The sequence below is a fragment of the Citrus sinensis genome, chromosome 5 (assembly GCF_022201045.2).
Source record: "Citrus sinensis cultivar Valencia sweet orange chromosome 5, DVS_A1.0, whole genome shotgun sequence".
NCBI lineage: Eukaryota > Viridiplantae > Streptophyta > Magnoliopsida > Sapindales > Rutaceae > Citrus > Citrus sinensis.
The window spans coordinates 4,816,943-4,889,031 of NC_068560.1; the positions used below are offsets into that span (position 1 = coordinate 4,816,943).

Here is a 72,089-nt window from a genome sequence, read left to right on the forward strand (position 1 = left end):
GTCCTTTTGCGGCTCTATCTTAACTTGAACTATTAAATGAGTGGTCAACCGAAATAACAGTTATAATAATAGTTAGTAGAGTAAAATGCTACAGCAATGACAGCAACTCATAAGAACAGTCAAGAACTCATTAGATTGTTTGTCACTCAACTACAAGCAAATCTAGTTCATATTTTGAAAGAGAAAAACAAATATCAATATATTATTCAGGGGATACATTAGATCAGTCAAAGAAAGAAGAAAGGTATAAGTTGAGAACGGCAAAAAGTAAATCCAAATAACTATGTGGGTTTTTTCAATGCTGTTGAAGCCGTCCTCTTCAATTATGATCTTCTCATTCTTTTTCTCTCTAATGTGTTTAATGATAATTCCTCGCCGCCGTTTTATGTGGTGCATGCCTTCTTTTATAACTAAAAACTAGGGTAAACAACAGCCTCGGGCGTGCATGAGTTAAATTAGGAAACTGCAGATTGCAATTCTGCAGCTGACCCGCGCTAAGTTTTCTCCCTCAGTGCTTCAGGATTGCTATAACAATGGTTGCTCTAACAACGGCTAGAACACTGCACTGTTCTTGGTTGTGCTTAACTTCTTTTGTGGCCATATTCTTTCATCCTCTTGCTGGTCTAATATGTTAGCATCCCTTTATGAGTTATAAACTTCTGAAAACCTATAATTATGCACGTGTTTGAGCATAAATTACTTTAATTCAAGCAAAACTTATTAAGACTCACTAAAATAAATGTTTATGCAAAATATAACCAAAATATAATAAAAACACCTCATTTACTCTCTAAGTGATCTTGATTTAAGTCTAGAATTGCTGTAATAACTCTCATTTCATAGAGTTATCACACCCCCAAACTTAAACCGTTACTTGTCCTCAAGTAATGACAACATACTAACACTTCACGCAAACAATCATGCAACACACAACTTAGCTCTTTTATCAAATTTGCAAGGATTCTTCCACCTTCAGATCACAAACCCAATCATACAAAATGACCATAGTAAATCAGTTCTAGATTTAAGCTTCCTTCTATCTATAGTGTGTGTGTGTTACTTTGATTGAATTCCAGAGATGCTACAATATTACCAAGAGATTGCATGTAATTCAGCAGTAACACAATTTTATTCATATATGGGGTAGCATAAATCTCTCATACTCAAACTGTGCTGTCTTTAAGAATGAAAACTTGAGAGTATTCAACCTCACTGCAACATTTATTTTTCATGTGAATGCCAATCAATTGTAATGATGACACTCAATTACTCAAACCATGCACAGATCAGAGTTGCTGTATCAATATCTGTAACATAATCTTATCTAGAGATATCGTTTACTCAAGGCTGAACATGGGGTTCATGAACAGACATGGCTACTCAATATCCTAGACAACAGACTTCCTTGTATTATTGTCTCACTTTTCTCCTTTTTTTTTTTCATAACAGCAACGGTAATTGCTACAACACTGCTCATAACTCTTGTTGCCTTTAAACGCAACTCTGTATATGGGGTAAACTCTCCTAATGGTATTGACAGCCGTCGCATGTTGGATATTATGAATAAAATGCTACAACATCATGGGTAAACTCTCCTAATGGCATTGACTATTCTTCTTAAGCTCAATGTTGATAAAAACCAATGTGTATTTTTAATTTCCCGAAATCTAAAACCAAGTATTGCTCTGATATGTTCCACTAAGATAGACCCTTTTGTGGCTCTCTCCTAACTTGTATCATTAAATGGGTGATCAACCGAAATAATGAATAAAAATTTATCATTTTTTTTGTTTTCGTCAATTCTGTTTTTAGGTCATGCTGGATTTTACAGAAGATTCATTAAGGATTTTTCCAAGGTAGCTAAACCATTAGGCTCATTACTGGAACATGACAAGCCTTTTCACTTTGACAAAGATTGTCTTCAAGCCTTTGGAGAATTAAAGAAAGCTCTAATCCCTGTACCAGTGGTTATATCACCATATTAGACTCTACCATTTGAACTGATGTGTGATGCCAGTGACCATTCTGTTGGAGCAGTATTAGGGGAGAGAAAGGATAAGGTTTTTCACTCCATATGCTATGTAAGCAAAACTCTTACTCAAACTCAAATTAATTATACCACTACAGAGAAAGAGTTGCTAGCAGTAGTATTTACTTTTGATAAATTCAGAGCTTACTTGGTGGGTACTAAAGTGACCGTATACACAGACCATGCAGCCATCAAGTACTTAATTTCAAAGAAGGATGACAAACCAAGATTAATCAGATTGATCTTATTGCTTCGGGAGTTTGATATGAAAATTAAAGATAGAAAAGGGATTGAGAATCAAGTAGACCACCTGTCGAGGCTGGAAGCAGACACAAGTACATTGACAAGAAAGGACATCACTGAAACTTTTTCTGATGAACAACTGTTGGTAGTACATCAAGCACAGATGCTGTAGCAATCAGGATCTCCATGGTATGCAGATTTTGCTAACTACTTAGTAAGTGGGTTGCTACCACCTGAGTTGATGTTTCAGGAGAAAAAGAAATTTCTTTATGATGTTAGAAGCTACCAGTGGGATGACCCATATTTATATAAGTTATGCTCAGATCAAGTAATACGTATGTGCTTCAGAGGGAGAAATTCCCCACATACTGGAGTCATGCCATGCTGCAGCATATGAAGGACATTTTGGTGGTCACAGAACAGCTGCTAAAGTTCTGCAATCAGGTTATTACTGGCCTTCTATTTTTAAAGATGCTTATAAATTTGTTAAATGTTGTGACATGTGTCAAAGGACAGGGAACATAACTAAAAGACATGAAATGCCATTGACAAACATTCTGGAAGTGGAAGTTTTTGATGTATGGGGAATAGATTTCATGGGACTTTTTCCACTATCCTTTGGGAACTTATATATTCTTGTTGTTGTGGATTATGTCTCTAAGTGGGTAGAAGCTGCAACATTACCTACCAATGATACTAAAATAGTGGTGGCCTTTCTTCAGAAAAATATTTTTTCTAGGTTTGACACTCCTAGAGCAATTATTGGTTATGAGGGAACTCATTTTTGCAACAAAGTATTTGCTGCAGCTACGGTAAAATATGGAGTCAGGCATAAAGTGGCAACATCATATCACCCACAATCTAATGGTCAGGCAGAAGTGTCCAATAGAGAAATTAAGAAGATCTTAGAAAAAGTGGTGAACCCATCAAGAAAGGATTGGTCCTTGCGGTTACATGACTCCCTATGGGCCTACAAAACAACATACAAAACACCACTTGACATTTCTCCTTACCGAATTGTTTATGGGAAGGCTTGTCACTTGCCACTTGAGCTAGAGCATAAACCACACTGGGCATTGAAGCAATTAAATTGGGATATACATGCTGCAGCAGAGCAAAGGAAGCTTCAACTCTGTGAGCTTGATGAATTACGGCTGTTCTCATATGAAAATGTAACAATCTATAAAGAGAGGACATAACACTAGCACGACAAGCATATCTAAAGCAGGAAATTCAGCCCTGGTCAACTAGTGCTGCTCCATAATACAAGACTAAGATTATTTCCAGGAAAACTAAAAGCTCGATGGTCTGGACCTTTTAAGCTACTTAGAACTTATCCTCATGGGGCTGTTGATCTTCTAGATGAAAAAACAGGTCAAGAATTTAAAGTTAATGGACACAGGGTTAAGCATTACATACACCCAGCGACAGATTGTTCAAAGGAGGTCTTACTCCTTAAAGAACCAAGCAATTGAGCAGTGAAAGAAGGTCAGGCTGAAGGACCTTAAATCAAGTGCTCAATGGGAAGCAACCCATTGTAGAGGCAGCCACTTCAAACCGAGCTTGATCATCTCTGGTTTTGTTGAAGGCTCTTTATTTTATTTTTATTTTAATTTTGTTAGTCACTTCTGGCTATTTATTTTTATCCTTTCGCATTATTGAACTTTTTACTTCTGTTATCATTCTATATCTTTATTTTTTAATTTTTTAGAATTGGTTTTAGATTTTAGGGAAGTATGTGTGACAAATGAATTCCTTATTGATAATTGGGGTTGTATTGTGATAGAGTACAGAGGCAAGCCACGTGTCAGACACTATTGGAGTAGAATATGTAACCGTTGCTAGAGCAAACAATTGGGTGCTGCAGCAACCAATATTACCGCTACAATAGCTTAAAAATTGGAGCCTCTCACTTACCGTTGGAGATAAATCATGACAGATGGATGTATGGATTTGGATAGAAATTGAGGAAGAAAAAAAAATCTCTGAAATTAATGCATTAATTTCTCTTGCCTATTTTTATGGGATATACTCAATATATTCAAAATATTTTCTTCCCTAATTTATCTTTCTTTACTGGATTTATCTTCATTTAAATTCCACTATAAAAGGGAATTACTGTGCGTAGTGACCTACGACACTATTTCCCTTCTCTTTCGCAAGCACGACTCCAATAATTCTTACCACTATATTCTCATTTTACTCTCAGGCATATTACCTTCGAATTGTTACTGCTATAGCAATGCCAAGGTATAAGAGAACAGCCAGCCGACTCAAAGATCCTTCACGCTTCCAGAGTTGCCACGCGGAAGAAAAATATGAAGAATTCATTGAACCGTGCAAGACTCTCGAACAAAAAGGGTTTCAATTTCCAGATCCATTCACCGAAATTGTGCTAACAATACATAATGCATGGGTGGCTGGAGTTTTGCAACCACCGTCGAGATCCTGTGCTGCCAGTAGTCAAAGAATTTTACTCCAATTTGGTAAGCCCCGGTCAGCACAACATTTGGGTAAGAAACACACTTGTTCCATTAGACTCTCGAGTTATAAATGCTTTTTATAATTTACTTGTTGAAATTAATTGTGAGTATGCCAAGTTGCTTGACAAATTGACCCCGAAAAGATGGAACACCATTTTCACTACTTTTACAGTAGAGGGGGCATCGTGGGCTAATGAGGAAGGGCATGTAATTAACAAGATAGATTTAAAACCTATTGCTAAGGTGTGGGTGAAAATTCTGAAATCTAGGCTTATGCCAACCACCCACACTATTACTATTTTACAAGAAATGTTGGTTTTGTTATATGCTATTGTTCGAGGGCTTCTCATAGATGTAGGAAGCATTATCGAAAAAGAAATCAGAGATTGTGCCATAAAGAAACACAAACATGATGCCTTGCTATTTCCTTCCCTCATCACCAGTATTTATGTAGTATCAGGTGTTCAACTTGATGCAAAGAATGAACATGTCAAGAATGATAGTGCCCTTACTGCACGCACCATTGATAGAATTGCTGGTGAAAGTGTTGGAGCAACAGCTGAAGCAATTGTTGTAACAGAAGCGAGACAAGCTATTGGTTTAGAACAGGCAATCCAAGCGCTGAGCACCAGTATCACTCAATGTGTTGAGGCTCAGCAGAAAGAAAACGATCGGTTTTAGAGCTATTTACAGCACCTAGATAGCCACCTACACCAATTTGCTCTCTACATGAAAAACACCCACTGGAATTTCCTTGATTCATTGCTCCAGCTGTACAATTTTGACACCAACACCACAGATGCTCCAGTAGAAGTCAGTGAAGAAGCCACTGACACAGATGAACAAGAAGCAGAAGCTGCAGCAGACTCACAAGCAGAGGCTGACTCAGAAGCTGAACCATCTGATCAACCTGAGGAAGAAGGTGACAAGTCTGCTACTGACAGCTCACCCACAGAGGCAGAGGAAGATTCTGAGAAAGAACGTGAGGAACCCCCAGTTAGGACCTCTTCCAAAACCAGGAAACGACACATCATCCAAGAAGAGGAAGAGAATGAACCTGAGGAGGAGCCCCTCATTCCAGTCCTTTCAAGAAAGGGCAAAGAAAAAATAGCAACCGCTCCTGCCTCCGAAGATGAAGCCGAGCAAGTCGATGCAGAGTTGGAAGCTGTAGCAACCAGAGTCACGCGTACACCCACAGAAGCCCAACAACTACTTGACATCATTGCTGCCATCACAGCTGAGGGACAGGCACCTGATGCACCAACTCCAGCTCATCCACAACCCACTCCTAGCAAACCTGTTCGTGCTAGTCTAATAGGATTCTACAAAAGAAAGGATAGTACTACAGGAGGCACTGCTACAACAGCTTCGACAGAACCAAAAAGGACCAGATCAGTGTCAACCAAGCAAGATGCCCCAGTCGCAACTCCTCCCATCAGCCCATTAAAGAAAAAGACAAAGACGTTGTCAGCTACCTCCCCATAAGTTTCCCCAAAGGATAAGCTGCGCAGTGCAGTCAAGAAGCGCTGATGTCATCCCACAATGTTGCAGCCATACCCAAACAACAGGAGAGTACCCCCTTCTTGCTAGTCAATTTATTTAATTCTGAAAAACTTTTCTTTCATTATGTTTTCAATTTGTGAGGTATTTTCTAATGTCCTCCTCAATGTCCTTGTCGAATTATGTGCCTTTGCTGTTGTGTACTTGTGAGGACACTGTACCTTTTCAGTTTGGGGGGGATGTATATCTGGGTGCTTTGGATATGCGTTTATGTATGTGTTGTGTGAAGCTTTGATATCTAATATTTGTGTATGGATTTGAAATCCTAATGAAGATAAATTGATTGTGATTATAAGAATGCCGAGTAGAGACAGTAATAGATAGAGAGTGAAATTCTGTCCTTACACTTAAACTTTGGTGGAGTTTTATGAGACTACTGTAGCAGAAAAATCAATCCCTGTGGAACATATCAGAGCAATACTTGGTTTTAGATTCGGTTTCCTGGATTGAGTTTAACTTATCCCAAAAGGGCCATGCTTAATCTAAAATTGATGATAAACTAGACATAGGGATTCACCTTGTAGGGTAAATAAAACCTAAACGTGTAATGCTATATCTTATGTTGGCATAACAACTGATCACTGTTAGGTTGCATATAGATATATGATATCTAACATACGACGGCTGAGGATACATAAGGATTATGCCCAGTGCTGTAGCAGATGCTGCAGCAACCGAGCCAAACATTAGAAAAATAGTCAATACTATTAGAAGAGTTTATTCATTCAACTACTCTATATTCCCATTGGTTTTATTCTTCAGTTTGACATGATTATTTACTTTGTTGTATTTTATTTATCGCTTTATTACTTGTTATGTACACTTGCACATTGACACCAATAGCATTAGTATTTATACCCAACAAGTTTTTGACCCACGCTAAGTTTTCTCCCTCAGTGCTCCAGGATTGCTGCAGCAATGGTTGCTCTAACAACGGCTAGAACACTGCACTGTTCTCGGTTGTGCTTAACTTCTTTTGTGGCCATATTCTTTCCTCCTCTTGCTGGTCTAATAACTCAGTATCCCTTTATGAGTTATAAACTTCTGAAAACCTACAATTATGCACATGTCTTGAGCACAATGAACACATTAGAGAGAAACCTTAGACCAATAAACTGCAATGCAAATCAACATGCAAGAAACAAAAGAAGATAATGTGAACCAAAAACTTGATAAAACCAATATTAGCAGTAAGTTTAGTGAATAAACTCTCCTAATGGTATTAATTCCCCATGTTCAGCCTTGAGTCAAAAGCGTCCAAAGGTAAGACCTAGATATAACATCCTGAATGTGTGATAACTCTATGAAATGAGAGTTATTATGACAATTCTAGACTCAAATCAAGATTACTTATAGAGTAAATTATGTGTTTCTATTGCATTTTTGTTACATTTTGCATAAATATTCATTTTAGTTTAGTCTTAATAAGTTTTGCTTAATTTAAAGTAATTCGTGTTTAAATTGTGTGCATAATTATAGGTTTCCAGAAGCTTATAATTCATGGAAGGAATGCTGATGCAATAGGCTTGCAAAAATGAGGAAGAACTTAGCTACAAAAGAATTGAAATAAATTTGGAATACTGCAGTTGCTGTAGCCGTTACTATAGCAATCCTGGAACAATTTCGCGCGGGATACTTGCAGAATTGCGATCTACAGTTTCCTAATTTGACTTATGCGCGCCCTAGGCTTCTGTTTAACCTAATTTTTCAGCTATAAAAGAAGCACACATCATAAGGAATAAGGAGAGTCGTCATCCAAGGAGAAAAACACAAAGAAACAAAAGAAAAACAAGATTCAAGAGAGAACTTAAGGGCTGCACAAGAGGACAATTTGCAGAAATCAATTGGGAGATCAATCCTTCTTATTCTTCTTTTGTTTTCTCGTTTTCTATTTATTTATGGGGATGTGTTTTATGACTGAAACTTTGTTCTTTATTTTTCTTTTGCAAACCATGAACTAAATTTATTTGTGGTTGAGTGATAAACAATCTTGATGGTTTATTGACTGAATATATGTGTTGCTGCATGTTTGTTGTAGTAGTTTGTTTTGATAGTATTTATTTTTATTCATTATTTCAGTTGATCACCCATTTAATGATACAAGTTAGGAGAGAGCCGCAAAAGGGCCTATCTTAGTGGAACATATCAGAGCAATACTTGATTTTAGATTGGGTTTCCTGGATTGAGTTTAACTTATCCCAAAAGGGCCATGCTTAATTTAAAATTGGTGATGAACTAGACATAAGGATTCACCTTATAGGGTAAATAGAACCTAAGCGTGTAATGTTATATCTTATGTTGGCATAATAATTGATCACTGTTAGGTTGCTTATAGATATATGATATCCAACATGCTGATTTGTTAAATTAGTTTTAACGGTGCTAATTTTTTATTTTATTTTAATTTGTTTATTTTGTTGTCATAGGTGATCTAGCAACCCTTGCATGCGCAAATATAAATATGTTGAATTCCAGTTTGATCCAGAAATTGAAAGAACTGCAAGGAGATTGAGAAGAGAGCATCGGGAATTACAAGCTGCTGTAGCAATGGATGATTTGCAAGATTTGAGAAACTTGAACCGTAGAGAGGAGATACAACCAGTTAATTTACATGAAGGTCTAAATGGACAATTTGTTCAAAGGCAACAAGGGAATAACAATATTATTCACATGGCGAACAATAGAGATACAACTATTCAAGACTACGTAGTATTGACTCCTCAAGCCTTACATCAGGGAATAGTTAGACCCGACATTCAAGCTGACAATTTTGAACTCAAACTCGTGATGTTTCAGATGCTTCAAACAGTGGGGCAATTTAATGGTTTGCCATCCGAAGATCCTTATATACACCTTAAGTTATTTTTTGAAGTGAGTGATGCTTTCAAGATTGCTGGAGCATCGCAGGAAGCATTGAGACTCAAACTTTTCCCGTTTTCTTTGAGAGATCGAGCAAGAGCATGGTTGAATTCTCTACCACCAGATTCTATCACTACATGGAATGATTTGGCTGACAAATTTTTGATGAAATACTTCCCGCCAACCAAGAATGCAAAGTTGAGGAATGAGATCACATCTTTTCATCAACTTGAAGATGAGAGCTTGTGTGATGCATGGGAGAGATTTAAGGAGTTACTCAGGAGATGTCCTTATCATGGTATTCCTTGTTGCATACAGTTGGAAACTTTCTATAATGGTCTCAACCCAAGCACTAGATTGATGGTGGATGCTTCAATAAATGGGGCCTTGTTATCTAAGTCTTACAATGAGGCTTATGAAATTTTGGAGAGAATAGCCAACAATAACTATCAGTGGCCATTAACCAGACAAGCTGCAGCAAGAGGAACAGTAGGAATTCATAACGTAGATGCCTTGATAGCATTGTCAGCCCAAGTAACTTCATTAACAAACATGGTGAAAGCTATGACCACTGCTCCAGCAAGTGTCAACCTAGTTGCCGAGGTCTCTTGTGTTTATTGTGGAGAGGGACACTTATTTGATAATTGTCCTGGGAATCCAACTTCAGTCAATTATGTGGGCAGCTTCAATAGACAGAACTAGGAGGGTGAATGACCAGCAAGTTACATTCAATGTGCTGGATGCCATGAAGAGTCCCGATGAGATTGAAGATTGTAATTTTATCAGTGTTGTGGACTTTGTTATAGTAGAGAGATTACACAGTTGCTGCAATAAGAAAGAAATCAGTGCTGTAACATTTGAAGAACTTGATGATGAAGATCGTGGAGTAGCTAACATAGCATGGTCAGGAGAGAAGCAACCCTTCAGAATTGACGAGCAAATCCAACAAAGGGAACTCACTACAGATCAACAAGAATTTAAGGTTAATGGGCCGAAAGTGGATCACTACATGGGAACTAAGATGAACAGCCTATAGAAGCATCTATTCTTGAAGGATCCAGGTTGAGCGAACAAGAAAGGTCAGGCTGAAAGACCTAAAATCAAGCGCTAATTAGGAGGCAACCCAATAAGGGAACAAGTAAAAGAAAAAAACAGGAAGGAATTGCTGCAGCATCACTTACAACATGAAATATAATAGAAGATTCTCAAACAACAGAGGCATTTCTTGCTTTTGCAGCAGCACATGGATTGATCAGATTTTATGATAAGGAGCGTTTGAGAAGTGGATGAAAGAAGTAGTGACCCTTTACAGCCTGTGCTGCAGTAGTGCTTCCAGCAACAGGGGAGTACCCCTACTCGCTAGTTTATTTTACTTCTTTCTGCAAAACTTTCTTTCATTTAGTTTTAATTTTGTAATTTATTTTACATGTTCTTTTATTTAATGTATGCATGTTTAGTTTGTGTTTTGTTTTGTGTGCTTGTGAGGACACAACACCTCTCAAGTTTGGGGGTAGGTTTTGTTATTGTGTTGTGTTTCTGAGGACATGTGTTTATGCTTGTGTTGTGTGTTGTGTGAAGCTCTGTTATCTAATATTTGTGTATGGATTTGAAAACCTAATGAAGATAAATTGAGTGTTATGCAGTATTTATGAGAATGCCAAGTAAAGATAGTTATAGATGGAAGTTGAAATTCTGTCTCGAAAACCAAAAAAGAGTAGAAAATATCTCAAGTTTGGGGGAAACTTTTTGTTGGACTGTGCCTGCTATGAAATAAATTTTGCTCCAATGGTTTAAGTTGCTGAGTAACCAAGGTTGAGTATGCACCCCATATGCAGACTTGAGTCCAAAGGCAACAAGAGCTATGAGCAGCGCTGCATTAATTATATATAAAAAAAAGAAAAAAGCAAAAAAATGGTGATTAAGGAATGAAAAATAAAGAGGTACGCTGCCTAAGATACTAAGTAACCTTGTCTGTTCATGAGCCCCATGTTCAGTCTTGAGTCAAAGGCGTCCAAAAGTAAGACCTAAATATAACATCATGGATGTGTTGCTGCAGCAACTCTGACATGTACTTTGAGTGAGTAATTGGGTGTCGTCATTACAAGTGATAGGCATGAAATATGAGTGTGCAACCCAAGAGGGGGGGTGAATTGGAATTTTAAAAATTATACTAACAAATCCACACAACAAGCAATCTAATGTCTTAATAAAAATTGAAAGCAATAAGTTCAATCAAAGCACAATAATTAAATAGCAAGGGAAGAGAAAGCAAACTCAAGGATTTTTACGTGGTTCGGCAATCCCCGCCTACGTCCACGCCTCCAAGCACACCGGGCTTGAGGATTTCACTATCCAAGCCTTTCCAAGGCTTCAAACGTTTACAATTGACTTCAAGGTGTCAACGAACCTTTACAACAAGAGATTATCTCTCCAATCTCTTCACTCCAAGTGTTTCTCACACTTGTACTCTCACAATTTGATGAGAAATGAAAATTACAACAAAAACTCTCTTTAAGAGTGGATTTACAAATGATAGCTCAATGAAGATTTAATCTATGAAGATTTTCGAATTTGAAGCTCAATATAAGTTGTGTGCACTTGTTTATGCTTGCTTGAGTTACCAAAAATGAATTGGTTTTGAGTTTATATAGTTTGAACTCAAAAACTAGCCGTTACTAGCCGTTATGCACATTTTTGGTCGTAACCGACTTGCCGTTTAACCATATCCGGTAAGCCGCTTTCGTTCTGGTGCTTACTGCCCCGTATCCGGCTTGCCGTTTATCAGTATCCGGTAAGCCGCTTGCTACAGTAACTGCTACAGTAAAATATTTTCCAAAATTTATAGTTTGACCCCAAAACTTTATAAAACTGTACTATGACCCAAAACGTTATGAAACTTTACAAATAGGTCCAATTTTAGAATTTCTAAATAATACTTTGTTTATCCCAAAACTTTCTGAAATTATGATATTGCCAAAGATGCTATGACAATTTTCAAATAAGTCCTTTACCAAAATTTCAAGCAATACTTGTTTATTTCAAAGTTTTCAAAATTCTTTCAATTAAACCATAAACTTTGAAAAACAACCAATTTCATAAAATCATTTTTCCATTAAATATGAAACATTTATAATGTGAAAATAATGATTTATTTAAAAAGAATAAAGACAATCAATTTCATGAAATCATTTTTCCATTAAATATAAAACCTTTATAATGTAAAAATAATGATTTTATTTAAAAAGAATGTTAAATAATTTAGGCTTAAAAGATTAATCATTCTTAATCTTGTTTGTTATCATCAAAATCAATATTATGGAAACATATATGTTAACAAGGCATTCACATGAAAGCTCAATGTTGCATTGAAGAGTTTAACTGAAAAAATAATAAAAAATTATTATTATTGTTGTAGTACAGTTTGAGTATATTTGTGATTTATGTTCCCCCATATATGAATATATTTGGGTTCTACCTCTGAATTATATGCAATGCTTGTGTAATGTTGTAGCACCTCTGGAATTTGATCAAAGTGGCACACACACACTTTGGACAGAATGAAGCTTAAGTCTAGAACTAAACTGCTAAGGCCATTTTGAGTAATTAAGAGTATGATATGAGGGTGAAAGAATTCTTGCAAATTTGATGATAGAGCTAAGTCATTTGATGCATGGTTGTGTGTTTAAAGTGTTAGCGTGTTGTCATTACTTGAGGACAAGTAATGATTTAAGTTTGGGGGTGTGATAACTCTATGAAATGAGAGTTATTATGGCAATTCTAGACTCAAATCAAGATTACTTATAGAGTAAATGGTGTGTTTCTATTACATTTTTGTTACATTTTGCATAAATATTCATTTTAGTTTAGTCTTAATAAGTTTTGCTTAATTTAAAGTAATTCGTGCTTAAATTGTGTGCATAATTGTAGGTTTCCAGAAGCTTATGATTCATGGAAGGAATGCTGATGCAATAGGCTTGCAAAAATGAGGAAGAACTTAGCTATAAAAGAATTAAAACAAATATGGAACAGTGCAATTGCTGTAGCCGTTGTTGTAGCAACATTCCTGTAGCCGTTGCTGTAGCAACATTACTGTAGCAATCCTGGAACAATTCCGCACGGGATACTTGCAGAATTGCGATCTGCAGTTTCCTAATCTGACTTATGCGTGCCCTAGGCTTCCGTTTACCCTAATTTTCAGCTATAAAAGAAGCACTCATCATAAAGAATAAGGAGAGCCGTCATCCAAGGAGAAAAACACAAAGAAATAAAAGAAAAACAAGATTAAGAGAGAAATTAAGGGTTGCACAAGAGGAGAATTTGTAGAAATCAATTGGGAGCTTAATCCTTCTTATTCTTCTCTTGTTTTCACGTTTTCTATTTATTTATGGGATGTGTTTTATGGCTTAAACTTTGTTGTTTATTTTTCTTTTGCAAACCATGAACTAAATTTTTTTATGGTTGAGTGATAAACAATCTTGATGGTTTATTGACTGAATATACGTGTTGTTGCATGTTTGCTATAGTAGTTTGTTTTGATAGTATTTATTTTTATTCATTATTTCAGTTGATCACCCATTTAATGATACAAGTTAGGAGAGAGCCACAAAAGGGCATATCTTAGTGCAACATATCAGAGCAATACTTGGTTTTAGATTGGGTTTCCTAGATTGAGTTTAACTTATCCCAAAAGGGTCATGCTTAATCTAAAATTAGTGATGAACTAGACATAAGGATTCACCTTGTATGGTAAATAGAACCTAAACGTGTAATGCTATATCTTATGTTGGCATAACAACTGATCACTATTAGGTTGCATATAGATATAAGATATCCAACATGCGACCGCTGAGGATACATAAGGATTCTGCCCAGTGTTGTAGCAGATACTCCAGCAACCGAGCCAAACATTAGAAAAATAGTCAATACCATTAGGAGAGTTTATTCACTCAACTACTCTATATTCCCATTGGTTTTATCCCTGAGTTTGACGTGATTATTTACTTTGTTGCATTTTATTTATTGCGCTTTTATTTTAATTAGTATAATAGTGTCACTAATTTTTTTATTTTAATTTAACACAAAATCTGCACTGTTACTATTGCTGTAGCAAATCTGATAACATCAATCCCTGTGGAGACAATCTTGAATACTCATCACTTTATTACTTGTTGTGTACACTTGCACATTAACACCAATAGCCCATAATTTCTCTCCTGAATATATAGAGCAACCATTGCTATAGAAATCCTGGAGCACTGAGGGAGAAAACTTAGCGCGGGTCAGCTGCAGAATTGCGATCTACAGTTTCCTAATTTAACTCATGCACGCCCGAGGCTTTTGTTTACCTTAGTTTTTAGTTATAAAAGGAGGCGTGGACCACATAAAACGGCAGCAAGGAATTATCATTAAACACATTAGAGAGAAAAAGAAGGAAAAGATCAGAATTGAAGAGGAGGGCTTCAACAGCATTGAAAAAACCCGCAGAGTTATTTGGATTTACTTTTTGCCGTTCTCAACTTATACCTTTCTTATTTCTTTGACTGATCTAATGTATCCCCTGAACAATATGTTGATATTTGTTTTTCTCTTTCGGAATATGAACTAGATTTGCTTGTAGTTGAGTGATAAACAATCTAATGGGTTCTTGACTGTTCTTATGAGTTGCTATGTTATTGCTTAGCATTTTACTCTAGTAGCTATTATTATAATTGTTATTTCGGTTGACCACTCATTTAATAGTTCAAGTTAAGATAGAGCCGCAAAAAGGCATGTCTTAGCGGATATTATTAGAGTAATACTTGATCTTAATTTAAGTTTCCTGGATTAAGTTATCTTGAATCCCATAAGGGCTATACTTGAATTTAAAATTTGTGACAAACTAGACATAGGTACTCACCTTGTAGGGTGGAGAGACTAAAGGGTCATAAGGCCATGCCGTAGGTAGAGTAGCAACTAGTCATTGCTAATATACTTAAGGGTGTGAGAGTTCCAACACACGACAGCTGAGTATGCATATTAATTCTACCCAGTGCTGTAGCAATTGCTGTAACAACTGGTGTTAACTTGACGAAAAGCAGTCAACCCATAAAGAGAGTTTGATCATTCAACTACCATATTCTCAATTGAATCTTAGACATATTTAATTTAATTTATTTCATTACAGCATTGTTTTATTTTATTCTCTCACAATTATCAATTTCAATAGAACCTACTTTACATTTGTTAACTTCAGACTTAAGTTAGATTGCACTATTGTGATTGTTGTAGTATTTCTAGTGACATCAATCCCTGTGGAGACGATCTTGAATATTCATCACTTTATTACTTAATGTGTACACTTGCACATTGGCATCAATAGCATTTGATTATAAAAATTGACCGACAAATTTTTAGTGCCGTTGCCGGGGAATTATCATCTAAAATGTCAATTATGGTTAGCATGTTTATTGCTAAGCATTTGCTTATCATCAGAATCTGTGTAGTATCAGGTGTTCATCTTGATGCAAATGATGAACATGTCAAGAATGATGGTGCCCTTACTGCACGCACCATTGAGAGAATTGCTGGTGAAAGTGCTGGACCAACAACTGAACCAGTTGTTGTAACAGAAGCGAGACGAGCTATTGGTTTAGAACAGACAATCCAAGCACTGAGCACCAGTATCACTCAATGTGCTGAGGCTCAGTAGAGGGAAAACGATCGGTTTTAGAGCTATTTACAACACCTGGACAGCCACCTACACCAATTTGCTCTTTACATGAAAAACACCCACTGGAATTTCCCTGATTCATTGCTCCAACAGTACAATTTTGACACCAATACCACAGATGCTCCAGCAAAAGTCAGTGAAGAAGCCACTGACACAGATGAACCAGAAGCAGAAGCTGCAGCAGACCCACAAGCAGAGGCTGACTCAGAAGCTGAACCATCTGATCAACCTGAGGAAGAAGGTGACAAGTCTGCTACTGACAGCTCACCCACAGAAGCAGAGGAAGATTCTGAGAAACAACGTGAGGAACCCCCAGTTAGGACCTCTTCCAAAACCAGGAAACGACACATCATCCAAGAAGAGGAAGAGAATGAACCTGAGGAGGAGCCCCCCATTCCAGTCCTTTCAAGAAAGGGCAAAGAAAAAATAGCAACCGCTCCTGCCTCCGAAGATGAAGCCGAGCAAGTCGATGTAGAGTTGGAAGCTGCAGCAACCAGAGTCACGCATACACCCACAGAAGCCCAGCAGCTACTTGACATTATTGCCGCCATCACAGCTGAGGGACAGGCACCTGATGCACCAACCCCAACTCCTCCACCGCCCAGTCCTAGCAAACCTGTTCATGCTAGTCCAAGAGGATCCTGCAAAAGAAAGGGCAGCACTTCTGTAGGTACTGCTACAGCAGCCTCGACAGAACCAAAAAGGACCATATCAGTGTCAACCAAGCAAGCTGCTCCAGCCGCAACTCCTCCCACCAGCCCATTGAAGAAAAAGACAAAGATGTTGTCAACTACTTCCCCACAAGCTTCCCCAAAGGACAAGTTGCGCAGTGCATCCAAGAAGCACTGATGTCATCCCACCATGTTGCAGCAATACCCAAATAACAGGGGAGTACCCCCTTCTTGCTAGTCAATTTATTTAATTCTGAAAAACTTTTCTTTCATTATGTTTTCAATTTGTGTGGTATTTTCTAATGTCCTCCATGTCCTTGTCGAATTCTGTGCCTTTGCTGTTGTGTGCTTGTGAGGACACAACACCTTTTCCGTTTGGGGGGGATGTATATCTAGGTGCTTTGGATGTGTTTATGTGTGTGTTGTATGAAGCTCTGATATCTAATATTTGTGTATGGATTTGAAATCCTAATGAAGATAAATTGAGTGTTAATGAGTGATTATAAGAATACCGAGTAGAGATAGTAATAGATGGAGAGTGAAATTCTATCCTTACACTTAAACTTTGGTGGAGTTTTATAAGACTGCTGTAGCAGAGCCAAAAGAATAGAAACGATCTTAAGTTTTGTGGGGGGGGGGGGAACTTTAATTGACTGTGCTAGATATGAAATAAATTCTACTCCAATGGCTCAAGTTACTGAGTAACCAAAGCTGAGTATGTACCCCATATGCAAAGTTGCGTTTAAAGGCAACAAGAGTTATGAGCAGTGCTGTAGCAATTACCGTTGCTGTTATGGAAAAAAAGAGAGGAGAAAAGTGAGACAATAATACAAGGAAGTTCACTGTCTAGGATATTGAGTAGCCATGTCTGTTCATGAACCCCATGTTCAGCCTTGAGGAAAAGATATCTCTAGATAAGATTATGTTACAGATATTGCTACAGCAACTCTAATCTGTGCATGGTTTGAGTAATTGAGTTTCATCATTACAATTGATTGACATTCACATGAAAAATAAATGTTGCAGTAAGGAGGTTGAATACTCTCAAGTTTTCATTCTTAAAGATAGCATAGTTTGAGTATGAGAGATTTATGCTACCCCATATATGAATAAAATTGTGTTACTACTGAATTATATGCAATCTCTTAGTAATGTTGTAGCATTTATGGTATTCAATCAAAGTAACACACACACACACTGTGGACAGAAGGAAGCTTAAATCTAGAACTGATTTATTATGGTCATTTTGCATGATTGGGTTTGTGATATGAAGGTGGAAGAATCCTTGCAAATTTAATAAAAGAGCTAAGTTGTGTGTTGTATGATTGTTTGCGTGAAGTGTTAGTATGTTGTCATTACTTGAGGACAAGTAACGATTTAAGTTTGGGGGTGTGATAACTCTATGAAATGAGAGTTATTACAACAATTCTAGACTTCAAATCCAACATGACCCAAAAACCTCCTAATACCCTTTATTAAAGTGGGAGGTGGCAGTTTATCTATTACTTCTATCTTGGCTTTGTCTACCTCAATACCATTCTTGGACACCTTATGACCCAGCACTATGTCTTCTTGCACCATGAAATGACACTTTTCCCAATTGAGTACTAAGTTAGTCATCTCACATCTTTTAAGAACTTCTTCCAAGTTGTGTAAACAATCATTATATGTCTCTCCAAAAACTGAGAAGTCATCCATGAAAACTTCTAAAGTTTGCTCCACCATATCAGAAAAAATCGACATCATACATCTCTGAAAAGTTGCTGGAGCATTGCACAAACCAAAGGGCATTCTTCTGAAGGCAAAGGTTCCATAAGGACAGGCAAACGTAGTCTTTCCCTGATCCTCTGGAGCTATAGCAATTTGGTTGTAGCCTGAATACCCATCTAGGAAACAATAGTATTATTTTCCAGTAAGTCTGTCCAACATCTGATCTATGAATGGGAGTGGGAAGTGATCCTTCCTTGTGGCTTTGTTGAGCTTCCTGTAATCCATACATACTCTCCATCCAGTCATTGTCCTTGTAGGAATAAGTTCATCCTTCTCATTTGCTATCACTGTTATCCCTCCATTCTTTGGAACACATTGGACTGGGCTCACCCACGAACTGTCTGATATTGGATATATGATTCCAGCGTCCAACCATTTGATGATTTCATTTTTCACCATTTCTTTCATAATAGGGTTTAACCTTCTCTGTTGCTCCGCTGAATTGTTGTAGCAGACTTCTAACAGAATTTTATACATGCATATTGATGGACTTATCCCTTTGATGTCTGCCATGGTCCATCCAATTGCTCTTCTGTATCTCCCAAGCACATCTACTAGACTCTGTTCTTGACCTGCAACCAAAGTAGAGGAAATGATTACAGGGAGTGTGTTGTTTTGACCAAGATAAACATATTTTAAACGTGAGGGTAACAATTTTAATTCAAGATTAGGAGGTAATTCAATAGATGGTAAAGTTGTTTTTATTTCCCTGTCTGAAAGATTCAGATGCTCAACAAATCTGTTATGTCTATCAGATTGCTTTCCTTCCATCCAATCTATCTGGTTTGCTGCAACATCTTATTTTTCAAAGCCTTCAAATGTGATAACTTTGATGATCTCATTACTGCAGCATCTGTCAATTCTGTCTGCCACAATAAAATCCATAACACTCAAGAAATTGCAATCTTCTAACTTATCAGGGTTCTTCATAGCCTCTAATACATTAAATGTCACTTGCTAATCATTCACTCTCATGGTGAGCTCTCCTTTCTGCACATCTATCAGAGTTTTCTCAGTTGCTAAGAAAGGTCTTTCAAGTATAATGGGTACCTCTTTATCAGCCTCAAAGTCTAGCACAATGAAGTCTACTGGGAAGATGAATTTGTCAACCTTCACCAGTACATCCTCAATTTTTCCTTCAGGATATGCATAAGATCTGTCAGCTAATTGCAGAGTGATTGTGGTTGGCCTGCATTCCCTTACTCCCAACTGCTTAAATACAGACAATGACATCAGATTAATACTGGCTCCCAATTCACAAAGTGCTCTGCCAATGTACCTAGTTCCAATGGAACATGGTATTGTAAAACTTTCTGGATCCTTCAATTTTGTAGGAATCTTACTTTGGAGCATATGATTGCTTTCCTGTGTTAAAGTAATAGTTTCAAATTCTTCCAGTCTTGTCTTTCGTGCTAAGATGTCTTTTAGAAATTTCACATAATTAGGCATTTGCTCCAAAGCATCCACAAAAAGTATGTTGATGTGTAATTGTTTTAGCACTTCCAGCAATTTGCTGAACTGCTTGTCTTATTTTTGCTTCTGGAATCTCTATGGGAAAGGGGGTGGATACCTAAACTACTGGGTAGCTTCAGGTGGTGCCAAACTCTACTTGTTTGGTTTGTTGTAGGTTGTGGCTACTGGTGTTGCAACTTCTTTTTCAGCATGTACTGGTTGAGTTCCTTCCATAGTTGCTGCAGCTTGGTCTCTGTCACCAGTATCTTGATGACTGGGTTGTTGTAACATGCTTCCATCTTGAGGTGGTTTTTGTAAGGAATTAAGTTCTAGCCCTTTTTTAGTCACATCAACAGGGATATCAACATTCTTTCCAAATCTTAAGTTAATTACCTTGCAATGTTCTTTGCCCTCTCTTCTTGGATCTTCTGTGTTGCTAGGTAAGCTTCCTTGAGTTCTGCTACTCATTGCTGTGGCAAGTTGTCCCATTTGGTTCTCTAGGTTCCTCAAGGATACAGCTTGACTCTGCACAATTGCTTCATTCTTTGCAATGTATTCCTTAATCAGTGCTTCCAGTGAAGTGATTGGATCCTGATTGATATGTTTTTGCCCTTGACTCTGCTGATGAAAACCAGGTGGTTGAGTGTTCCTATTTTGTCCATTCAAAGCTGGAGCATTTCGATTCTGACAGCTCCATGAAAAATTTGGGTGTTGCTTCCATCCAGGGTTGTAAGTATTTGCATATGGGTTGTTTTGAGGCTGTCGGTTGAAATTACCCACATAGTTTACTGATGCTGGATTTCCAGGACAGTTATCAAAATCATGTTCTTCACCACAATATACCCAAGAAAGTTCAGCAACTTGCTTTACTGTTGTTGGAGCAGATATCATGGCTTTTACCATGTTAGTAAATGAGGTTACTTATGCTGATAAAGCTGTAATTGCATCAATGTTATGTACCCCTGCTGCTCCTCTTTCTACTGGTTGCCTGGTTGATGGCCACTGATAATTATTATTGGCAATTCTCTCCAGAATTTCATAAGCTTCAGTGTAAGATTTGGATAACAAAGCACCATTTACTGAAGCATCCACCACCAATCTTGTACTAGGATTCAACCCATTATAGAAAGTTTCCAATTGTATGCAACAAGGAATGCCATAGTGAGGACACCTTCTGAGCAATTCTTTGAATCTTTCCCAAGCCTCATACAAACTTTCATCTTCAAGTTGATGGAAAGAAGTAATCTCATTCTGCAATTTTGTATTTTTTTCGGTGGAAAATATTTCATTAAGAATTTATCAGCCAACTCATTCCATGTAATAATGGAATCAGATGGTAACAAATTTAGTCATGCTCTTGCTCGATCTCTTAAGGAGTAAGGAAAAAGCCTCAGTCTTAAAGCATCTTGGGTTGCTCCAGCAATCTTGAAAGCATCACTCACTTCCAAGAACAACTTAAGATGGAGGTGAGGAGCTTCATTTGGCATTCCATTGAATTGACCCACTGTTTGCAACATTTGAAACATTACTGGCTTCAGTTCAAAGTTTGCGGCTTCCACTTCAGGTCTAATTATCCCAGGGTGTACAACTTGAGGAGTTAACACAGCATAATCTCTAATAGCTCTGTCCCTATCATCAGCCATGTAAATAATATTGTTGTTGCCTGGTTGTCTCTGGTTAGCATGTTCATTCTGCTCTTCTTGCATGTTGACTGGTTGTAAGGGCCCGTGAGGGTCCAAATTTCCCACATCCTGCAAATTATCTATGCCTGAAACAGTTTTTGAATTCCTTTGTTCTCTTTGTAGTCTCCTAACAGTCCTTTCAATCTCAGGATCAAATTGGAATACAACATATCTGTCTTTGCGCATGCAAGTGTTGATCTGCCAATAAATAGAATGAATCAAATCAAATAGGCACTATCAAGATTTACTTCACACTTCAAAAATAAACAATCAGTCCCCGACAACGGCGCCAAAAACTTGTTGGTCAATTTTTATAATCAAATGCTATTGATGCCAATGTGCAAGTGTACACAACAAGTAATCAAGTGATGAATATTCAAGATCGTCTCCACATGGATTGATGTCACTAGAAATGCTACAGCAATCACAATAGTGTAATTTAACTTAAGTCCGAAGTTAAGAAATGTAAATTAGGTTCTATTGAAATTGATAATTGTGAGAGAATAAAATAAAACAATGCTGTAATGAAATAAATTAAATTAAATATGTCTAAGATTCAATTGAGAATATGGTAGTTGAATGATCAAACTTTCTTTATGGGTTGACTGTTTTTCATCAAGTTAACACCAGTTGTTACAGCAATTGCTATAGCACTGGGTAGAATTAATCTGCATCCTCAGTTGTCGCGTGTTGAACTCTCACACCCTTAAGTATATTAGCAATGACCAGTTGCTACTCTACCTACGGCATGACCTTATGACCCTTTAGTCTCTCCACTCTACAAGGTGAGTACCTATGTCTAGTTTGTCACAAATCTTAACTTCAAGTATAGCCCTTATGGGATTCAAGATAACTTAATCTAGGAAACTTAAATTAAGATCAAGTATTACTCTAATAATATCCGCTAAGACATGCCTTTTTGCGGCTCTATCTTAACTTGAACTATTAAATGGGTGGTCAACCGAAATAACAGTTATAATAATAGCTACTAGAGTAAAATGCTACAACAATGACATAGCAACTCATAAGAACAGCAAGAACCCATTAGATTGTTTGTCACTCAACTACAAGCAAATCTAGTTCATATTCTGAAAGAGAAAAACAAATATCAACATATTGTTCAGGGGATACATTAGATCAATCAAAGAAAGAAGAAAGGTATAAGTTGAGAACGGCAAAAAGTAAATCCAAATAACTCTGCGGGTTTTTTCAATGCTGCTGAAGCCGTCCTCTTCAATTCTGATCTTCTCCTTCTTTTTCTCTCTAATGTGTTTAATGATAATTCCTTGCCACCGTCTTATGTGGTGTGCGCCTCCTTTTATAACTAAAAACTAAGGTAAACAAAAGCCTCAGGCGTGCATGAGTTAAATTAGGAAACTGTAGATCTCAATTCTGTAGCTGACCAGCGCTAAGTTTTCTCCCTCAGTGCTCCAGGATTGCTACAGCAATGGTTGCTCTAACAACGGCTAGAACACTGCACTGTTCTCGGTTGTGCTTAACTTCTTTTGTGGCCATATTCTTTCCTCCTCTTGCTGGTCTAATATCTCAGCATCCCTTCACGAGTTATAAACTTCTAAAAACCTACAATTATGCACATGTTTTGAGCACAAATTACTTTAATTTAAGCAAAACTTATTAAGACTCGCTAAAATGAATGTTTATGCAAAATATAACCAAAATATAATAAAAACACCTCATTTACTCTCTAAGTAATCTTGATTTAAGTCTAGAATTGCTGTAATAACTCTCATTTCATAGAGTTATCAGTGTTGTAGATAATTGCACTGCTGAAGCTATTTTGGATGTTCCAGGTGATTTGAGGGCATCTGGAGGCTCTATTTTTTTACAATCTACGATAAATGATATTTGCACCATGGGTATGGGATTTAAGTCTCGCTGTATGGAAATTCCTTCGAAATTCGATGAGGAATTCAGTATTGAGAGGATCATTGATTATCGCTATAGTTTGAGCTATACTTCTCAGATTGATGAAGATTTTAGTTCGGATGAGCACCTGGGTAATGATGGTCATTTCTTGTCTGCACCCGAGGATATTGGCAGACCTGACCCTAGTCCTAATTTTAGTGATACTGTTCAACATTCAAATAAGGGCATTAGATTAGTCACTGGCCGCAAGTATCGTAAGAAATACTACAGTCGAATGCAATAGTCACTTCTACTTTCATGTTTTTCTTTTACTAGGCTTTGCCTTAGTTTATTTTATTATGTTGTATTTGTTTCTTTAACTTGAAGATATTGGTTTATATCCCTCTCAACATGTATCTTATCATTTTCTAATTTATATTACAGGTAGGGTCTACGCCTAACCCCCCATTTCATTGGTGGTTTAAAATAAAATAAAAAGTTAATGATCTCAAATTTCATGTTCATTGCACCTGGTTTCAAGTTCCTTTGGTTTCAAGTTTAATAGTACATGGATCAAGTTAATGGTCATGGTTTCATGTTTATTGGTCCAATAATTGGATGATTTTCATGTTTGCAAATTAATGATCTTAGGTTTCATGTTCATTGCCCTATATTTCAAGTTCCTTTGGTTTCAAGTTTAATGGTGCATGCATCACGTTAATGGTCCTAGTTTCATGTTTATTGGTCTATTAATTGGATGATTTTCATGATTGCAAGTTAATGATCTCATATTTTATGTTCATTGATCGATGTTTCAATTTCCTTTGGTTTCAAGTTTAATGGTCCAATTATTAAGTTAATGGTCCTGGTTTCATGTTCATTGGCCTATTAATTGGATGATTTTCATGGTTACCAGTTAATGATCTCGGGTTTCATGTTTATTGCACTAAGTTTCTAGTTCCTTTGGTTTCAAATTTAATGGTTATCAAGTTAATAGTCCTGGTTTCATGTTTATTGGTTTATTAATTGGATGATTGTCATGGTTGCAAGTTAATGATCTTGAGTTTCATGTTCATTGCACTAAGTTTTAAGTTCATTTGGTTTTAAGTTTAATGGTCCCGATATCAAGTTAATGGTCTTAGTTTCATGTTCATTGGTTTATTAATTGGATGATTTTTATGGTTGTAAGTTAATGACCTCTAATTTTGTGTTCATTGCCCGAAGTTTCAAGTTCTTTTAGTTTTAAATTTAATAGTACAGGTATCAAGTTAATGGTCATGGTTTTATGTTCATTGGTCCATTAATTGGATGATTTTCTTGGTTGTAAGTTAATGATCTCATGTTTCATATTGATTGCACCAAGTTTCAAGTTCCTTTCATTTCAAGTTTAATGGTCCCGGTATAAGGTTAATGGTTCTGGTTTCAAGTTTATTGGTCTATTAGCAAGAGGATTTTCATGGTTGCAAGTTAATAATCTCAAGTTTCATGTCCATTGCCCTAAGTTACAAGTTCGTTTGGTTTCAAGTGTAATGGTTCCTGTATCAAGTTAATGGTCCTCATTTCACGTTTATTGGTCCATCATTTGCAATGGTTAATTTTATTACAAGTTTATGATCCTATGTTTCATTTTCATTGGTTTGAAGTTTAACTGTCTTATAGACTTCCGAATTTACATATTCAGAATTAATTGCCTCGCCAATGAAGGGTCCTTAAAAAAAATCATAATATTTTGTCTTCAATTTTTTGTGTATGTGTGTGTGTGTGTATATACACACACATACATACTTCCACGAAATTTTTTTGATCTATTATCATTTAAATGTCGTTTAATTCACAAATCACAACAACTAAAAAATAAAACCGGTTAGTCTTAAATACAAGAGGATGATTTTCATGGTTGGTAAATATAAGTTAAACAAGTGTAGTAGTTGTTTATGCTGCATAGGCAGCATTAGTTGTTGCTTGTTAAGCTTACATTCCAACAGGTATTGTTGTATAGGCAGCAGTTGCTGGAGCAACAGTAGCTGTTGTTGCCTGTTTATCTTAAATTCCAGCAGCTGCTTATCCATTATCTCATACACATATCTACACTTGAAACATATGGATGAAAACACTTTAAACACATAATTTCAATGGGTGAATATATATCTATAGATTTCTCGTCTTTCATCATAAAAAAGAAATCAATATGCTCTAAAAAACATAAAATAACCATCCGAACATAAAACAAACATCCAAACATTTAAAAGTAGAAACATATGAAAACTACTGAGGTGGCGGAGATAGTGGTGATAGAGGTGGAAACGGATATGGAATGCCAAAGTGCTTGAAAAGGAGGCATTGTTTATGGAGGAGCTGCTAATGCTGCTGTGAGATATGCCAGTGCTCCTTAAGAAGGTGATGCTGAAAGCTAGTCCGCTATACAGAAAGTGTCCTCACTTCGTCTATAAGCTGTCGAAGAGTAACATTTTCAGTGTCATATGGCTCTGGTGCTGGAACAGCAGATGCAGAAGTATCATGATTAGCTACACATAGAGGAGGGTTCTCGTGTCTACACTGACCTCGGAAAGGAAGTGAAAAATCAGGCAGCTGATCAACATAAACCATAACATTCAAAGGACGATCATCACTCGGAGCAAGCATTGTGTACTTATTTTCAATAAACTTCACTCATGCTTTATTATGCCACTCAAATCCTAAGGCACACACGGCCTCATCCCCTATACTCCTGTATGGTTTACAAGATGGTTCATTGATGGGCATCCTAAAGTTTTTAAGGATCCGGGTGATGAAATGACCATATAGAAGGGAATGACTGATCAAGTTTATTATAGAAAGCATGGTGTATAATAGTGTACTTGAGGTTAACCGGATGATACCTAAAGATATAATCAATTAAAGCAACATCCATGTGGGTAACCCCATCTAAGTGTCCTGACGTAGGAAGGACAATATTCTGGATAAAACAATGTAAAATACAATATTAGAGGCATAGACATTGAGCACGGAAATGGATGGTACAAATCTCATCAGAAAGATCAATGCGCCTATAAATGTTTCTAACGGCATCAACACGAACAAAGTTATCAATCCTAGGAGTTGTCCTAGCAGAAAATATTTCTAACCCAGTTTCGGAGGTTCCTAGGAGAGAATTCAACTTTGTATAAATAAATTCAATCAAAACGCCTCCAACATTGGTGATTACTTGATTCTCTTTCTCCGCGGAAGTATCCATATTCGAGTAAAATACTTTTATTAAGTCGGGTATATACATTCTCATTAATCGTAAGGGCATTAATCCAACCAACTTCCTCCATCAATTGAAATAAATTTCTATTGCTAATACTAAGACTATGAAGCCAATTAGGCAGAATATAGAATGTATAAATATCGTACGGGTCCTGAATCTTTGGCGAAAACGGTTGGCCAAACACTTGTCCGGGAAGTGTCTTGATTCAAAACCAGGATGTTCTACAAAGCTTCCTTCTGCCGTGGCCGTTTTGGTGGTGGAACCAGTTCTTTCCCTTTCCCTTTTGCTCTATGTGGCCTTGAACTTGACATGATGATTTTTCAGCGATTTAAAGAGGAATTAACCGATTAAAAGGAAGATAATTATATTTGAAAAAGATATATGGGTTCAATTTCGGTAAACCTTTACCCAAGATTGAAAATTTTAGAGAGAGGAAAAACGGGGTTTGTTTTGGGATTTTTGCTTTTGATTGTGAAAATTAGTTTTTTTGATGATTTTTAGCACAAGGAAGTGGTGGGGAATGATTTCTATGATTCAATTTGGTGTATAAACTAATTAAAACGATGGATTTTTGGAGTGAGAACGAGAGAGAGGAATCGAATTTTAGAGAGAGAAGCGGGTCACTAATTTTTTGAGGAAGATGATGAACAATATTATTGGTTTGAACCTGGCTAACATTTACAAATTAATTGACTGATCGTTTAATGTCTAGAGACAAACCACCTCGAAAATGGCTAGCTGTTTAAATCTAAAGAGCAACCAGCTCGAAAACGGCTAGCCGTTTTATTTAAGAGGCTAGCTGTTTAAATCCAGAGAGCAACCAACTAAAAAACAACCAGCTGTTTTATTTAAGCGGCTTGCCGTTTAAATCTAGAAAGCAATTTTACGAAAATGGCTAGTCGTGTTTTGTAAACGACTAGCTGTTTAAAGGATGTTCACTTTCTGCATTGTTAGTGATCAACCGGTTAATATATAAAGGTTAGCCGAATTCGTGGATTCTCAAAACACGCTTCCTAGTTTGAAACAGCTAGCTATTTCCTTCAAAGGGGCCAGTCGTTTTCATCCAGCAAGCATGTCCTATGAATAAGGCTAGCCATTTATAAAAATAGCTAACCGTTTTCGGGGTGGAAACAAAAACGATGGTAATCGGTCAACTTATTACTAATATAGCTAAGTCGAATTCGCAGAGTCTCAAACACTCCCAAGGAGTATCCAAATGGAAACGGCTAGCCGCATAATGCAATGTGGGTAGCCGGTTTCGGCCTTAATGGTTTGTAATTCGAAAGAATTGATGTATCCACCAACCCAAGCACCAACGAAACCCAACATTTAATGAAGACAATCAATGTGCAAAAATACCCAACCCACGCAATACTCTCTTGTTTTAAACCTTGAACTAACTCATTTTCATGCTCTTAAAATGGTAGAATATTGACGCAAAATCACCAGACACCATGACAACAACTTCAGATGTGGGAAGCATTTCTTCATGCGTGTTAGACCTCAATAGTAACAAACCATCGGAACAGGAAACTAGTGAAGCCCAAGATAACCCATTCTATGATAATTGGATGGAAAATTATGCAAGTGCAGGTACGTCATTACCCCCAATAAATGGCGATTGCAATGAATATTATGGGGACATATCTGCTACAATATCATCTAGTTACACAACCTACACTGTTCCCACAAAAAGGGAACTCATTCCAATAGGTGTCGGGTTATATTTTGATACTGTAAATGATGCCCACATATGGTATAAAAATTATGCTAAGTCCGTTGGATTCACTATGAGAAAAAATGAACTCCGTCTTGACGGCAAATGTGGTGAAGTAGCAAGTCAATGGTGGATTTGCTCAAGGCAAGGATACAGGCTAAAAAAATGGATGGAGAAAACAGACAGAGCTAGGGAACCGAAGGGCATTACTCGTAACAGGTGCAAAGCTGAACTTTGAATGAACCACCACAATTTGAAAGGGAAGTACGTGGTAACTAAATTCATTGTTGAGCACACTCATCGATTGGTTGAACCGCACGAGACACAATTTTTTCGTTCGCATAGACTTGTTTACGATGGTGATTTGGCTCACACAAAGGCGTTGAAACAAGTTGGGGTGAACGTATGCCAATTCATGAATTACAAGTCTAATCAAGCTGGATGGTCCATCATGTTATGTATATGGGTAAAGACATGCAGAACAGAATATATGCAGGTCACCGTGTCCAAATTATTGACACCGATACAGGAGCTGCCATTGCGTACTTATCTGTAAGGGCTGATTATGATACTGGAGTGTACTTCGAATATACACTGGATGAGGAAAATAGACTGCGTAACTTGTTTTGGGCCGACACTGTTGCTTGGTACGACTATGAACAATTTGGAGATGTTTTAACATTTAATGCAACGTATAAGAAAAATGCATACAACAACACTTTGGTCGTATTCGTTGGTGTAAATCATCATAAAAGAACCACAGTTTCTGGATTTGCAATACTGATTGATGAAACTGTTAAAGCATATGCATGGCTTTCACAGACTTTTTTGTCTGCAATGAAACAAAAAAAAATCCACGAGTGTCATAACTGATGGTGATAAAGCTATGTCTAAAGTGATTAAAATTGTTATGTCTGGATGTGTACATCGACTCTGCTGTTGGCATCTTGAGAGGAATGCACAAGCAAATGTGAAGAGAGATAAGTTCACGTCGAAGTTTCGGCAGTTAATGCTGAATCCAATGTCCATGGATGAGTTTGAACGACAATGGTTCTCTGTAGTCTATGATCTGGGATTGGAACAAAATCATTGGGTGCAAAAAATATCTGTAAAGCGTGGAAAATGGGTAGAGGATTTTGGCGGAATACGAATCACATAAAGGTGTGAGAGCTTGAATTCTTACTTGCGTCGGTTTGTTGAACAAAAGCTAAAATTATATGATTTCATTAGACAAATTCATCGTGCAATATATTGCATAAGGCACAAAGAAGTCCAAGATGAGTTTGACACAAACCACACAACCCCTGTTCTTACAACACATCTACACAACATTGAAAAACATGCATTTGAAATATATACAAAGAATGTATTTTAGTGGATTCGGACGAAGATTTTCGGTGAAGCCACACTAGTTATGCTTGAGTGTGCCAAGACAAATAATTCCTAAATCTATACTTTGACTAAATTTCAGCATCTGGAACAAAAATGGATAGTGGTGTTTTATAACAAAGTAGTTGCAATTACTTATTTATACAAGATGATGGAATCTGCAGGTATTCCATGTAGGTATATATTTCACATCATGAAGTTGGAGCAACTAGTTCGCATACCACCAACCTTAATTCTTAGTCGCTGGACCAAGTCAATAAAGGTGAGTAAAGTGATGAAAATGACAATTGCAGTGTCACATCTCGATAAGGAAGTGTCAGAAACGGCAAAGTTTGGCTCACTGTCGGCAGCATGTAGTAATCTTTGTCTTTTTACCGCAAAGAATAAACAAAGTTATATGATAACGTTAGACGAGATTCAACGGCTGACATTTTGCTTTGAACAAATGCTTGCCGACGATGAATCAGTGAAACGAGCTATGAATTGTGTACTTCAAGCAGGTATGAAGTTGAAAGACCTGGCTAAAGTGAACAGTAAAAGTTGCTCTAAACCCATTGAACATGATGAGGCTAAAAATCGCAAATATAGTCAATGTTTTCAGCCTGGCCATACTAAACAGACTTGCCCATTACATCCGCCAAAGAACATGCAGCCTAATGACCTTTATTGCATCGTTGGCAGTACAGGTTGTGTATCGACTGACAAACAGCGAAGGCCTTCTACTTATAATGTGTTAACACTAACTATTTCAATGGCAATAGGCCTGCCAGGTTTCCCAGGATTTACGTTCAAGACAACTTGTCCTTGAAGGCACAACATCTCATAAGGAATTAATAGCCATTATGATAGCAGTAACGTATTTGATATTACTTATGAAATCGGTGGCCTCATAATAACTTGTAAGTGATTTCCCATGATATATGAATTTACTTGACTAACTTTCCTATATTGTTTAACAAACTTGGATTTGAAGACAGTACACATCCTTGCAGGATGGGGGATGATCGCTAATGAAGCCCTTTTTGGATCTGAACCGAAGGGCAGAATGAACTTATTGGAAGTCATTGATTTTATATTATCATGTATGAAGTGAATAATGGTAATGTAATAACATAGTTTGTGTACTTAGTGATAATAGCAACATTAACAACAACAATTATCTTCCTTTAAACATGTATTAATAATAACAACCGTTGATCAAGAAAAAAATGAAAGTAGCCCCAAAAACCCCTTTATTAATTCAGATCATCAAAACAATGTACATGGAACGCCTGTTAACTCCAGTTAGAACCGTAATTTAGCAAAAGTTAACAGTTGCGTATAAAGTCATCAAAAAAAATTATCATAATTTATATCTACAACAGTCTCAGCCCTTCCGCCTTAAACTACGTTTTGTACAACTATTCTTATGACCTTTTCTAGTGGACACATGACGAGTTTTCATTGTTGATGCGAGCTTCAATTCGTGTATGTAAGTTACAACATTATTGTAGTCTGCATTAGCCAACGCCAATAATTGATCGCGCTGTTCGTTGAACGGAGAGTCCATAAGCTGTAACGCAAGTTGTGCCCGAACATTCTGTGAGTCATGCTGCCGAAATAATCATGCAATATCATCATGTCAATGGCCTAACAACATTAATAACATCAACGAAGATACCACATAAGATGAATAAGAAAGCGTACCACAAACGATTTGTTGGTGATAATTCCAGGAGTATCCATAAATTTGATGACGTAAACTCCACAATCAAAACCATTAGGTTGCCAGGGAACTCCTTCACCATGGGTCACTACAAATGACAAGAAACTCTAAGCTACTGAATATGTAGCATCCACGACGCCATGAAGTATAACATCCAACAAGTGTAACTGTAATAGGGGTTAATTTATTCTCTAATTTAGTGAGATTCCAATTTATTAGGGATATTTGTTTCCTAATTTTATTAGATGTCTAATTTAGCAAGTCAATTAATGATGAAATTCTATCATTGGCAAATAAGATCTATTTAGAGCAAGAAGTTGGTTCAAACATGAAGTTTATTAAATGCTCTAGATATTTCTTAGGAGACAAGAAAGACAAAAAGATCAGATTTATTCATTTTTAGATTTATATGAATTATAAAAGGAAATAAACTCTTATTTGGAAAGAATCCAATTCTTTTAAGACTTGCAATTTTTGTGAAATCGTAGTGCTTATATAAAGAGAGGTATTTTACAATTGAAGGTTCGCAATACAAAGCATAAAGTAGAGAAGCAAAATTCGGGCTCCTCCTTAGATAATACGAATTTGGTGCATAAGGTTGTATTGATTTATTTTATTATCTTCTTCATTCAAGTCTTGTAACAAGACTATTTATTTTTATCTCTGTAGAGAGTCTATGTGGATCTTGGATCACTAGACATTAAAGAATTGAAGAATTGCTATTGATCACTTTGCGAAGTGCCTTGAGGATAGTGGATTAAGAGGGGTAGCAATTATTCAAGCAAAGTAGATTCAGTCTAAGGTTGAGTAAGCTGTATGGTGATAAACCATAAGTGAGAGTCTTAAATTTGTTAAATCCATAGGTTGTAACATCTCAATTTAGCAAATTCCTTTTCATTTAGGCATGGTCTCATGGTTGTAGGATTGATTAATCCAAACCACGTAAAAATCTATGTGCCATTTAATTTCTGTAATTTATTATGTTATTTTAAAATTAATATTTTTAATGCGGATGAACAATAACCGTGAATAGTATTTTCAAAAATTAATTAAGTTGTTAATTTTAGGGTTTTAATTGTCTACGTCTATTTGCAATAGATCTAAATTCCTAACATGCAAAATTATGTTTCTACATGTGATGGATGATGTTACACATTGAACATAAGCATCAAACATGAAACGGAAAAGAATATAAAAAATTTTGCGCTACTTATGACATGAATCATCAAACTTCAAAGATGCAACACCTGATGTAAACACGGGATATGAAATTTATACATGAAATATGCAAAATTGAAAGTGAATTATACAACAATAGACATCCAATATGATTATAACGTAAACATCCAACATGACACTTTTACATGTGACAAATGGTGTTAAATATAAAACATGAACAAACACAAAAATGGTGGAAATATAAAATCTTTTGTTGCCATTTATGACATGAAACATCAAAACTTTAAAGATGCAATATGTGATGTAAATATGAAATATGAAATTTTCATATGAAATAATAAAATGAAATATACAAAACTAAAATTTAACTATGCAACGTTAGACATTAAACATAAAATACTATATAAACATGTAACCTGATACTTTACACATGTGTTAGATGATATTAAACATGAAACATGAATGTTAAACATGAAACAAGCATTAATGTAAAAAAGTTTTTGCTCTGCTTGTGATAAAACACGAAACTCAAAAACTGCAAAATGTGATGTAAACAAGAAACATGAAATTTATATGTGAAATAATAACATGAATTATGTAAAACTGGAAGTTAAATATACACGTTAGACAATAAACATGAGGAAAATTCAAACATGGAACATGATACTTTATACATGTGACAGATGATGTTATATATAGCACATGAACATCAAACATGAAATGAATAGGAATATAAATTTTTTTTGCTTTATCTATGACATGGAACACCAAATTTCAAAGATGCAAAATATGACGTAAATATGAAATGTGAAATTCACATGTAAAATAGTAACATGAAATATGCAAAACTAAAATTTAAATATGCAACATTAGACAATAAACATGAGCACAATGTAAAAATGCAACATGATACTTTATAAATGTGATAAGTGACGTTATACATGAAACATGAATGTCAAACATGAAATGAACGGAAAAATATAAATTTTTGGTGCCATTTCTGACATGAAACACCAAACTTTAAAGATACAACATGTGGTGTAAACTTGAAACACGAAATTTACATGTAGAATCTGCTAGGACAATAAATCCTTTGTTGAAAACCATCACCTATAATTCAAAAGCATTTATCTTGTATCACTAACACTCAATTATTAAATATGCAAATGTGTATCTGAATATGTTATTCTTAATTATCTTCTAAAGTCGTGTCGTTTGTCTTCTAAATCAACACGTTCTTCTAGAGAGTTCCTTGAATCTTCTCTCTTCATTCTCTCTGATGATGGGATGTTAGTAGAGAATCGAATAATACGTGTGATCTGGAGACCATAACCACTCATATAGAAAGCTTTTTCTGTTATCATTAGATATTCCTCTTTCCGCCTATCATAAAAATAGAAATTACCATTAAGTCTTTACACATTTATGACATATATAAAAGCCCAATTTACCGAACATCTTAATAGATCACTTTTGATTGAGCTTAACTTTATATGACAATACACAATATATAATTATTCACATATAAGGCCAATGTTGGATTAAGGATCCAACAATGCTGGATTAAAAATCCAACAAAACAATAACATGAAATATGCAAAACTGAAAGTTAAATATGCAATATTAGACAATAAAGATGAGTACAATGTAAACATGAAACAAGATATTTTATACATGTATCAGATGATGTTATACATGAAACATGAACATCAAATATGAAATAGGTGGAAAAAAAAAATTGGCACTATTTCTACCATGAAACACGAAACTTTAAATATACAACATGTGATGTAAATATGAAACATGAAACTTGTATGTAAGAATATAACATAAAATATGAAAAATTGAAGTTAAATATGCAATGTTAGACATTAAGCATGGGTATTTAAGTATAAAACATTTAATGGTAAACATGTAACTATTAGTTTTATATATGAAATGTAAATGTCGAACATGAAATGTGGGAAAAAAGAAAATTTAGGGGGTATTTAGTATAATAAAGTTGAGACAAATAACAATATACATGAAAATTTCAATATCAAATATGAGAAATCACATATAAGATATGAAACAAACTTTTATCCCTTATTGTAAAAACTTATTATTATTTTCTCTTAGATTTAATAAAATAATATTTCTCTTTCATTTTCTACTTATTTATCTTTCTTTTATTAATATTATCATTTAAAAATTTTCCAGTTAATATATAATTCTAATTTAATTATTTAACTTTAAATAAGTAATTCAATATAGCAACTGATTAAAGATACTAGTTGCGCTAAGATGTTGTGCTCTCTTTTTGAGAGCCCGGCATCATGCCGAGATATGGTCTCCTGGCACTGTAATCACACCCACACACTTGAGCCAACGAGCCTTAGCCTTCCAAGTCACTTACCTAATTAGCTTTGATCTCACCTTACTAGCTTAATTAACAAGAGAAAAGTGGCGAGACATCCACCATAAGCTCATAACAGATTATTCTAATTCAATCTCCTCGTTTTTTTAGTGTGAATTAATAAATTCAATGTATGATAAATTGACACGTAGCAAAGCAAAGAGATCTATAGATAAACCCTGAAAATAATTTGAGGAATGAAGAAAGGAGAAAAGGGACCAACAATAAATTACAGTACTGTCCATAAGAACAGTAAGCTTCAAGTAAAGTGTTCCAGTTGAGTTAATAAAATAAAAATTAAAGGATTTATAAATGACCGGTAATGTCCACAAGAACACTTCACTATTTTTGTTAAAAATATTATTTAAAAATCAAATTTATCAAACTCAGTCAAATTTTTTTTTAAAATTATGATATGGCTATGTATATCATGCATTTGTGACTTGTGAGTTGCAGAGAACAGGACTGGGTGGGACGACCCCCTGCAATGGTGTTTTGGCAGCTCCGGTGCGTTTTTTTTCCCCCCCTGTAACCTCACTATGGCTGTGGGTCTTTGATTTATTTCGGTTATTTCATCAACTGCATGAAGATCCCTTTCAGTTGTAAATGCTTTCAGTTCTACCTTTAAATCCTTAATCATGATTGTTTGATTATCAAGAAAGCCCGTGGACATGGTCCCCAGTATTTGGGTTAAAAGAAAATTTTCAATGGTTTGGATGCACCATCTCACCAATAAAGATCTATGTGCAAGATTTTGTGGATATTAAAGACGAACACATGTTTGTTTCTTTTAAATTTTAGGGGATCCATTGAGTGGGTCTTACCTCAGATAAAATTTTCCCTCTTCTTTACTGTGAGTGAGATTCGAGTATCCGATTGTTGACAAATAAAATAAAAATTCATAAATATAGCATAAACTATAAATAGAAGGTAAAATAAATAAAGTAACACACGAATAGTAAATTAGTATATTATTAGTAAATAAAATAAGAACTCACAAATATAACATAAAATTTATAAATCAATATTAAATGTAAAATAAAACATCAATTAAGTAAATGAAATATAAGACTTGTAAATAAAATGTAAAACAAGTAAATTAACATAGGAGTGGTAATTTGAGAATTATTGGTAAACAAAATAAAAAGTTATAGATATAAAATAAAACTTGTAAATTAAACATTAAGTGTAAAATAAAACACAAATTATGTAAATTAAACATAAGACTTTTAAGTGGAAAGTAAAACAAGTAAATTAATTTAAGAATTATTGAAAAAATAAAAACTTACAAAGATAAAATAAAAACTCATTATAATAATAGTTACCTTATTTATCTGTTGATTTTGTTTTTAAATTGATTAATGATAGTTTTGGGTATATGTAATACATTGATGACGTATGTGAAATTTTATTAAGAATAAAATTTATTTTCAAAATTGAAATTTTCAAAATTATTATTTTTTCATGTTTTTCAAAACTGTTTGTGAGATAGGGTGATTTTACAACCTTCGAAATGTCCTCGATAGCAACCCTAAATAATCTTTGAGCATAAGTAAGAAGAAAAGTCAAAATCTAAATGAAGTACATATAAATAGAAAATTAGATATAATTTTATTGATATGTCATATATGTCTAGTAATACAAAACTGTCTTTTCATTTATTTGGCTTAATTTCATTTTGTTTTGGCTTGATCCACATCAAGAAAAATAATTTTACTTAATTAAGCTCTGTAGTAAACAATACTATGATAGGAAGTGAAAAAAAAAATATGAATGTTTTAGAATTAATATAGAATTTATGATTAAATTAATTTAATAAAACTTATTCCAATTGTTTTTAATACAATTTGTTTTTTAATTGATTATTGAAATGTTTTTCTTGGTTTAATTAAATTAAATGAATAAGCTATTTTTTGTTTAATGAAATTTCAATACTGATTTTTTTTTTTTTTTGTGATTTGAAAACATTAGCTTACCACTCTTAAACAAATTTACTTGTTTTTACCTTTGTCTGTAATTTATAAAAATTTATTTTCATCACGGTATTGATTCTGTAATTTTAATCACAACATCATCGAATTTTCCTCATGACTATTCTTAGATAGATTTTTTTTTTAATTTTTTACAAAAGAAAATTAAACTCTTAATTCATTCTTATTGATAGGAGGGGAATTAATGTCCTAACACTAATATTTTATTAGTGGTAGGACTTGAACATTTGTCCTTCAATTTTTAGGACACAGGTTCTCCCATTAGGCTACAAAACCGACCAATGATGAAATTGAATTTGGGTTCTCTCTTCAAATTAATCTTTTCTAAGCTTTATATAAGATCATAACATTTTCATTTAAGTCTCCCGAAGCTAGGATTTCCTTTATTTTAGACTTCCCTTATTAGAACAAAACACATCATTTTTTTGCATTAGTTAAAACTCTCAATGGACATCTAATAAACGTTAACTCCACTTCTATTTCTCTAAGTCTGGTCATTCTTTTATTCCTCTTTCCTATTATCTTTTCTCCTATTTTAATTTCGTGTTCACCCACAAACTTTGATAATCAATCAAATAGGTTAGATATTTATCTTTTTTGTCTTTCTTTGTTTTTTTTTTTAAATTGTCTTTCTAAGAACCCAAATTAAATGGAGAATGAGAGAGATGGAACAATATCTTTGTTTTAACTGAATTTTTGTCAGGATCTGATTTGAACCATTAAGTGCTTTTTCTCACCGATCCGTAAATCCAATTAAAACAAATAAATTTTATATTTTATGGAAAATTGGGCTAGTAAAAGTTGAGTATATTTTTTTAATGTTTGGAACAAGAAGTATAGCTGAGGTTATTTGGGAGGTGAACTAAGGTGATACGGGAAGTGAACTGAGGTGATTTAAGAGGTAAACTTGTGAGAGTTAATTTCAAGAGTTGACAGGAGGAGCCTAAGAGAGCTCAGGGGATATATATGTATGGTGAACTTGAGGATAACTTTAGAAAGCTTATCTTGGGAGCTTTATAGAGCTCATGGTATAACTCCAGTAGGCGCATATAAGAAATATGATATTTATTCCTTCTCTAATGGAATGCAGCTCGCACAAGTGAAGGTTTCAACTGTCATTTTTTAAATTCTAGTTTTGCCCCTTGAATTGGACAAATTTATTGGAGTTGTACTATGTCTTAGAGATTACCCTTAGCTTGTCTTGAGGTATCTCTCTTCACTTAAAAGTGTTGAATTTTCTTTTCTTTTATTCCCTATTGCCACATGCCACTTGTCCATTGCTCCAAGTCAGTATCCCAACTTTAACCCCAAACAATCTATCTATGTAAAATAAAGTTAAATTGATTGCACACGATTGCAATATAATTTTCTTTAATTGATATTGTCTACTTAAAGTGTCTTTAATTGTTATTTCATACTACCAATAATAATAGTGCATTCAATTTTAATCTAATTCCATGACATAAATTCTTAAAAGAATTAAAAACTAATTGCCACTGTTTCTTCTTTGCTCAAGTTTATACCAAAAGTTTAAAGTTTGTGATAGAAGAAGTAGGTATGTGACTTGGCTTTGGGCGTTTGACTTCGGGTTCTCCGACTGATGATTTTTTATCTCCGATCTGAACTATAACGAGAGGGCGACTCTACTGACCAGGAATATATATAAAAAGCTTTATCTCATGTTTGGTCGGAAGAAATGGTACGAGAGGAGAGAAATGTAAAGAAAAGAGGGAAGAGAAAATGAGTGGAAAAAAGGGTCAATCTCAATTTCATTGTTTGGCTAGACAAGTAATCTTTCTCCCCTTATTTTTTTCACCTTCCTCCTTTTCTCTCTTCTCCTCCCCTTATATTTCTTAAAACCAAACATGGCTTAGAGAAGAAGAAGCGAGAAATAAGCAGTAGTTTGTGATAAGGTCGGTTAAGTTTTATATGCTTATTTAGTCAACAAAACAATGTGTTTTTATTTTAAATAAATTAAATCTTAGCATTATGATCTTATACAAAATTAAAAAAAAAAGATTAAGAGAGAATTCAGATATACTGAGATCAATTCATAAAAGAACGCATTTTTTGATCAAATATTTTCGTAGCAGCCCCAAAAATCGCTTTTTTTTCACGTTACCACCTTCCTTAACTAAGATCAAATTTATACTTTCTTCTAGTTGATAAAACTTTTAACATTGTTGCCATGTAATGGGTAGTGATAACTCTAGGAAATGATAGTTATTACATAAATTTTAGACTTGAATGAAGGTCATTTAGAGAGCAAATAATGTGTTTTGATTACATTTTGGTGACCTTTTGCATAAACATTCATTTTAGTTGAGTCTTAACAAGTTTTGCTTGAATCATAGTAATTTGTGCTAAAAACAGGTTTTAAATTGTAGGTTTTAAATTCATGAGGGGATGTGGAGTCATTAGACGAGAAAGATGAGGAAAGAAGATGGCCACAAAAGAAGAAAAGCACAATCGGGAATAATACAGTGCTGATGAGGATGTTAGAGCAACCAGTACTGTAGCATTTGGGAGCAATGCGGGAGAAAACTTAGGCGCGGGTCAACAATAAAATCACGATCTGCATGTTTCCTAAATTAAACACATGCACGCTCATGGGCTTTGGTTTTAACCTAATTTGCAATATATAAAGGAGGCATGCACCACATAGAGGGCGGCGGAGAGATTACCATCCAAGTAATTAAAAAGGCAAGAAGAAGAAGAATATCAAGATTGGAAGGAGGACTGTTCGGCATCATTGAAGAACCAAGGAGATTCACTAGTCTTTCATCGTGCTCAACTCATATTATCTTTCTTCCTTGAAATTGTTTGGATGTATTCTGTGATCAGTATATTTAAGTTTATTTTTCTCATTCAGAATATGAACTAAATTTAAGTGTAGTTGAGTGACAAATAATCCAATGGGTTCTTGACTGTTCTGTTATGTTGTTATGGTAATGTTGTAGCATTATACTCTAGTAGTTTTATGGATATAACTGTTTTTTCGGTTGACCACCCATTTAATAGTTTCAGTTAAGATAGAGCAGCAAAAGGGCATGTCTTAGCGGACATTATTAGAGTATTACTTGTTCCTGGATTAGGTTATCTTAAATCTCATAGGGGCAATACTTGAAGTTAAGATTTGTGACACTCTAGACATAGGTGTTCACCTTGTAGGGTAGAGAGATTAAAGGTTATAATGTCATACCATAAATATATGAGCAACTGGTCATTGTTAGTAGATTTAAAGGTAAGAGATTTCCAACATGCGATAGCTGCGGATGCAGATTTATTCTACCCAGTGCTGCAGCACTTATTGTAACAACTGGTGCTAATTTGGTAAACAACAGTCACCACATTAGGAGAGTTTGATCATTCAACTACTATATTCTCGATTGAATCTTAGACACAATTAACTTAGTTTATTTCGTATAGTATTAGTTTATTTCTATCTCTCATAATTATTAGTTACGTAAGAATAATTTGGCAAGTGTTTGTTTCGATCTTTAGTTGATTTGCACTATTGTGATTGCTTTAGCATTTTGAGTAACATCAATTCCTGTGGAGACGATCTTGAATACTCATTACTTTATTACTTGTTGTGTATACTTCCACATTGGCATTGATAATAATTGATTATAGAAATCAATCAACAGGTAGATAAACATTAAAAAACGAATTATGAAAGAAATACATTTTTCACATGATACAAAGTAATTTACCTCCTCGCTGTTGGTTGCCTCGGCCTCTCTGGTTTGTGGCAGCCAATTCTTCATAATCACGATTTAATTTGACTTTCCAATATAATTCCAAATTGCGCTGGCGATATACATTGCACCAAACTAATACTAGTCAAGTGATATGCCTCCTGAGGCTTGATTTGATATCCATTTGACTAAAGGACATATATATTAGCCTACGTTTTTCTTTTGATTTTCTATAATCAATTATCAAAATGCAGCCAGCATTTTCTTCGACTCACGTACGTGTGAGTGATTGTGAGGGTGCTATTTAATTGGAAATTGAAATCCTACTGGATGGGAGTAATTTAAATTACCATTAGACTAAGTAATGTAATAAATTGAGATTGATTGTCCTAATAACGAACATATGACTGATTGTTTTAATCTTGCGTATGAATCGTCCTTTTTTTCCCCCTTCTCATTGTCTATTCTAATCAAAATGAAGCAAGTATTTTATTAGAGTTACGTATTCAATCAAGATTTAAAAATTAATTATTACTCAATCACTTGAAAAGAATTGAAACAAAAATATATGATGAGATTGATTGTCCTAATAAGCAACAATCAACATATGACTAATTGTTTTAATCTTGAATTTTTAGTTTTTTTTTCTCATCATTGTTTATCTGAACCCGTCTTCAGTATTATAGTTGAAAAGGCTATAGCTTTTAATTTATAATATTAAACTATTCAGTAAATACTAACAACTGTAGTTTAAAAGTAAGATAAATCTTATCCTATTGTTCTATAATGAAAAACCTATAACACTATTTTAGTTTTATCAAAATTAATTATTATTTAAAAGTCATTTACCATTCTATCAACTTTTATTTTAAAGTTGTAATTTTTTTGCCATAAAAATTGTAGCTTAAAATATCCGAATGCCAAACATAACCTTGGACTTTTAAAAATCTATTGATGTGTTATTTATTAAAAAACAATGTGCAGTTAAGATTGATTTATCAAGTATATGTTAGGAAAAAGACTACCTCAAGCAGCTGCAAATTAAGCGGAAATAAATTTTTTTCCCTCTTTGTGTTATTAAAATAGGATATGTATCACAAATAAATAAGCAGAAAAATAAACGAATAAATTCAAAGGAAAACATCAACCACAAGGGACACATATTTTTACGTGGAACAATTCTTCTCTAGATAATACTAGAAGCTACTAACATCAAGAATCTCAATATTCTTGGGTTACAGTAACAATCTAATAATTGTCTCTCTAACAAGCGGGTATCTCAAATAATAGTCAAAGAAAGGATAAAATAAAAATTAAGACCAGATTGATTGTAGAGGGCGACGCCAGGAATTTACCCTCAAAATTTGGGAGAAAAAGAAGTTAATTTCGCATTGCAAGACCCGTGAACATGACTGCACTGAATTACTATTTTAATTCCCCTATGACATGCTACAACCTAGAAGAGAATCTCTGTCAAATGTTAAAGATTAAAAATCTTGCCCCCAAATTAAAAACCTCTACTGGCTTTTCTCTCTCTCTCCCGCGGCACACGCTCACAATGTCTATGGCAGCGGCTCTCAATTACTTTTATAAGGCAAATTTCATGGTGATTTTCACTTAACCCCTCAATGTTTCTTTAATTACTCAATTACCCAAATTTATTAAACTTTAGGCTTGGGCCACCCAAATGAGACGGACCCAATAAATCTCCCCCTCCTGATCATATGGGAGTCTGCATACAGCTATTCAGTTTCTCCTTAGACAATGACTTTGTCATCATATCTGACCCATTCTCCATTGGGTGTATCTTCTCAACCTGTAACTGTTTCTTTTCAAGAATATCTCGTATCCAATGATACCTCACATCAATATGCTTGGATTTTGAATGATATGTCGAATTCTTTGCCAAGTGAATGGCACTCTGACTGTCGCAGTACGTAATAAAGTTGTCTTGCTTCACACCTAACTCTTGTAGGAAATTATTCATCCACAAGTTTCTTTGCAACCTTCAGTCATTGCAATATACTCTACTTCAATGGTAGACAAGGCAACACATTGCTAAAATCTAGACTACCATGAGACTGCTTCCCCTGCAAAGGTGACCAAATATCCTGATATAAATTTTCTCGAATCAACATCTCCTGCCATAGCTGCATCCATGTACACTTGTAACACAAGTTTATCACAACCAAAACATAAACATGCCTTGGAAGTGCCTCTGAGATATCTAAGAATCCACTTCACTACTGTCCAGTGTTCTTTGCCTAGATTGGAGAAACCGACTGACTACACCAACTGCATGAGTAATATCTGGTCTTGTACAAATCATGACATACATCAAACTACCAACTGCTGAAGTATAAGGAACTCCTCTCATCTCTTGTTTCTCTTTCTCACTTGTAGGACAATGCTCAAAAATAACCTTGAAATGGCCAGCAAGTGGAGAACAAACAAATTTTGCCTTGCTTATGTTAAATCTTTCAAGAACCTTTTCAACATATGCTTCTTGAGATAACCATCACTTCTCAACTTTTCTATCGCAGGAAATCTTCATGCCAAGAATCTGTTTCGCCAATCCCAAGTCCTTAATTGCAAAAGACTTGCTAAACTCTCTCTTCAGATTGTCAATCTTATTAGAATCTTGGCTAACAATCAATATGTCATCCACATAAAGCAAAAGAATGATGAAATCATTATCAATAAACTTCTTCACAAAAACAAAATGGTTGCATATAATCTTGTTAAAACCATGATTTTCTATAAAAGAATCAAACTTCTTGTACCACTGCCTTGGTGCTTGTTTCAAACCATACAAATTTTTCTTCAACTTACACACAAGTTCTTTTTTGCCTTTGACACTGAATCCTTCAGGTTGCTCCATGTATATTTCCTCCTCTAAGTTACCGTGCAAGAAAACTGTCTTTACATTAAGTTGTTCAATCTCCAAGTTCAAGCTAGCTGTTAATTTTAAAACAACTCGGATAGACAACATCTTTACTACAAGAGAAAATATTACGTTAAAATCAACACCTTTCTTCTTATCGAAACCTTTCATAACCAATCTAGCCTTATACCGCTGCTATGAGTTGTTTTTAGTCTTCAACCTATAAATCCATTTGTTCTTCAGTGCCCTCTTTCCCTTAGGCAGCTTCACTAGGTCATAAGTGTGGTTCTCATTCAAGGATTTCATCTCTTCTTGCATGATTTTAAGCTACTCACTTTTATGCTTGTGAGACATGGGTTCTTCAAAACATTCCGGCTCCCTTCATCTGTAAGCATCACATTCTCATGTGGAGGATATCTGGTAGAAGGTCATTGTTCTCTAGTGGATCTTCTCAATTCTGGCTCAACTAGTAGTGCTGGTGGTTCTAGAGGTGCTTGCTCAACTGGTTTTGTTGGATCATCATTATTATCCTCTCCAGCTACCCCGTGATGATTATGAACTACAAGTGGAGAAACTGAAGTTGGAATGACAAGAATCTCTAGAGATGACTTAGACTCGTCACTCTTCTCTACATCACCAACTATCTGATTTTCAAGGAGCACAACATCTCTACTTCTGATTAATTTTCTTACCACTGGATCCAATAATCTGTACCCAAATTCTTCATTCCCATAGCCTAAGAAAATGCATTCATTCGCTTTATCAAACTTTGATCTCTCATCCCTTAGGAATGTGAACATATGCTCTGCAACTAAGCACTCTAGAGTGTTTATAAGAAACATCTTTCCCAATCTAAACTCTCTCAGGTACATCGTCATTTAATGGAGCTAAAGGAAAAAAAGTTAATCAAGTCAGTTGCAGTACACATAGTTGTTGCGCATGCAAAGGTTGCTAGACCACCTATGTCAACAAAATTAACAAGTCAAAATAAAATTAAAAATTAGCACCGTTAAAACTAATTTCACAAATCACAATAAAATAATCAATCCCCTACAACAGTGCCAAAAACTTATTGGGTATAAATTCAAATGCTATTGGTGTCACTATGCAAGTGTACACAACAAGTAATATAATATAATGATGAGTATTCAAGATCGTCTCCATAGGGATTGATGTTATTAGATTTGCTACAACAATCTTAACAGTGCAGATTTTGTTCTAAATTAAATTAAAATAATTAATGAAACTAATATACTAATTAAACTAAAAACGCAATAAATAAAATACAACAAAGTAAATTATCACGTCAAACTCAAAGATAAAACTAATGGGAATGTAGACTAGTTGAGTGAATAAATTCTCTTAATGGTTTTGACTATTTTTCTAATGTTTGGCTCAGTTGCTGCAGCATCTGCTACAGAATCCTTATGTATCCTCAGCTGTCGCATGTTGGATATCTTATATGTATATGCAACCTAATAGTGATCAGTTATTATACCAACATAAGATATAACATTCCATGGTCAGGTTTTATTTACCCTACAAGGTGAATTCCTATATCTAGTTCATCACTAATTTTAGGCTAAGCATGACCCTTTTGGGATAAAATAAAACTCAATCCATGAAATCCAATCTAAAACCAAGTATTGCTTTGATATATTCCACTAAGATAGGCCCTTTTATGACTCTTCCTTAGTTAGTATTATTAAATGGGTGATCAGCTGAAATAATGAATAGAAATAAATACTATCAAACCAAAATACTACAACAAACATGCAACAACACATATTTTCAGTCAATAAACCATCAAGATTGTTTATCACTCAACCACAAATAAATTTAGCTCATGATTTGCAAAAGAAAAATAGAGAACAAAGTTTGGTCATTAAACACATCCCCATGAATAAAAGGTAAACAAGAAAACAAGAGAAGAATAAGAAGGACTGAGCTCCCAATTGATTTCTACTAATTCTCCTCTTGTGCAGCCCTTAATCTCTCTCTTGAATCATGTTTTTCTTTTGTTTCTTTGCGGTTTTTCTCCTTGGGTGACGGCTCTCCCCTTTTCCTTATGATGTATGCTGCTTTTATAGTTGAAAATTAGGGTAAATGGAAGCCTAGATCTTGTATCTTCTAGATTAGGAATTTGCCTCAAAGTCTAGTATAATGAAATCCACCGGAAAAATAAATTTATCCACCTTCACCAACACATCTTCAATCTTCCCTTCTGGATAGGCATGAAATCTATCAGCAAGTTGTAGAGTCACAGTTGTTGGTCTACATTCACCAACTCCCAACTGCTTAAACACTAATAGAGGTATGATATTAACACTAACCCCCAAATCACAAAGTGCTTTGCCACTGTATTTAGTGTCTATGGAGTATGGGATTGTGAAGCTTCCTGGATCCTTCATCTTTTGCGGTATCTTACTCTGAAGCATTCGGTTGCACTCTTGTGTTAGAGCAACTGTTTCAAATTCTCCAAGTCTTCTTTTCTTTGTCAAAATATCCTTAAAAAATTTCGCATAATTCGGCATTTGCTCTAGAGCTTCTACAAAAAGGGACATTGATATGTAGCTGTTTTAGCACTCCTAAGATTTTACTGAATTGCTTGTCTTGTTGTTGTCTCTAGAACCTTTGAGGAAAGGGTGGTGGATGTCTAAACTGTTGTGCTGCAGCATGTTGTGCAGACTGCTTTTCTTTTTCTCTACTAGGGTCTGTTACTGTTGGTGTTGTAGTTTACTCACCACCAGATGCTGGATCATAACTTTCTACAGATGCTGCAGCAGAACTGTGTTGATTTGCATTCTGAAAAGTGGAAGACTGTGACTCCTTCTCTGCTTGAGTGTCTTTTTGACCTTTATTGGAATCAATTCTTCTTTTTGTACACCAACTGGAATATCAACATATTTTCTGGATATCAAGTTAATGACTTTGCAGTGCTCTTTCCCTTCTCTCTTTGGGTCCTCTGTGTTGTTGGGTAAATTGCCTTGAGGTTTGTTGCTTAATGCTATAGCAAGCTGTCCAATTTCATTTTTCAGGTTTCTCAAAAATTCAGCATGACTTTGGACAACCGCTTCATTCTTCACAATATATTCCTTAATCAAAGCTTCAAAAGAGCTGAGTTGATCATCGTTGATTTTTTTGCTCCTGATTTTGCTGATAAAATTCAGGTGGTTGAGTAGGTCTGTTCTGTTCACTAGGTACTGCAGCAGTCTTGTTTTGATAACTCCATGAAACGTTTGGGTGCTGTCTCCATCAAGGGTTGTAAGTGTATGAATATAGATTATTTTGGTTTTGTCTATTAAAACTGCCCACATAGTTGATTGATGCTGGATTTCCAGGACAATTATCAAATAAGTGTTTCTCTCTATAATAAACACAAGAGACCTCGGCAACTTGGTTGACAATTACTGGAGCAGTGGTCATAACTTTCACCATATTTGTTAATGAGGTTACTTGGGCTGACAATGCTGTCAAGGCATCTATGTTATGGATTCCTGCTGTTCTTCTTGCTGCAGCTTGTTTGGTTGATGGCCACTGATAGTTATTGTTGGCTATCCCCTCCAAAATTTCATAAGCCTCATTATAAGACGTAGATAACAAGGCCCTATTTGCTGAAGCGTCCACCATCAATCTAGTGCTTGGGTTGAGACATTATAGAAAGTTTCCAATTGTATGCAGTAAGGAATACCATGATAAGGACATCTCCTGAGTAACTCCTTAGATCTTTCCCATGCATCATACAAACTCTCATCTTCAAGTTGAAAATTAATAATGATAGTATTAATATAAATAGTAATAACTAAAATAATAAAGTTAATAAATTTTAATAATAACAATAATGACTTTTAAAATAATAAAATTAATTGTGATTTGAACAAGGGTAATTCGAGAAATATAAAAAAATTAGAGGGATAAAAAAGTCAGTTCAGGGAGTGGGAATCCCCATTCACAACCCCTCATGGGAATGGGATTCTCATTCCTTATTCCCGAATTGTGTGGGACCCACACATTTTATTCCCATTCCTAAATTATATTTTACCAAGTAACTGGGTTATCTGGGAGGTGAACTAAGCTGATATGGGAAGTGAAGTGAGGTGATTTAGGAGGTGAACTTGTGAGAGTTAATTTCAAAAGTTGACAGGAGGAGCCTAAGAGAGCTCAGGGGATATGTATGGTGAACTTGAGGATGGCTTTAGAAAGCTTATCTTGGGAGCTTTATAGAGCTCATGGTATAACTCAAGTAGGCTCATATAAGAAATATGATTTGAGCAATAAAACCATTGTAATAAGAAGAAAATAAGAATAAATAGTAATGAAAACAAAATAGTTTACGTGGTTTGGCCTTTTGGCCTACATCTACGGAAGTAATCGTCTCCAATTCACTATGTATATGAAGTATTACATTATTTGTTTTACAACATGAACAAAACCTTATTCAAGGTTTTTTATGATGATTAATAACATGAGAGAGATGCATATCTTATGGAGATTAGAGAGTTTGAATAAGGGAAAATCTTCTTTTAGAGATGAGATGGCTAAAATCTTTCATAGAGGTATAAAAATGGAGGAAGAAACATTAGATAAAGAGGAAGAAGAAAATGAAACAGCCTCTTAAAAAGTCAGATCTGGAAAAAAAATCCCTTTATCTTGTGTATTGAGCTGAAATTACAAGATAGGTGCCATTAGGAGCATTTTCGTCTTTTCTACACATGGAGATTTTCTATTGATGTTGCCTTCCTCAAGAGGGGTTGTCTTCATCTTTCATTTATTCACTAGATAGTGACCAAAATAAGCTTAATAAGCAAGTAATTTCTTTATTCCTCATGTGTTCCCTTGTTCTTTGTCATGTGGCGGAAGCTGTGCCACTTGTCCTACTACTTTTCAGAGGACAGTTGAGGAGTGCTAACGTGTCCTTTTCTTATTGCTATCCTCTCTTCACTTAAAAGTGTTGAATTTTCTTTTCTTTTATTCCCTAATGCCACATGCCACTTGTCCATTGCTCCAAATCAGTATCCCAACTTTAACCCCAAACAATCTATCTATGTAAAATAAAGTTAAATTGATTGCAGACGATTGCAACAGAATTTTCTTTAATTAATATTGTCTACTTCAAGTGTTTTTAATTGTTATTTCAGACTACCAATAATAATAGTGCATTCAATTTTAATATAATTCCATGACATAAATTCTTAAAAGAATTAAAAATTAATTGGCAATGTTTCTTCTTTGCTCAAGTTTATACCAAAAGTTTAAAGTTTGTGATATAAGAAGTAGGTATGTGACTTGGCTTTGGGGGTTTGACTTCGGGTTATCTAACTGATGATTTTTTATCTCCGATCTGAACTATAACGAAAGGGTGACTCTACCGACCAAGATTATAAAAAACTTTATCTCATGTTTGGTTGGAAGAAATGGTATGAGAGGAGAGAAATGTAAAGGAAAGAGGGAAGAAAAAATGAGTGAAAATGAGAGTTAATCTCATTTTCATTGTTTGGCTAGACAGAATCTTTCTCCCCTTATTTTTTTTCATCTTTCCTCCTTTTCTCTCTTCTCCTCCCCTTATATTTCTTAAAACCAAACATGGCTTCGAGAAGAAGAAGCGTGAAAGAAGCAGTTGTTTGTGATAAGGTCGGTTAGGTTTTATATGCTTATTTAGTCAACAAAACAATGTGTTTTTATTTTAAATAAATTAAATCTTAGCATTATGATCTTATACAAAATTTAAAAAAAAAAAAGATTAAGAGAGGATTTAGATCTACTGAGATTAATTCATAAAAGAACGCATTTTTTGATCAAATATTTTCGTAGCAGCCCCAAAAATCGCTCTTTTTTCACGTTACCACCTTCCTTAACTAAGATCAAATTTAGACTTTCTTCTAGTTGATAAAACTTTTAACATTGTTGCCATGTAATGGGTAGATAAACACAAAAAAATGAATTATGAAAGAAATACATTTTTCACATGATACAAAGTAATTTACCTCTTTGCTGTTGGTTGCCTCGGCCTCTCTGGTTTGGGGCAGCCAATTCTTCATAATCACGATTTAATTTGACTTTCCAATATAATTCCAAATTGCGCTGGCGATATACATTTCACCAAACTAATACTAGTCAAGTGATATGCCTCCTGAGGCTTGATTTGATATCCATTTGACTAAAGGACTTATATATTAGCCCAACTTTTTCTTTTGATTTTCTTTCCTGTTGGTCAAATTCTAATCAAAACGCAGCCAGTATTTTCTTCGACTCACGTACGTGTGAGTGATTGTGAGGGTGCTATTTAGTTGGATGATAAAAACTTTTGTGTTTAAAAGAGGAGGTCTGGAAATTGAAATCCTACTGGGTGGGAGTAATTTAAATTACCATTAGACTAAGTAATGTAATAAATTGAGATTGATTGTCCTAATAACGAACATATGACTGATTGTTTTAATCTTGCATATGAATCGTCCTTTTTCCCCCCTTCTCATTGTCTATTCTAATCAAAATGAAGCAAGTATTTTATTAGAGTTACGTATTCAATCAAGATTTAAAAATTAATTATTACTCAATCACTTGAAAAGAATTGAAACAAAAATATATATGATGAGATTGATTGTCCTAATAAGCAACAATCAACATATGACTAATTGTTTTAATCTTGAATTTTTAGTTTTTTTTTCTCATCATTGTTTATCTGAACCCGTCTTCAGTATTGAAGTTGAAAAGGCTATATCTTTTAATTTATAACATTAAACCATTCAGTAAATACTTACAACTGTAGTTTAAAAGTAGGATAAATCTTATCCTATTGTTCTATAATGAAAAACTTGTAACATTATTTTAGTTTTATCAAAATTAATTATTATTTAAAAGTCATTTACCATACTATCAACTTTTATTTTAAAATTATAATTTTTTTGCCATAAAAACTGAAGCTTAAAATGCCCACAGTATCTTAATGCCAAACATAACCTTAAACTTTTAAAAATCTATTGATATGTGTTATCTATTTAAAAAAAAAGTGCAGTTAAGATTGATTTATCAAGTATATGTTAGGAAAAGGACTACCACAAGCAACTGCAAATTAAGCGGAAATAAAATTTTTTTCCCTCTTTGTGTGATTAAAATAGGATATGTACCACAAATAAATAGACAGAAAAATAAACTAATAAATTCAAAGGAAAAATCAATAACAAGAGATACAGATTTTTACATGAAAAATCCAAAGCGCAAATAGGCATGGGACTTAGTCTGATAAAATCTTCTACTATATTAATGAGATTACATAAAAAATTCTTCTCTAAATAATACTAGAGGCTACCAACATCAAGAATATCAATATTCTTGGGTTACAGTAACAACCTAATAACTATCTCTTTAACAAATGAGTATCTCAAATAATAGCCAAAAAAAGGATAAAATAAAAATTAAGATCAGTATGATTGTAGAGGGCGACGCCAGGAACTTACCCTCAAAATTTAAGAGAAAACAAAATTAATTTCACCTTTCAATCACCCAATTAAAGATTAAAAATCTTGCCCCCAAATTAAAAACCTCTACTGGCTTCTCTCTCTCTCTCCCGCGGCGCTATCTAGGGCAGCGGCTTTCAATTGCTTTTATAAGGCAAATTTCATGGTAATTTTCACTTAACCCCCTATTGTTTTTTTAATTACTCAATTGCCTAAATTTATTAAATTTTGGGCTTGGGCCACCAAAATGAGATGCACCCAACAAATCTTCCCCCCATGACCATATGGGAGTCTGCATACAACTTTTCAACACACCATTTTATTTCTTCAACAACACTCCTCACCAACTACAACTCTTATTTTTCACTCTCTGCAACTTAGAGCTTTGTTACTTCACTTGATGCATAAACCAAAGGAGAGAGGGGGTATTTATACATGAAACAAACTAATCACAACCATTCATTTATTCAACTACTATACAAATCCTCACCATTCATTAAAATCTACCACTCACCTACTTCACTAACCACACCTACCACAAGAAGCTTCTATATACTTGGGCTTGAATTTATTTATCTTGGATCAAGTTTATGATCCAACACCCGCCCTTAAATTTGATCCTGTGACACCAAGCAAACTTTTGAATTTTACGAAATCTTCTTTCTTGAGCGGCTTGGTGAAGATATCAGCTGCTTGATCTTGTGATTTTACATACTTGATTTGCACTTCTTTTCTTGCAATACACTCTCTTATGAAGTGGTACCAAGTATCTAAGTGTTTGCTTCGATCATGAAAGACTAGATTTTTTGATAGGGCAATTGTTGATTTGTTATCAACACAAATCCTGCTTGGCTCTTCTTGTGGCAAGCCCAACTCCTTCAATAAATTTCTGAGCCAAATTGCATGACAAACACTTGATGTGGCAGCCACATACTCAGCTTCATAGGTGGATAGTGTGACAATTAGTTGCTTCTTTGACATCCATGTGAAAGCAATATCTCCCATGAAGAACACAAATCCTGTGGTGCTCTTTCGATATAAACGAAAATATTAATAATTATGTGACAAACAAAATAATTTATGACAGAAAATTTCAATCATAAATTCTTATTGTAATTAATTTTCCCGCTAAGATTTCAAATTTTAAAAAAAAATTCAATTTTCCTGCCAAAAAATTAATTAAAATATTCATTTTTACCATGATAGACATATGACATCTAAATACTATCATAACTTAGGGTCATTCTATAATGCCGTAATTAAAATTACGGCATCAATGTCGTAATAGATGTGGATCGTTAGATTTAAATGAAAAATCTCCATCATTAATTGTAAATAAATAGGTAACCTGTGAAAGACAAGTATGCAACCCAAGAGGGGGGGTGAATTGGGATTCTAAAAAATTATTCAATATTAAAGAAAATCTTAATGCAAATATAACTCAAATTCAAAGCAATAACAATTAAGATGATCACAATATAAAAAGATAAGGGAAGAGAGATTCAAACACGAGATTTTTACGTGGTTCGGCCAACCTCGCCTACGTCCACGCCTCCAAGCTTTCCGGGCTTGAGGATTCCACTAAGCAAGCCTCCAAGGCTTCAAATGCTTACACTTGACTTCCAAGGTGTCAATGGACCTTTACAACAAGAGATTATCCCCAATCTCTTAACTCAAGTGTATCCCAACACTTACAATCACTCAAAGTAAAAGATTACAAATTGTTTTGCCTCTCACAATATATAAGATTACACAATGATGTTTGATATGTGAGTAGATGAAGCAAGAATGTGTTCTAAGCTCTATGAAGATTGTATTCTCGAATATTAGCTCAAATGGTTGTGTTGTGATCAATCTTCTTTGAATTTGAATGAGCTTATTTATATTTGGAGCAGAAAATCTAGCCGTTACAAACTGTCGGACAGAAAACGGTTCGCCGTTAGCCATTAACGGTTAACCGTTTAGGCTGGTCAAAGTTACCGTTGAGCCAGATTTCAAATAAACGGTTTGCCGTTTAGGATTGCCCTTTCGCCGTTAACTTCCAGAGACCTGCACAATGAACATCAGTTAATCCGTTTTCATTTAGCGGTTAAGGGTTTGCATAAAGTGGCTTCTCTGGGTGTTATCGGTTGACCGTTTAAAAATAAACGGTTTGCCGTTTGTCTCCAGTAACCTGCACAATAAATTAGCCTTATCAGTTTTCGTTAATCAATGCCAGAGGAGGACAACCTTCAATTCTGGACGTTATCGGTTAACCGTTTAAAATAAACGGTTCACCGTTAGTGTCCAGTAGCCTTCCCATCTTGGGTGTTTCCGTTAAGCATAAACGGCTAGAGCTTAGGCAAATATGTTGCTCTCTGGTGATAATCGGTTAACCGTTTAAAAGCAAACGGTTTACCGTTAATTTCCAGTAACCTCCCTATCCATTGTGTTTTCCGTTTTCCATAAACGGTTAGAGGTTTAGGAAATGTGTTACTCTCTGCCTATAATCGGTTAACCGTTTAAAATAACCGGTTCACCGTTTATAACCAGAATTGCAATTTTAAACATGTTTTTGCAGAGAATTTCTTTCTAATTTGAAAAACCATCTTTTATGAAGAAATAAGGCAATGATTAAAAGAGTTTTCGTTTATTAAGAAATAGCTCCAATATTTATGTCAAAATACATTTAAAATTTGTTATCATCAAAATCAATATTATTAACATATTTATGTTAACAACCTGTTACCTAAGTAGCAGGTAATTACCCCTTTTTGTTCAAGTTGCATGTTACATTTACTAGTTTTATATGTGATTTAAAATATTAATGTGTTATTTACCACTTAATGTCGAATTACAAGTTTTATCCAAAATTTACAAGTTTTTTTTTTGTTTACAATTCTAAAGATCAATTTACAACTTTATCATTAATTTACCTACTTTTCCATCAATTTACTATTTTTATGTGTGGTTTACAAATTGTTCGTTTCATTTTACACTTATTGGGGTCCGCCTATGTTGCAACAGTTGCAACATACAACAACTTTTGTCCTTTTATTTTTTATTACACTACACTACCTTATATTTTCTGCAAAATTCAATAGCCACTAAAAGTTACAAACTTTTACATATAAGTCCATTTTTGGGATGAAATGGCATTTGAAAAGAATTTTAATTTTATTATTATTATTATTATTATTATTATTATTATTATTATTATTATTATTATTATTATCATTATTATTATATAAGATTATTGCTATTAAATTTTATTATTTTTATTTATTTTCATTATTATTATTTATGATTATTACTGTTGTTATTATTATTATTATTAAAATTTATTACTTTTATTATTTTAATTGTTATTATACCGTAATTAATTCATTATTATTAATATTTATCTTGTTATGATTAAAATTATTGTTATTATTAAAATATATTAACTTTATTATTTTAATTATTATTAATTATTGTTGTTATTATTTTTATTAATAATAATATTATTAAAACTTATTAATAATTTTTATTATTTTAATTATTATCATTATTAATATTATTATTTCAGTTAATTTTGCTGTTGTTGTTATTATTATTATTGTTAAATTTTATTAATGTTTTGTTTTAATTAACATTATTGTCATAATTATTATTTTTAGTTTTATTATTATTGTTGTTTTAATTATAATAAATACAAATAATACTAGGGACACAATTAACAAAGGGTATTTTAATAACTTATAATAGTTTATTCCAATTATAAAATAAAGTAAACACATCAATGGGAATGTTGTTCATTCCGATTCTGATTTCTATAGCTCAAATAAATAACTTATTCTGATTCAAATTCCTTATTATGATTCTAGCTCATTTTGATTTTTATTTAATAAATGCACCATAAGAATATGTTTAGAACATAGTATTGTATGTTGTTATAATATTGTTCACATTAATTTATTACTTACCTATGTTTGGAAGTTTTGAAAACTAGATTGTGATCAATTATATAATTCACTACAATGTGCTAACTTTTGCCTTAATTGAAACATTAAATATATTTAAATTATGTTTTTATTTTTACTATAATAATTATAATATTAAAAATAAATTATATTATAATATTATTTTATTATATCATTTTATATTTATATATTAATAATTAATATAAGAATAATAATTAAATATAATTAATAAATTTAAATAATGAAAGTAGATCTAGAAATGATAGTAATAATTAAAAAATTATCAAATATTTATGAATTTGTGGAATAAATAAACGTATTTATCTTTCTGAAGTTAGGGCACAAACATAGGCTTTATTTTATATCTAACAGGTTATGGCTCTTATAAACGAGTATTGAATCATGCATTATAATTGCCTAATATCAATAATAAAAGTGCTCTTAAAATTTCACACTTCTTACTTATTCATATCATTTAACAACTAAGCCAATAAATAAAATAATTATTATTATATTTTTTCCTGACATTTAAAAAATAAGAGGGATTGCAATGAAAATAACCTAAATAAATACATCCCCGTCGTTGGATTTATTTTTGCCATTCTTGCCTTGGATCCAATGGTGACAAAAGTAGTCGTATGTTGCAACTGTTGCAACATAGGCGGCCCCCACTTATTGTCAATTTACAATATTTATGTCATTTTTCTAATTTTTTATTTTGTTTACTATTTTCTCTTCTAATTTACAAATTCATCATTAATTTATTAGTTTTATTTGTGATTTACACATTTTTTATTTCATTTTACAGTTATTGTCAATTTACAAGTTTTAAGTCATTTTTTTTAATGTCAATTTACAGTTATTGTCAATTTACGCTTAATGTCAATTTACAAGTTTTAAGTCATTTTTCAAAGTTTTTTTGTAAACTACACATATAATTAGTAAATGAATGGAAAAGATGATAAACAAATGATGGAGTTATAAATCAGAAGAAAAAATGGTAAACAAAACAAAAACTTAGAAAAATAACTAAAAACGTGTAAATTGACAATAAATGTAAAATGAAATAAAAAATGTGTACCACACATAAAACTAGTAAATTGATGGAAAATTGGGTAAATTAATGATGGAGTTGTAAATTAGAAAACAAAATGTGTAAACAAAACAAAAACTTGAAAAAATTATTTAAAACTTGTAAATTGACAATAAATGTAAAATGAAATAAAAAACGTGTACATCACACATAAAACTAGTAAATTGATGGAAACGTGGGTAAATTAATTATGGAGTTGTAAATTAGAAGAAAAAAAGAGCAAACAAAATAAAAAATTAGAAAAATAACATGAATCTTGTAAATTGAAAATAAGTGTAAAATGAAACAAAAAATTAGAAAAATGACACGAATCTTGTAAATTGACAATAAGTGTAAAATGAAATAAAAGATGTGTAAACCACACATAAATTTAGTAAATTGATGGGGAAATGAGTAAATTAATGATGGAGTTGTAAATTAGAAGAAAAAAGAGTAAACAAAACAAAAATTTAGAAAAATAATATAGAACTTGTAAATTGACATTGAGTGTGAAATTAAACAAAAAAATGTGTAAACCACATTGATGGAAAATTGGGTAAATTAATGATGAAGTTGTAAATTGCGATAAGAACATGTAAATAAAACAAAAAAACTTTGAAAAATGACTTAAAACTTGTAAATTGACATTAAGCGTAAAATGAAATAAAAAATGTGTAAACCACACATAAAACTATTAAATTAATGGAAAAGATGATAAACAAATGATGGAGTTATAAATTAGAAGAAAAAATGGTAAACAAAACAAAAACTTAGAAAAATAACTTAAAACGTGTAAATTGACAATAAATGTAAAATGAAACAAAAAATGTGTACCATACATATAACTAGTAAATTGATGAAAAATTGGGTAAATTAATGATGGAGTTGTAAATTAAAAAAAAAAGGTGCAAACAAAACAAAAACTTGGAAAAATCATTTAAAACTTGTAAATTGACAATAAATGTAAAATGAAACAAAAAACGTGTAAATCACACATAAAACTATTAAATTGATGAAGCGTGGGTAAATTAATGATGGAGTTGTAAATTAGAAGAAAAAATAATAAACAAAACAAAAATTTAGAAAAATAACATAGAACTTGTAAATTGACATTAAGTATGAAATTAAACAAAAAATGTGTAAATCACACATAAAACTAGTAAATTGATGGAAAAGCGGGTAAATTAATAATGAAGTTGTAAATTAGAAGAGAAAAGAGTAAACAAAACAAAAAATTAGAAAAATGACATGAATCTTGTAAATTGACAATAAGCGTAAAATGAAACAAAAAATGTGTAAACCACACATAAATTCAATAAATTGATTGAAATGTGAGTAAATTAATGATGGAGTTGTAAATTAGAAGAAAAAAGTGTAAACAAAATAGAAATTTAGAAAAATAATATAGAACTTGTAAATTGACATTAAGTGTGAAATTAAACAAAAAATGTGCAAACCACACATAAAACTAGTAAATTGATCGAAAATTGAGTAAATTAACGATGGAGTTGTAAATTACGAGGAGAACTTGTAAATAAAAAAATGTGTAAACCACACATAAAACTAGTAAATTGATGGAAAGTGTGTAAACAAATTATAGAGTTGTAAATTAGAAGAAAAAAAGTGTTAACAAAACAAAAATTTTTAAAAATGACTTAAAACGTGTAAATTAACATTAAGTGTAAAATGAAACAAAAAATGTGTAAACCACACATAAAAGTAGTAAATTGATGAAAATGTTATGATGGAGTTGTAAATTAGAAGAAAAAAGTGTAAACAAGATAAAAACTTAAAAAAAATGACTTAAAACTTGTAAATTGACAATAACTGTAAAATGAAATAAAAAATGTGTAAATCACAAATAAAACTAATAAATTGATGATGAATTTGTAAATTAGAAGAGAAAATAGTAAACAAAATAAAAAATTAGAAAAATGACATAAATATTGTAAATTGACAATAAGTGGGGGCCGCCTATGTTGCAACAGTTGCAACATACGACTACTTTTGTCACCATTGGATCCAAGGCAAGAATGGCAAAAATAAATCCAACGACGGGGATGTATTTATTTAGGTTATTTTCATTGCAATCCCTCTTATTTTTTAAATGTCAGGAAAAAATATAATAATTATTATTTTATTTATTGGCTTAGTTGTTAAATGATATGAATAAGTAAGAAGTGTGAAATTTTAAGAGCACTTTTATTATTGATATTAGGCAATTACAATGCATAATTCAATACTCGTTTATAAGAGCCATAACCCGTTAGATATAAAATAAAGCCTATGTTTGTGCCCTAACTTCAGAAAGATAAATACGTTTATTTATTCCACAAATTCATAAATATTTGATAATTTTTTAATTATTACTATCATTTCTAGATCTACTTTCATTATTTAAATTTATTAATTATATTTAATTATTATTCTTATATTAATTATTAATATATAAATATAAAATGATATAATAAAATGAATGATGAAGTTGTAAATTGCTATAAGAACTTGTAAATAAAACAAAAACTTTAAAAAATGACTTAAAACTTGTAAATTGACATTAAGTGTAAAATGAAACAAGAAATGTGTAAACTACACATATAATTAGTAAATGAATGGAAAAGATGATAAACAAATGATGGAGTTATAAATCAGAAGAAAAAATGGTAAACAAAACAAAAACTTAGAAAAATAACTAAAAACGTGTAAATTGACAATAAATGTAAAATGAAATAAAAAATGTGTACCACACATAAAACTAGTAAATTGATGGAAAATTGGATAAATTAATGATGGAGTTGTAAATTAGAAAACAAAATGTGTAAACAAAACAAAAACTTGAAAAAATTATTTAAAACTTGTAAATTGACAATAAATGTAAAATGAAATAAAAAACGTGTACATCACACATAAAACTAGTAAATTGATGGAAACGTGGGTAAATTAATTATGGAGTTGTAAATTAGAAGAAAAAAAGAGCAAACAAAATAAAAAATTAGAAAAATAACATGAATCTTGTAAATTGAAAATAAGTGTAAAATGAAACAAAAAATTAGAAAAATGACACGAATCTTGTAAATTGACAATAAGTGTAAAATGAAATAAAAGATGTGTAAACCACACATAAATTTAGTAAATTGATGGGGAAATGAGTAAATTAATGATGGAGTTGTAAATTAGAAGAAAAAAGAGTAAACAAACAAAAATTTAGAAAAATAATATAGAACTTGTAAATTGACATTGAGTGTGAAATTAAACAAAAAAAATGTGTAAACCACATTGATGGAAAATTGGGTAAATTAATGATGAAGTTGTAAATTGCGATAAGAACATGTAAATAAAACAAAAAAACTTTGAAAAATGACTTAAAACTTGTAAATTGACATTAAGCGTAAAATGAAATAAAAAATGTGTAAACCACACATAAAACTATTAAATTAATGGAAAAGATGATAAACAAATGATGGAGTTATAAATTAGAAGAAAAAATGGTAAACAAAACAAAAACTTAGAAAAATAACTTAAAACGTGTAAATTGACAATAAATGTAAAATGAAACAAAAAATGTGTACCATACATATAACTAGTAAATTGATGAAAAATTGGGTAAATTAATGATGGAGTTGTAAATTAAAAAAAAAAGGTGCAAACAAAACAAAAACTTGGAAAAATCATTTAAAACTTGTAAATTGACAATAAATGTAAAATGAAACAAAAAACGTGTAAATCACACATAAAACTATTAAATTGATGAAGCGTGGGTAAATTAATGATGGAGTTGTAAATTAGAAGAAAAAATAATAAACAAAACAAAAATTTAGAAAAATAACATAGAACTTGTAAATTGACATTAAGTATGAAATTAAACAAAAAATGTGTAAATTGAAATGCAAGTTATGCAACCCAAGAGGGGGGGTGAATTGGGATTTTAAATTTTATGCAATACAATTCGCACAACAATTTAATCTACCGCCTTAATCAAATCAAAAACAATAAATTCAATCAAGTACAATATTAAAAGAGTAAGGGAAGAGAAAACGAACACAATGATTTTTACGTGGTTCGGCTATCCCCGCCTACGTCCACGCCTCCAAGCTCACCCGGCTTGAGGATTTCACTATCCAAGCCTCCCAAGGCTTCAAATGTTTACAATTGACTTCCAAGGTGTCAATGAACCTTTACAACAAGAGATTATATCCCCAATCTCTTCACCCCAAGTGTTTCCCACACTTGTACACTCACAAATTGATGAGAAATGAAATTCACAACAATAAAACTCTCTTTAAGAGTGAATAATAAATTATAGCTCAATGATGATTCAACAAATGATGATTTACGAAATGGAAGCTCAATATATGTTATATGATCTTATATTTGCTTGTGTTAGTTCTTAAAATGAAGTTTGAGTTGAGTTTTTATAGTGAAAGCCCAAAAACTAGCCGTTATAGGCAAATTCCAGCGCTCAAGCGGTTAGCCGCTTGATTATCCGGCTAGCCGCTCAGGAACAGTAATATTACCGTTATCCGGCTAGCCGCTCAGGAACACTTTAGCCCAAAACTTTCTATAATTATACTATGGCCCAAAACGTCAGAAAACTTTGCAAATAGGTCCAATTTCAGAACTTCATAAAAATAGATGTCTTTCTCAAACTTTCTGAAATTATGATATGGCCCCAAAGATTTTCTTGTTTCACACAAAGGTCCTTTTCAACATAATACCTATATTTTTCAAAGTTCTCAAAATCTTTCACTTTAGTCCAAAATATTCATAAATTATAGTATGGCCCAAAACATTTCAAATGTTTGTAAAAACGTCCAACTCCGAAATTTAATACTTATTAAAATCAAAGATTTCAAATCTTAGCATTTAAGTCCAAATTACTTAAATTCACAAAATACTTTTCTTTATAAAAACAAAAACTTTTAGTTTATGAAAATTATTTAATTAAATTAATTTCTTGAGCTTCTCAAATGCTAAATCAAACATCAATTAAATCATACCGGCTTTACAAGAATTTATTGCACTAATTTCGTTGAGCTCTAAACTATTCTTGATGTCGCCATTGTCCGTTGAGTGTCTTCAATCTTGATTTCACTTGATTTACTTGTATAAATATTATCCTTCAAAAACTAGTAAAAATGTGAAATACAATATTTATTAAATCACTCAATACATATGTTTGTTATCATCAAAATTACATTATGTATAGCCCTTTAGGCTAACAATCTCCCCCTTTTTGATGATGACAAACATCTCATGTATTTTGACATTTATACTCCCCCTTAATACATGGCATATATAATTAAACATATAAATCAAATTCAAAACAAAAACTCCCCCTTAATATTTCAAAACCATTCATAAATACTTCAATATCAAAATACATATTATATGTCTCTATATTCAAAATACATGACTTCTCCCCCTTCATCATCAAAATTATTAGAAATTCATGCTAAGATCAATAATATGTCAATGGTTAATAAAAAAATATATATATAATAACCAAACATCCAATTAACCATTAAATGATCATGAACCATCATGCCATCAAAAGAATGCTCAAAATGCATATTATCCAAAATCATATTATATGCTCCCCCTAAATATATGGCCAATTAAAAAATTTATCCAAAATGCATATTATCCAAAAACATATCATTTTTATCTCCCCCTTTATCATAAAAAAATAGATAGATACAATTGAAACAAAAGCATCAAAAATAATTCGATAAAGATATTACCAATTTTGTGCGAGAAAAAATTTCGTCAGAGTCTCCCCTTAAAATGGACAAATCCTCAAATACACAACATAGTTAAAAAACACTTCCATATAAGGTTTAATAAGTATAACAAACCAACAACTCCACCAAGTTATCAAGCAACACATAAGACTTAAGCATAAAACATCATCCAAATATAACATATCCAAATATTAAACAACCATCATCCACAATCCATAATTATGCATATGAAAATGTAGGTGCATATACCCAAAATGCACAAATTCGGTTTTGTAAAATAATGAGTGAAATGAATGATTTTAAACCGATTATATTGATCCAAGAGATGATTTAAGATAATGGATGGTGATGATTGGATCAAAAGTGGATTAAAAAGAGCTTAAATATGCAATTTCGGGTTTAACAAAAATTGAGTGAAATGGATTTGTTTGAGCCAAGAAAATTGATCCTAGAGATGAATGAAGCTAACATATGAGTTAGATTGGATCAAAAATGGGCTAAAGGAAGCTTGAAAATGTAGAGAGAGAAACGGGTAGAGTTAGGTTTTTGATTTTGGGTTTAATGTGGAGAGTTGATGAAATGAAGTTTTGAGAACGAAAATTGAAGGAGTAATGGATGAATAATGATTTGGATGATTGATTTTAACAAGAAAATGAGTGAAAGATGAAGAATTTTGAGAGAGAAATGGTGAGGTACTGTTCACTCGTGAGAGATGATGATGAAATGGTGAAAAATAAGTGAAGAAATCATGATGGAGAAGTGTTTAATGAAGATGAAATGCATGGGTATTAGTTTGAATGGTTGATTTGGGCATGAAAATGGATGAAAAAGGAAGAAAATGGAGGTGAAAATGGAGAGGATGTTCACGGTTTTGGTGAGAGAAGAGAAACATGTGCAGAAAAATCACGAAGGAAGAAGAACAAGCAAAAAAAAATTTCCCAACCAGTGACCAAGCGGCTAGCCGCTTGCTCTCGGGTTTGGGACAGTTTTCCAAGCGGCTAGCCGCCTGGTTTCTGTCCACTTGCACTCTACTTGCTTTTCGGCTTGTTTCTATCAATTCCGTGATCATTTTGTGATCCCGAAACATCTCAAGAGCCAATTTAATGCACAATTCATGATTTTAAACATCCAAAAGATAATTAATTCAAACAAATAATCCATCCATCAAGCATACAATCATGAAGCATATAAGCATTCAAAACTTAAGAAAATGCAGAAAGGTCAACTTCGAAATAAAAACTGTATTGATTGAGCCAGAATTAACATGCAAGCTATATACCGTTGGAAAGATAATTAAGTTAGCTTTCCAATAAATTTTACAGAGATGGATTTGGAGTTCTCTAGAAGGAGTTATGACCAATTCATTACAGCTTGTGCAAACTTGGGATTTACACAATAATTAAACATATAAGCATTCAAAAGTTAATAAATCAAACACACCACTTAACTATCATGCTTAAACACTTCATAAACATTAACATCAAACAAATCCATCATGATGAGTTGATAAACTATCATCATTTATATATAACCTTGCATCATGATAAAACACTCAATGTTAAACACAATGATAATTCAATCATGTAAACATACAAGCATATTTTCGCAAATTCATTTATCATAATTCATTCAACAAAATTAATATGGCAAGAATTATTACCAAAACAATTAAATTATCTTGCCTCATCTTTTTCTCCTAGATCATGCTCAAATGATTATCCTCACAAGCTTTCATCAAGGAACTTCTCCACCATTCCTTGATTGTGGTACCTACAAAAAATTGTTCAAGTTGTGTATTTTGGTACCCAAATATTCTTGGGTCCTTGAGTGTTAGCAATGGTTCCTTTTGGAACCCAAATACATTTTGCTCCATAATATGCATTTCTTTTCACTGAACATCTAAAACTCATATGACCATTTTGATTGCAATAATGACAAACAATTTTATGATCACTTGTGGAGGTAGCCTTAACAAAATAATTCTTATAATATTTTTGTTTCAAATATACCCAAGTCCTCCTTTATCAAACACACATTTTTGAGTGCTTAGTAATTTTTCTAAGTTCTTTTGACCATTTGTGAATTTTAACACAATTTCATTGAGCTCATTACTCTTTTTCTTAAGCACTTCATTTTCTTTTATCAACTTATCAACATGTGATTTTTCATGCTCATATGAAATACTTTGTTTACCTTTAAATGATGCAATTCTATCATGCAACATTTTATTATCTAATTCTAGTCCTTTAATCTTTTCATTTAATGAATCATTGCATTTTTGTAAAGCATCCTTTTCATTTTTCAAGTCATCTACATATGATTCTAGATGCTCATGTGAAGTTCTAGGTTTCTCATTCGATAATGCAACTTTATCATGCAATGTTTTATTCTCTAATTCTAAGCATGTAATCTTTGCACTTAGAGATTCATTCTCATTTGTGAGCTTTACCATTTTCTTTTTAAGACATGCATTCTTTCTACCAATTTTTATCCAATTATCATGCAATTCTTTAAAAGCATCATATAATTCATCATAAGTAGAAAGATCATTTACCTTATCAAGTTCATCATCCAATTCATCTCCAATTGCCATGAGAGCTAGATTTGTCATTTCTTGATGTTCTTCACTATCACTTGTTTCCTCATCGCTATCATCCCATGTGGCTACCATTGCTCTCTTCTTGAGCTTATTGAGAATAGGGCATTCCGTTCTTATATGACCGGGCTTCTTGCACTCATAACATTTGATTACTTCCTTCTTCTCCTTTCGGTTCTTGAGGTCTCTAGATTTTCTTCGCTCACCGGATTTCTTAAAAAGTTTTCTAAGCCTCCTAGCCAGCATATCCATCTCTTCCTCATCCAGCTCGCTTTCCTCATCACTTTCATGTTTCATGGCTTTGAGAGCAATGCTTTTCTTTTTCTCCTCATTGCCTCTTTCGGCTGCCAAATCTTCCTCATAAGAAATAAGAGAACCAATTAAATCGTCAATAGATAAAATATTTAAATCTTTGGCTTCCTCAATGGCAGTCCTTTTTGGTCTCCATTCCTTAGGTAACGACCTAATGATTTTCTTAACTTTCTCACTATTTGAAAAGGTCTTTCCTAGGGCTCCTAGAGTGTTCACTATGTCCGTAAATCTAGTATACATAGAATACACACTCTCATTTTGTTCCATTTGAAACAATTCATATTGTCGAGTGTACCTACTAATTTTAGACTCTTTCACTTGATTCGTGCCTTCATAAACAACTTCAAGTTTGTGCCAAATTTCATTAGCACTTTCACAACTAGATACTCTATGAAACTCTTTCTTATCTAGTGCACAAAACAAGGCATTCATAGCTTTGGAGTTTAGAGAAGCTTTTCTCTTTTCCAATTCATTCCATTCCCTTGAAGGTTTTGGAATATCTTCCCCAACTTCGTTTTTAATCAAAGGCATAAATGGACCATCACAAACAATTTCCCAAATTTCATAATCTAAAGCTTGTAAATAAATTCTCATCCTAGTTTTCCAATATGGGTAGTCATTACCGTCAAAGAACGGTGGTCTAATTGTGGATTGTCCTTCCCTAAAGGTTGAGTCACTATGGGTTGCCATGGATCTTTAACTCTAGACGATTAAGTCTACACAAGAGCACCTTGCTCTGATACCAAATGAAATGCAAGTTATGCAACCCAAGAGGGGGGGTGAATTGGGATTTTAAATTTTATGCAATACAATTCGCACAACAATTTAATCTACCGCCTTAATCAAATCAAAAACAATAAATTCAATCAAGTACAATATTAAAAGAGTAAGGGAAGAGAAAACGAACACAAGGATTTTTACGTGGTTCGGCTATCCCCGCCTACGTCCACGCCTCCAAGCTCACCCGGCTTGAGGATTTCACTATCCAAGCCTCCCAAGGCTTCAAATGTTTACAATTGACTTCCAAGGTGTCAATGAACCTTTACAATAAGAGATTATATCCCCAATCTCTTCACCCCAAGTGTTTCCCACACTTGTACACTCACAAATTGATGAGAAATGAAATTCACAACAATAAAACTCTCTTTAAGAGTGAATAACAAATTATAGCTCAATGATGATTCAACAAATGATGATTTACGAAATGGAAGCTCAATATATGTTATATGATCTTATATTTGCTTGTGTTAGTTCTTAAAATGAAGTTTGAGTTGAGTTTTTATAGTGAAAGCCCAAAAACTAGCCGTTATAGGCAAATTCCAGCGCTCAAGCGGTTAGCCGCTTGATTATCCGGCTAGCCGCTCAGGAACAGTAATATTACCGTTATCCGGCTAGCCGCTCAGGAACACTTTAGCCCAAAACTTTCTATAATTATACTATGGCCCAAAACGTCAGAAAACTTTGCAAATAGGTCCAATTTCAGAACTTCATAAAAATAGATGTCTTTCTCAAACTTTCTGAAATTATGATATGGCCCCAAAGATTTTCTTGTTTCACACAAAGGTCCTTTTCAACATAATACCTATATTTTTCAAAGTTCTCAAAATCTTTCACTTTAGTCCAAAATATTCATAAATTATAGTATGGCCCAAAACATTTCAAATGTTTGTAAAAACGTCCAACTCCGAAATTTAATACTTATTAAAATCAAAGATTTCAAATCTTAGCATTTAAGTCCAAATTACTTAAATTCACAAAATACTTTTCTTTATAAAAACAAAAACTTTTAGTTTATGAAAATTATTTAATTAAATTAATTTCTTGAGCTTCTCAAATGCTAAATCAAACATCAATTAAATCATACCGGCTTTACAAGAATTTATTGCACTAATTTGTTCGTTGAGCTCTAAACTATTCTTGATGTCGCCATTGTCCGTTGAGTGTCTTCAATCTTGATTTCACTTGATTTACTTGTATAAATATTATCCTTCAAAAACTAGTAAAAATGTGAAATACAATATTTATTAAATCACTCAATACATATGTTTGTTATCATCAAAATTACATTATGTATAGCCCTTTAGGCTAACATAAATCACACATAAAACTAGTAAATTGATGGAAAAGCGGGTAAATTAATAATGAAGTTGTAAATTAGAAGAGAAAAGAGTAAACAAAACAAAAAATTAGAAAAATGACATGAATCTTGTAAATTGACAATAAGCGTAAAATGAAACAAAAAATGTGTAAACCACACATAAATTCAATAAATTGATTGAAATGTGAGTAAATTAATGATGGAGTTGTAAATTAGAAGAAAAAAGTGTAAACAAAATAGAAATTTAGAAAAATAATATAGAACTTGTAAATTGACATTAAGTGTGAAATTAAACAAAAAATGTGCAAACCACACATAAAACTAGTAAATTGATCGAAAATTGAGTAAATTAACGATGGAGTTGTAAATTACGAGGAGAACTTGTAAATAAAAAAATGTGTAAACCACACATAAAACTAGTAAATTGATGGAAAGTGTGTAAACAAATTATAGAGTTGTAAATTAGAAGAAAAAAAGTGTAAACAAAACAAAAATTTTTAAAAATGACTTAAAACGTGTAAATTAACATTAAGTGTAAAATGAAACAAAAAATGTGTAAACCACACATAAAAGTAGTAAATTGATGAAAATGTTACGATGGAGTTGTAAATTAGAAGAAAAAAGTGTAAACAAGATAAAAACTTTAAAAAAATGACTTAAAACTTGTAAATTGACAATAACTGTAAAATGAAATAAAAAATGTGTAAATCACAAATAAAACTAATAAATTGATGATGAATTTGTAAATTAGAAGAGAAAATAGTAAACAAAATAAAAAATTAGAAAAATGAAATAAATATTGTAAATTGACAATAAGTGGGGGCCGCCTATGTTGCAACAGTTGCAACATACGACTACTTTTGTCACCATTGGATCCAAGGCAAGAATGGCAAAAATAAATCCAACGACGGGGATGTATTTATTTAGGTTATTTTCATTGCAATCCCTCTTATTTTTTAAATGTCAGGAAAAAATATAATAATTATTATTTTATTTATTGGCTTAGTTGTTAAATGATATGAATAAGTAAGAAGTGTGAAATTTTAAGAGCACTTTTATTATTGATATTAGGCAATTACAATGCATAATTCAATACTCGTTTATAAGAGCCATAACCCGTTAGATATAAAATAAAGCCTATGTTTGTGCCCTAACTTCAGAAAGATAAATACGTTTATTTATTCCACAAATTCATAAATATTTGATAATTTTTTAATTATTACTATCATTTCTAGATCTACTTTCATTATTTAAATTTATTAATTATATTTAATTATTATTCTTATATTAATTATTAATATATAAATATAAAATGATATAATAAAATGAATGATGAAGTTGTAAATTGCTATAAGAACTTGTAAATAAAACAAAAACTTTAAAAAATGACTTAAAACTTGTAAATTGACATTAAGTGTAAAATGAAACAAGAAATGTGTAAACTACACATATAATTAGTAAATGAATGGAAAAGATGATAAACAAATGATGGAGTTATAAATCAGAAGAAAAAAATGGTAAACAAAACAAAAACTTAGAAAAATAACTAAAAACGTGTAAATTGACAATAAATGTAAAATGAAATAAAAAATGTGTACCACACATAAAACTAGTAAATTGATGGAAAATTGGGTAAATTAATGATGGAGTTGTAAATTAGAAAACAAAATGTGTAAACAAAACAAAAACTTGAAAAAATTATTTAAAACTTGTAAATTGACAATAAATGTAAAATGAAATAAAAAACGTGTACATCACACATAAAACTAGTAAATTGATGGAAACGTGGGTAAATTAATTATGGAGTTGTAAATTAGAAGAAAAAAAGAGCAAACAAAATAAAAAATTAGAAAAATAACATGAATCTTGTAAATTGAAAATAAGTGTAAAATGAAACAAAAAATTAGAAAAATGACACGAATCTTGTAAATTGACAATAAGTGTAAAATGAAATAAAAGATGTGTAAACCACACATAAATTTAGTAAATTGATGGGGAAATGAGTAAATTAATGATGGAGTTGTAAATTAGAAGAAAAAAGAGTAAACAAAACAAAAATTTAGAAAAATAATATAGAACTTGTAAATTGACATTGAGTGTGAAATTAAACAAAAAAATGTGTAAACCACATTGATGGAAAATTGGGTAAATTAATGATGAAGTTGTAAATTGCGATAAGAACATGTAAATAAAACAAAAAAACTTTGAAAAATGACTTAAAACTTGTAAATTGACATTAAGCGTAAAATGAAATAAAAAATGTGTAAACCACACATAAAACTATTAAATTAATGGAAAAGATGATAAACAAATGATGGAGTTATAAATTAGAAGAAAAAATGGTAAACAAAACAAAAACTTAGAAAAATAACTTAAAACGTGTAAATTGACAATAAATGTAAAATGAAACAAAAAATGTGTACCATACATATAACTAGTAAATTGATGAAAAATTGGGTAAATTAATGATGGAGTTGTAAATTAAAAAAAAAAGGTGCAAACAAAACAAAAACTTGGAAAAATCATTTAAAACTTGTAAATTGACAATAAATGTAAAATGAAACAAAAAACGTGTAAATCACACATAAAACTATTAAATTGATGAAGCGTGGGTAAATTAATGATGGAGTTGTAAATTAGAAGAAAAAATAATAAACAAAACAAAAATTTAGAAAAATAACATAGAACTTGTAAATTGACATTAAGTATGAAATTAAACAAAAAATGTGTAAATCACACATAAAACTAGTAAATTGATGGAAAAGCGGGTAAATTAATAATGAAGTTGTAAATTAGAAGAGAAAAGAGTAAACAAAACAAAAAATTAGAAAAATGACATGAATCTTGTAAATTGACAATAAGCGTAAAATGAAACAAAAAATGTGTAAACCACACATAAATTCAATAAATTGATTGAAATGTGAGTAAATTAATGATGGAGTTGTAAATTAGAAGAAAAAAGTGTAAACAAAATAGAAATTTAGAAAAATAATATAGAACTTGTAAATTGACATTAAGTGTGAAATTAAACAAAAAATGTGCAAACCACACATAAAACTAGTAAATTGATCGAAAATTGAGTAAATTAACGATGGAGTTGTAAATTACGAGGAGAACTTGTAAATAAAAAAATGTGTAAACCACACATAAAACTAGTAAATTGATGGAAAGTGTGTAAACAAATTATAGAGTTGTAAATTAGAAGAAAAAAAGTGTAAACAAAACAAAAATTTTTAAAAATGACTTAAAACGTGTAAATTAACATTAAGTGTAAAATGAAACAAAAAATGTGTAAACCACACATAAAAGTAGTAAATTGATGAAAATGTTACGATGGAGTTGTAAATTAGAAGAAAAAAGTGTAAACAAGATAAAAACTTAAAAAAAATGACTTAAAACTTGTAAATTGACAATAACTGTAAAATGAAATAAAAAATGTGTAAATCACAAATAAAACTAATAAATTGATGATGAATTTGTAAATTAGAAGAGAAAATAGTAAACAAAATAAAAAATTAGAAAAATGACATAAATATTGTAAATTGACAATAAGTGGGGGCCGCCTATGTTGCAACAGTTGCAACATACGACTACTTTTGTCACCATTGGATCCAAGGCAAGAATGGCAAAAATAAATCCAACGACGGGGATGCATTTATTTAGGTTATTTTCATTGCAATCCCTCTTATTTTTTAAATGTCAGGAAAAAATATAATAATTATTATTTTATTTATTGGCTTAGTTGTTAAATGATATGAATAAGTAAGAAGTGTGAAATTTTAAGAGCACTTTTATTATTGATATTAGGCAATTACAATGCATAATTCAATACTCGTTTATAAGAGCCATAACCCGTTAGATATAAAATAAAGCCTATGTTTGTGCCCTAACTTCAGAAAGATAAATACGTTTATTTATTCCACAAATTCATAAATATTTGATAATTTTTTAATTATTACTATCATTTCTAGATCTACTTTCATTATTTAAATTTATTAATTATATTTAATTATTATTCTTATATTAATTATTAATATATAAATATAAAATGATATAATAAAATGAATGATGAAGTTGTAAATTGCTATAAGAACTTGTAAATAAAACAAAAACTTTAAAAAATGACTTAAAACTTGTAAATTGACATTAAGTGTAAAATGAAACAAGAAATGTGTAAACTACACATATAATTAGTAAATGAATGGAAAAGATGATAAACAAATGATGGAGTTATAAATCAGAAGAAAAAATGGTAAACAAAACAAAAACTTAGAAAAATAACTAAAAACGTGTAAATTGACAATAAATGTAAAATGAAATAAAAAATGTGTACCACACATAAAACTAGTAAATTGATGGAAAATTGGGTAAATTAATGATGGAGTTGTAAATTAGAAAACAAAATGTGTAAACAAAACAAAAACTTGAAAAAATTATTTAAAACTTGTAAATTGACAATAAATGTAAAATGAAATAAAAAACGTGTACATCACACATAAAACTAGTAAATTGATGGAAACGTGGGTAAATTAATTATGGAGTTGTAAATTAGAAGAAAAAAAGAGCAAACAAAATAAAAAATTAGAAAAATAACATGAATCTTGTAAATTGAAAATAAGTGTAAAATGAAACAAAAAATTAGAAAAATGACACGAATCTTGTAAATTGACAATAAGTGTAAAATGAAATAAAAGATGTGTAAACCACACATAAATTTAGTAAATTGATGGGGAAATGAGTAAATTAATGATGGAGTTGTAAATTAGAAGAAAAAAGAGTAAACAAAACAAAAATTTAGAAAAATAATATAGAACTTGTAAATTGACATTGAGTGTGAAATTAAACAAAAAAATGTGTAAACCACATTGATGGAAAATTGGGTAAATTAATGATGAAGTTGTAAATTGCGATAAGAACATGTAAATAAAACAAAAAAACTTTGAAAAATGACTTAAAACTTGTAAATTGACATTAAGCGTAAAATGAAATAAAAAATGTGTAAACCACACATAAAACTATTAAATTAATGGAAAAGATGATAAACAAATGATGGAGTTATAAATTAGAAGAAAAAATGGTAAACAAAACAAAAACTTAGAAAAATAACTTAAAACGTGTAAATTGACAATAAATGTAAAATGAAACAAAAAATGTGTACCATACATATAACTAGTAAATTGATGAAAAATTGGGTAAATTAATGATGGAGTTGTAAATTAAAAAAAAAAGGTGCAAACAAAACAAAAACTTGGAAAAATCATTTAAAACTTGTAAATTGACAATAAATGTAAAATGAAACAAAAAACGTCTAAATCACACATAAAACTATTAAATTGATGA

At 32.6% G+C, this 72,089-nt stretch overlaps 2 protein-coding genes and 2 non-coding genes across 4 annotated transcripts; 2 read left to right on the forward strand and 2 right to left on the reverse strand.

Moving 5' to 3' along the window:
- Positions 1 to 9,369: 9,369 nt before the first annotated feature.
- LOC127902919 (small nucleolar RNA R71) lies at positions 9,370 to 9,476 on the reverse strand. Its single transcript, XR_008055556.1, has one exon. It is a non-coding gene; the product is annotated as a small nucleolar RNA R71 (small nucleolar RNA).
- A 6,455-nt stretch (positions 9,477 to 15,931) lies between these two features.
- On the forward strand, positions 15,932 to 16,732 carry LOC127902191 (uncharacterized). Its single transcript, XM_052441008.1, has one exon. It carries the CDS (start codon positions 15,932 to 15,934, stop codon positions 16,730 to 16,732), a length of 801 nt encoding a protein of 266 aa, XP_052296968.1.
- Positions 16,733 to 19,281: 2,549 nt separating this feature from the next.
- LOC107176917 (uncharacterized) lies at positions 19,282 to 19,773 on the reverse strand. Its single transcript, XM_052441009.1, has one exon. The coding sequence runs from the start codon at positions 19,771 to 19,773 to the stop codon at positions 19,282 to 19,284; it is 492 nt and encodes a 163-aa protein (XP_052296969.1).
- Positions 19,774 to 20,929: 1,156 nt separating this feature from the next.
- Positions 20,930 to 21,036, forward strand: LOC112498470 (small nucleolar RNA R71). Its single transcript, XR_003065781.2, has one exon. It is a non-coding gene; the product is annotated as a small nucleolar RNA R71 (small nucleolar RNA).
- Positions 21,037 to 72,089: the final 51,053 nt, after the last annotated feature.

Bases quoted from the DNA above. Each gene is read 5' to 3' on its own strand.
- LOC127902191 (XM_052441008.1), top strand. From the start codon at position 15,932: ATGAAAAACACCCACTGGAATTTCCCTGATTCATTGCTCCAACAGTAC.
- LOC107176917 (XM_052441009.1), bottom strand. From the start codon at position 19,773: ATGCCTAATTATGTGAAATTTCTAAAAGACATCTTAGCACGAAAGACA.